Raw genomic sequence first — 72,089 nt, 5'->3', positions numbered from 1 at the left:
CCCCGTCCCCACCCCAGTGCTCAGCATCTCCTGTCCTCCTGCCCAGCAGCAGACAGACCCAGAGGAGCCATCAGGCAGCCCCATCTCCACCCCAGTGCTCAGCGTCTCCTGTCCTCCTGCCCAGCAGCAGACAGACCCAGAGGAGCCATCAGGCAGCCCCACCTCCACCCCAGTGCTCAGCGTCTCCTGTCCTCCTGCCCAGCAGCAGACAGACTCAGAGGAGCCATCAGGCAGCCCCACCTCCACCCCAGTGCTCAGCGTCTCCTGTCCTCCTGCCCAGCAGCAGACAGACTCAGAGGAGCCATCAGGCAGCCCCACCTCCACCCCAGTGCTCAGCGTCTCCTGTCCTCCTGCCCAGCAGCAGAAACTGACACAGGCAGCGAGCCTCAGCAGCAGACAGACCCAGAGGAGCCAACAGGCAGCCCCACCTCCACCCCAGTGCTCAGCGTCTCTTGTCCTCCTGTCCAGCAGCAGAAACTGACACACAGGCAGCAAGCATCAGCAGCAGACAGACCCAAAGGAGCCATCAGGCAGCCACACCTCCACCCCAGTGCTCAACGTCTCCTGTCCACCTGCCCAGCAGCAGAAACTGACACAGGCAGCAAGCATCAGCAGCAGAGAGACTCAGACGAGCCATCAGGCAGTGCCGCCCCCACCCCAGTGCTCAGCATCTCCTGTCCTGCCCAGCAGCAGACAGACCCAGAGGAGCCATCAGGCAGCCCCACCTCCACCCCAGTGCTCAGCATCTCCTGTCCTCCTGCCCAGCAGCAGACAGTCTCAGAGGAGCCATCAGGCAGCCCCAACTCCACCCCAGTGCTCAGCATCTCCTGTCCTCCTGCCCAGCAGCAGACAGACCCAGAGGAGCCATCAGGCAGCCCCACCTCCACCCCAGTGCTCAGCGTCTCCTGTCCTCCTGCCCAGCAGCAGAAACTGACACACAGGCAGCAAGCATCAGCAGCAGACAGACCCAGAGGACCCATAAGGCAGCCACACCTCCACCCCAGTGCTCAACATCTCCTGTCCTCCTGCCCAGCAGCAGACACTGACACACAGGCAGCAAGCCTCAGCAGCAGACAGACTCAGAGGAGCCATCAGGCAGCCCCGTCCCCACCCCAGTGCTCAGCATCTCTTGTCCTCCTGCCCAGCAGCAGACAGACCCAGAGGAGCCATCAGGCAGCACCGCCCCCACCCCAGTGCTCAGCATCTCCTATCCTCCTGCCCAGCAGCAGACAGACTCAGAAGAGCCATCAGGCTGCCCCAACTCCACCCCAGTGCTCAGCATCTCCTGTCCTCCTGCCCAGCAACAGAAACTGACACACAGGCAGCAAGCCTCAGCAGCAGACAGACCCAGAGGCGCCATCAGGCAGCCCCGTCCCTTCCCCAGTGCTCAGCATCTCCTGTCCTCCTGCCCAGCAGCAGAAACTGACACAGGCAGCAAGCCTCAGCAGCAGAGAGACTCAGAGGAGCCATCAGGCAGCCCCACCTCCACCCCAGTGCTCAACGTCTCCTGTCCTCCTGCCCAGCAGCAGAAACTGACACACAGGCAGCAAGCATCAGCAGCAGACAGACCCAGAGGAGCCATCAGACAGCCCCACCTCCACCCCAGTGCTCAACGTCTCCTGTCCTCCTGCCCAGCAGCAGAAACTGACACACGGGCAGCAAGCATCAGCAGCAGAGAGACTCAGACGAGCCATCAGGCAGCCCTGTCCCCACCCCAGTGCTCAACGTCTCCTGTCCTCCTGCCCAGCAGCAGAAACTGACACACAGGCAGCAAGCATCAGCAGCAGAGAGACTCAGAGGAGCCATCAGGCAGCCCCGTCCCCACCCCAGTGCTCAGCATCTCCTGTCCTCCTGCCCAGCAGCAGAAACTGACACACAGGCAGCAAGCATCAGCAGCAGACAGACCCAGAGGAGCCATCAGGCAGCCCCACCTCCACCCCAGTGCTCAATGTCTCCTGTCCTCCTGCCCAGCAGCAGACAGACTCAGAGGAGCCTTCAGGCAGCCCCGCCCCCACCCCAGTGCTCAGCGTCTCCTGTCCTCCTGCCCAGCAGCAGACAGACCCAGAGGAGCCATCAGGCAGCCACACCTCCACCCCAGTGCTCAACGTCTCCTGTCCTCCTGCCCAGCAGCAGACAGACCCAGAGGAGCCAGCTGCCAGACTCTCTCTGCAGTCTGTGCAGATGTTCTTATGTAAGTGCAGCCTGGGGGGCCGCAGCTGCCAGGGTGGGGGGACACAGAATGTGTGATGACTGCTGTGTAGGGGAATAAACATCAGCAGGGGAGCATGAGGAATGAGGGGAGTGCTGAGCACAGACCATATGGGGGAACAGGGGAGCTCACAGTGTGGGAACTGGAGGGGGGAAACAGAAAATAAATTAATTTATTAAGAGCCCACTGCCTCCCCACCCTCTGTCTTTCTCATCTACTACATCCCCTGTCACCCACTGGTTCTCCCTGTTACCCACTGCCTTCTATGTCACCCTTAGCCCCTCCACTGCCTCCCAGTCACCCACTGTCTTTCCTGCCATCCTCTGGCTCTCTCTGCCACCCTTTGCTGCTCCTTGCCACCCACTGCCTCTCTCTGTCACCACTTCCTCCCCTGTCACCCACTGCTTCTTGCTGCCTTCCACTGCCTCCTCCTGCAACCCACTCCCTTTTCCTGTCACCCACTGCTTCTCCCTGCCACCCACCGCCTCTCCGTTACCCACAGACACCCTCTGCCTAACCTGTCACCCACTGTTCCTCCCTATTACCTACTGCCTCCTACATCACCTATTGCCACTGTCTCACCCTCTGACACTATCTGCCTACCTCGTCACCCTCTGGTTCTCCCTGTTACCCACTGCTTCCTATGTCACTCCCACCACCTCCCCAGTCACCCACTGTCTCGCCTGCCACCCTATGCTGCTCCTTGCCAGCCACTGCCACTCCCTGCCTCTGCATCACCTTCCGACACACTGCCTCCCCATCACCCACAGCTTCTCCCTATTAGCCCCTGCATCCTACATCACCTATTGCCTCCCCAGTCACCCTCTGCCTTTCCATACCACCCTCTGCCTCACCCTCTGTACCATCTTCCTCACTCCTGTCACCCCCTGTTTCTCCCTGTTACTCACAGCTTCTCCCTGTTATCCACTGCCTCCTGCGTCACACTTTGCCTCACCAGTAACCCACTGTCTCCTCTGACAGAGCCATAACTAGACTTTTTGGTGCCCTGTGCCAGAAAGAGCATTGGCGCCCCCCTCATTTTTCATAGGTACATAATACACCCCAAAAAGTGGAATTGCCTCATGGGGAAGGGCCAGGGAAGAGATAGGGGAGGCCAGGAGATGCTGCGGATAAATAGGGACATAATATAGTGCACCTGAGAGAGGGCCATGGCCTCATGGGGAAGTGCAAGGGAAGAGATAGGGGAGGCCAGGAGATGCTGGGGATAAATAGGGACATAATATAGTGCACCTGACAGAGGGCCATTGCCTCATGGGGAAGGGCCAGGGAAGAGATAGGGGAGGCCAGGAGATGCTGGGGATAAATAGGGACATAATATAGTGCACCTGAGAGAGGGCCATGGCCTCATGGGGAAGGGCCAGGGAAGAGATAGGGGAGGCCAGGAGATGCTGGGGATAAATAGGGACATAATATAGTGCACCTGAGAGAGGGCCATGGCCTCATGGGGAAGGGCCAGGGAAGAGATAGGGGAGGCCAGGAGATGCTGGGGATAAATAGGGATATAATATAGTACACCTGAGAGAGGGCCATGGCCTCATGGGGAAGGGCCAGGGAAGAGATAGGAGAGGCCAGGAGATGCTGGGGATAAATAGGGACATAATATAGTGCACCTGAGAGAGGCCATGGCCTCATGGGGAAGGGCCAGGGAAGAGATAGGGGAGGCCAGGAGATGCTGGGGATAAATAGGGACATAATATAGTGCACCTGAGAGAGGGCCATGGCCTCATGGGGAAGGGCCAGGGAAGAGATAGGGGAGGCCAGGAGATGCTGGGGATAAATAGGGATATAATATAGTACACCTGAGAGAGGGCCATGGCCTCATGGGGAAGGGCCAGGGAAGAGATAGGAGAGGCCAGGAGATGCTGGGGATAAATAGGGACATAATATAGTGCACCTGAGAGAGGCCATGGCCTCATGGGGAAGGGCCAGGGAAGAGATAGGGGAGGCCAGGAGATGCTGGGGATAAATAAGGACATAATATAGTGCACCTGAGAGAGGGCCATGGCCTCATGGGGTAGGGCCAGGGAAGAGATAGGAGAGGCCAGGAGATGCTGGGGATAAATAGGGACATAATATAGTGCACCTGAGAGAGGGCCATGGCCTCATGGGGAAGGGCTAGCGAAGAGATAGGGGAGGCCAGGAACTGCTGGGGATGAAATAAGAGGAAATTGCTAGTAAGAATGATAATAAACAGATATTTGACTGGTCCAAACAGCACCCCCTCTCCTGTGGTGCCCTGTGTGATGGCACTGCCCGCTCTATCCTAGCTACGGCCCTGTCTCCTCAGTCACTCTCTGCCTCACCTTGCAGGGACAGGGGCTTTGAAAATAGCTCGTCCCTGCAATGTGTAAAAAATGAAATGATCGCATTATCGGACACCTCACAGTTTTGTGTCTCCATAGTGTTACTGTGCATGAGCGGTCTGCTGACCACACGTGTGGCAGTCATTCTGCAGTAACATGCTGGGGTCCTTTAATAACTTTTATTGTTAGACGGGGTCCCAGAGCAAAAAAGTTTGAGAACCCCTGAGCTAAAGGAATGTAATATTTTTTGAGAGTTCAGCCAAACCTATTTTCCCAGGGTGTTTTCTTGCTTGATTGTACAGATCACATCATTGTACACCCCTGCTGGGGAGTATATATGTTACACCTAGCATTATAAAACTTGGTCAGAACCATGGCATTTCTGTACTTATTAGAGTTATTACATAGTACATTTAGCAGAATCATGGCATTTCTCTACTTATTAGATTTATTACATAGTACATTTAGCAGAATCATGGCATTTCTGTACTTATTAGAGTTATTACATAGTACATTTAGCAGAATCATGGCATTTCTCTACTTATTAGATTTATTACATAGTACATTTAGCAGAATCATGGCATTTCTCTACTTATTAGATTTATTACATAGTACATTTAGCAGAATCATGGCATTTCTGTACTTATTAGATTTATTACATAGTACATTTAGCAGAATCATGGCATTTCTCTACTTATTAGAGTTATTACATAGTACATTTAGCAGAATCATGGCATTTCTGTACTTATTAGATTTATTACATAGTACATTTAGCAGAATCATGGCATTTCTCTACTTATTAGATTTATTACATAGTACATTTAGCAGAATCATGGCATTTCTCTACTTATTAGATTTATTACATAGTACATTTAGCAGAATCATGGCATTTCTGTACTTATTAGAGTTATTACATAGTACATTTAGCAGAATCATGGCATTTCTGTACTTATTAGAGTTATTACATAGTACATTTAGCAGAATCGTGGCATTTCTGTACTTATTAGATTAATTACATAGTACATTTAGCAGAATCATGGCGTTTCTGTACTTATTAGAGTTATTACATAGTACATTTAGCAGAATCATGGCATTTCTCTACTTATTAGAGTTATTACATAGTACATTTAGCAGAATCATGGCATTTCTCTACTTATTAGAGTTATTACATAGTACATTTAGCAGAATCATGGCATTTCTGTACTTATTAGAGTTATTACATAGTACATTTAGCAGAATCATGGCATTTCTGTACTTATTAGAGTTATTACATAGTACATTTAGCAGAATCATGGCATTTCTCTACTTATTAGATTTATTACATAGTACATTTAGCAGAATCATGGCATTTCTCTACTTATTAGAGTTATTACATAGTACATTTAGCAGAATCATGGCATTTCTGTACTTATTAGATTTATTACATAGTACATTTAGCAGAATCATGGCATTTCTCTACTTATTAGAGTTATTACATAGTACATTTAGCAGAATCATGGCATTTCTGTACTTATTAGATTTATTACATAGTACATTTAGCAGAATCATGGCATTTCTGTACTTATTACAGTTATTACATAGTACATTTAGCAGAATCATGGCATTTCTCTACTTATTAGAGTTATTACATAGTACATTTAGCAGAATCATGGCATTTCTCTACTTATTAGATTTATTACATAGTACATTTAGCAGAATCATGGCATTTCTGTATTTATTAGAGTTATTACATAGTACATTTAGCAGAATCATGGCATTTCTGTACTTATTAGATTTATTACATAGTACATTTAGCAGAATCATGGCATTTCTGTATTTATTAGAGTTATTACAGAGTACATTTAGCAGAATCATGGCTTTTCTGTACTTATTAGATTTATTACATAGTACATTTAGCAGAACCATGGCGTTTCTGTACTTATTAGAGTTATTACATAGTACATTTAGCAGAATCATGGCATTTCTGTATTTATTAGAGTTATTACAGAGTACATTTAGCAGAATCATGGCTTTTCTGTACTTATTAGAGTTATTACATAGTACATTTAGCAGAATCATGGCGTTTCTGTACTTATTAGATTTATTACATAGTACATTTAGCAGAATCATGGCGTTTCTGTACTTAGAGTTATTACATAGTACATTTAGCAGAATCATGGCATTTCTGTATTTATTAGAGTTATTACATAGTACATTTAGCAGAATCATGGCATTTCTGTACTTATTAGAGTTATTACATAGTACATTTAGCAGAATCATGGCATTTCTGCACTTATTAGATTTATTACATAGTACATTTAGCAGAATCATGGCATTTCTGCGCTTATTAGAGTTATTACATAGTACATTTAGCAGAATCATGGCATTTCTGCACTTATTAGAGTTATTACATAGTACATTTAGCAGAATCATGGCATTTCTGTACTTATTAGAGTTATTACATAGTACATTTAGCAGAATCATGGCGTTTCTGTACTTATTAGAGTTATTACATAGTACATTTAGCAGAATCATGGCATTTCTCTACTTATTAGAGTTATTACATAGTACATTTAGCAGAATCATGGCATTTCTGCACTTATTAGAGTTATTACATAGTACATTTAGCAGAATCATGGCATTTCTGTACTTATTAGATTTATTACATAGTACATTTAGCAGAATCATGACTTTTCTGTACTTATTAGATTTATTACATAGTACATTTAGCATGAGTATATGTGATTGAACATGCCTAAGATATCATGCTGCTTCCTTGACTGTAAAATGCTGGTAATATTATTCTGCAATAGAAAATATATTTTTTGGAATTGGGGCTGTGAGCCTTTTCCATGGAGTCTATTGAGTAATGATTTTTTTTACATAAAAAATGCGTAAACTATGATATCCGTATTTTTATGTAAATCCACTATTCAGGGAAAATGGAGAAGATAATGTAATTATCTTCTCCATTAATTCCCATCTAGCAGAGTACTGCACTATAGGGATCAGCCATTGATCTTTACAGCGCTTTAACGCTTTTTGCTATTCAGCAATTATTCGAAAAATATTTACTTTAAATTAGAGAATTGCGGGTTCGGTTTTAATCGTTTTTTTTCGCCAAAATTATCACAAGCTCGGATTAGTTCTGATTTATTTTATTGGCTATCCAAAATACATGATATCCGATAGCCAATAAGATGCCATTTTTGAGATCCGAACACATCCGAGAAAAAACCGAACCTGCAAATCTCTACTTTAAATAACGCCATCTCAGAAAGGCATTATATGAAGAAAATACATTAAATTCCCCGAAAACGGCAGGGAAAGAGGGAAATTTTCCCATAAGTCCCAGCAGCATCTTGTAACAACGCCCAGTGTCGGTCCCTGCTTGCCGGTAACTGCCGACAGGTAAGTCACTCTAGAGCATGTTAAACCTGCCTAAGTAGATTGACATGTGTACACAGGCTTTATATTAGCCTGTCTACATGTATATTTATGTGCTATTATATTTAAAATGTAAATATACATTTTAAATATAAAAGCACATAAATATCCATGTATAGAGACTAATATAAAGCATTCAAAAATTGAGGGTGTGAAGGGATTTTTTAATTTTTCTTCCAAAGGGGCCGCAATTCAATCGGCTTATTTTTCACGGCTCCCGGGAGGTTTTTTAGGTTTTCTCCTTCGCTTGGGTATAGCTACTAACATTCTCCTTCTAGGTTACCACTCTATTCTTTTTTATTATATATGTTCTATTACTGCAACGTTTTAGTTCTGTTTGTTCTTTTACAGCTTTGTCCGTGTCTTCTGAGCAAGTGTGGCTTGTGGGCCACTCATTTATTTATTGGGCTGAGAAGCATGGGATGGCAAGAAGGGCGGCCCTGTTAGGTGGCCATCAGGTTCGGTGGTTTTGGGGTCCGAGGTATGTTTTATCATGAGAAGTATTGTGGGTGCCTGTCATGATTGACGATTCACCTTGGAGGCAATGTTATTGGACAGTTGAGGGTATTGATATGATCATGTGATGAAGGCTGACTTGGCCGCATACAGTCATGGTGGTCTGAGGTGTGCTTGATGTGGTTGGATATTGTCCCTCACATGTATGGAGGGTTTCTAGAGACCTTTTGGCCTTGGATTCGGACTGCAGGAAGATTAATAAGGCTGTTTCTCATTTTTGTCTCCAGGTCTGGTGTTTTGTTGATGTGGTTCCCAAGTTTGTGGCTGTAACAGGCTCAAGTTTTTCGCTCTGATGGGGTGCATTTGCCAGAGTTATGGTAGGTGTGTTTTTGGGTGCGTTTTTTTCTTTTTGGATGCCGGCTAGTGATTTGGTTGGGGTGGCAGGCTGCGGTTCTTTGAACCTGGCGTTGGCAGGAAGGTGCCATAAACCAGCGGGCCACATAAGGTGTAAGAAAAAGTTGTGGAGCACATTTTCTTTGAAGGGTCATAGTATGGCCTAACTTTGCGGGAGGACTTTGGGTGTCCGTCTCTACGGACATGCTCATACTAGGCAGTATTATAGAGGGTTGTGAGTCTTCACAGCTCAGCTTACCATGACCACAGGGGGGCATATCAGTCGCTCCCTAATATTGGTTATGTAACGCTCAGCTTACAATGACCACAGGGGGGCATATCAGTCACTCCCTAATATTGGTTACGTAACGCTCCGCTTACAATGACCACAGGGGGAACGTATCAGTCGCTCCCTAATATTGGGTAAGTAACGCTCAGCTTACAATGACCACAGGGGAGCATATCAGTCGCTCCCTAATATTGGTTATGTAATGCTCAGCTTACAATGACCACAGGGGGCGTATCAGTCGGTCCCTAATATTGGTTATGTAACGCTCAGCTTACAATGATCACAGGGGGGCATATCAGTCACTCCCAAATATTGGTTATGTAACGCTCAGCTTACAATGACCACAGGGGGGCATATCAGTCACTCCCTAATATTGGTTACGTAACACTCAGCTTACAATGACCACAGGGGGGCATATCAGTCACTCCCTAATATTGGTTATGTAACGCTCCGCTTACAATGACCACAGGGTGGTGTATCAGTCACTCCCTAATATTGGTTATGTAACGCTCCGCTTACAATGACCACAGGGGGGTGAATCAGTCGCTCCCTAACATTGGTTATGTAAGGCTCAGTTTACAGTGACCACAGGGGAGGCGTATCAGTCGCTCCCTAATATTGGTTATGTAACGCTCAGCTTACAATGACCACAGGGGGGGCGTATCAGTCGCTCCCTAATATTGCTTATGTAACTCTCAGCTTACAATGACCACAGGGGGGTGTATCAGTCACTCCCTAATATTGGTTATGTAATACTCAGCTTACAATGACCACAGGGGGGCATATCAGTCGCTCCCTAATATTGGTTATGTAATACTCAGCTTACAATGACCACAGGGGGACGTATCAGTATTGGTTACGTAAAGCTCCGCTTGCAATGACCACAGGGGGGGCGTATCAGTCACTCCCTAATATTGGTTATGTAACGCTCAGCTTACAATGACCACAGGGGGGCGTATCAGTCACTCGCTAATATTGGTTAAGTAACGCTCAGCTTACAATGACCACAGGGAACGTATCAGTCACTCCCTAATATTGGTTATGTAACGCTCAGCTTACAATGACCACAGGGGGTGTATCAGTCACTCCCTAATATTGGTTATGTAACGCTCAGCTTACAGTGACCACGGGGGGGTGTATCAGTCGCTCCCTAATATTGGTTATGTAACGCTCAGCTTACAATGACCACAGGGGGGCGTATCAGTCGCTCCCTAATATTGGTTAGGTAACGCTCAGCTTACAATGACCACAGGGGGCGTATCAGTCGCTCCCTAATATTGGTTATGTAACGCTCAGCTTACAATGACCACAGGGGGCGTATCAGTCACTGCCTAATATTGGTTATGTAACGCTCAGCTTACAATGACCACAGGGGGCGTTTCAGTGTCTCCCTAATATTGGTTATATAACGCTCAGCTTACATTGACCACAGGGGGGTGTATCAGTCACTCCCTAATATTGGTTATGTAACGCTCAGCTTACATTGACCACAGGGGGGTGTATCAGTCACTAACTAATATTGGTTATGTAACGCTCAGCTTACAATGACCACAAGGGGGCGTATCAGTCACTCCCTAATATTGGTTATGTAACGCTCAGCTTACAATGACCACAGGGGGGCGTATCAGTCACTCCCTAATATTGGTTATGTAACGCTCAGCTTACAATGACCACAGGGGGGCGTATCAGTCGCTCCCTAATATTGGTTATGTAACGCTCAGCTTACAATGACCACAGGGGGGCGTATCAGTCGCTCCCTAATATTGGTTAGGTAATGCTCAGCTTACAATGACCACAGGGGGCGTATCAGTCACTGCCTAATATTGCTTATGTAACGCTCAGCTTACAATGACCACAGGGGGCATTTCAGTGTCTCCCTAATATTGGTTATATAACGCTCAGCTTACAATGACCACAGGGGGGCGTAGCAGTCACTCCCTAATATTGGTTATGTAACGCTCAGCTTACGATGACCACAGGGGGGACGTATCAGTCGCTCCCTAATATTGGTTATGTAACGCTCAGCTTACAATGACCACAGGGGGGCGTATCCGTCACTCCCTAATATTGGTTATGTAACGCTCAGCTTACAATGACCGCAGGGGGGCGTATCAGTCACTCCCTAATATTGGATATGTAACGCTCAGCTTACAATGACCACAGGGGGCGTATCAGTCGCTCTCTAATATTGGTTATGTAACGCTCAGCTTACAATGACCACAGGGGGCGTATCAGTTGGTCCCTAATATTGGTTATGTAACGCTCAGCTTACAATGACCACAGGGGGGCATATCAGTCACTCCCTAATATTGGTTATATAACGCTCAGCATACAATGACCACAGGGGGTGTACCAGTCACTCCCTAATATGGGTTATGTAACGCTCAGCTTACGATGACCACAGGGGGGACGTATCAGTCACTCCCTAATATTGGTTATGTAACGCTCAGCTTACGATGACCACAGGGGGGCGTATCAGTCGCTCCCTAATATTGGTTATGTAACGCTCAGCTTACAATGACCACAGGGGGGCGTATCAGTCGCTCCCTGATATTGGTTAGGTAACGCGCAGCTTACAATGACCACAGGGGGCGTATCAGTCGCTCCCTAATATTGGTTATGTAACGTTCAGCTTACAATGACCACAGGGGGCGTATCAGTCACTGCCTAATATTGCTTATGTAACGCTCAGCTTACAATGACCACAGGGGGGGCGTATCAGTCGCTAACGCTCAGCTTACAATGACCACAGGGGGCGTTTCAGTGTCTCCCTAATATTGGTTATATAACGCTCAGCTTACAATGACCACAGGGGGGACGTATCAGTCGCTCCCTAATATTGGTTATGTAACGCTCAGCTTACAATGACCACAGGGGGCGTATCAGTCGCTCCCTAATATTGGTTATGTAACGCTCAGCTTACAATGACCACAGGGGGGCGTATCAGTCACTCCCTAGTATTGGTTATATAACGCTCAGCTTACAATGACCACAGGGGGGCGTACCAGTCACTCCCTAATATGGGTTATGTAACGCTCAGCTTACGATGACCACAGGGGGGACGTATCAGTCACTCCCTAATATTGGTTATGTAACGCTCAGCTTACAATGACCACAGGGGGGCGTATCAGTCGCTCCCTAATATTGGTTATGTAACGCTCAGCTTACAATGACCACAGGGGGGCGTATCAGTCGTACCCTAATATTGGTTATGTAACGCTCAGCTTACAATGACCACAGGGGGCGTATCAGTCACTGCCTAATATTGCTTATATAACGCTCAGCTTACAATGACCACAGGGGGCATTTCAGTGTCTCCCTAATATTGGTTATATAACGCTCAGCTTACAATGACCACAGGGGGGACATATCAGTCACTCCCTAATATTGGTTATGTAACGCTCAGCTTACAATGACCACAGGGGGCGTATCAGTCGCTCCCTAATATTGCTTATGTATCGCTCAGCTTACAATGACCACAGGGGGGTGTATCAGTCACTCCCTAATATTGGGTATGTAACGCTCAGCTTACAATGATCACGGGGGAATGTATCTGTCACTCCCTAATATTGGTTATGTAACGCTCAGCTTACAATGACCACAGGGGGGTGTATCAGTCACTCCCTAATATTGGTTATGTAACGCTCAGCTTACAATGACCACAGGGGGGCGTATCAGTCACTCCCTAATATTGGTTATGTAATGCTCAGCTAACAATGACCACAGGGGGGCGTATCAGTCACTCCCTAATATTGGTTATGTAATGCTCAGCTAACAATGACCACAGGGGGGCGTATCAGTCACTCCATAATATTGGTTATGTAACGCTCAGCTTACTATGACCACAGGGGGACGTATCAGTCACTCCCTAATATTGGTTATGTAATGCTCAGCTAACAATGACCACAGGGGGGCGTATCAGTCACTCCATAATATTGGTTATGTAACGCTCAGCTTATTATGACCACAGGGGGACGTATCAGTCACTCCCTAATATTGGTTATGTAACGCTCAGCTTACAATGACCACAGGGGGGCATACCAGTCACTCCCTAATATGGGTTATGTAACGCTCAGCTTACGATGACCACAGGGGGGACGTATCAGTCACTCCCATATATTGGTTATGTAACGCTCAGCTTACAATGACCACAGGGGGGCGTATCAGTCACTCCCTAATATTGGTTATGTAACGCTCAGCTTACAATGACCACAGGGGGGCGTATCAGTCGCTCCCTAATATTGGTTATGTAACGCTCAGCTTACAATGACCACAGGGGGCGTATCAGTCGCTCCCTAATATTGGTTATGTAACGCTCAGCTTACAATGACCACAGGGGGCATATCAGTCACTGCCTAATATTGCTTATGTAACGCTCAGCTTTCAATGACCACAGGGGGGCGTATCAGTCGCTAACGCTCAGCTTACAATGACCACAGGGGGGCGTATCAGTCACTCCCTAATATTGGTTATGTAACGCTCAGCTTACGATGACCACAGGGGGGCGTATCAGTCACTCCCTAATATTGGTTATGTAACGCTCAGCTTACAATGACCACAGGGGGCGTATCAGTCGCTCCCAAATATTGCTTATGTATCGCTCAGCTTACAATGACCACAGGGGGGTGTATCAGTCACTCCCTAATATTGGTTATGTAACGCTCAGCTTACAATGATCACGGGGGAATGTATCAGTCACTCCCTAATATTGGTTATGTAACGCTCAGCTTACAATGACCACAGGGGGGGTGTATCAGTCACTCCCTAATATTGGTTATGTAAAGCTCAGCTTACAATGACCACAGGGGGGCGTATCAGTCACTCCCTAATATTGGTTATGTAATGCTCAGCTAACAATGACCACAGGGGGGCGTATCAGTCACTCCATAATATTGGTTATGTAACGCTCAGCTTACTATGACCACAGGGGGACGTATCAGTCACTCCCTAATATTGGTTATGTAACGCTCAGCTTACAATGATCACGGGGGAATGTATCAGTCACTCCCTAATATTGGTTATGTAACGCTCAGCTTACAATGACCACAGGGGGGGTGTATCAGTCACTCCCTAATATTGGTTATGTAAAGCTCAGCTTACAATGACCACAGGGGGGCGTATCAGTCACTCCCTAATATTGGTTATGTAATGCTCAGCTAACAATGACCACAGGGGGGCGTATCAGTCACTCCATAATATTGGTTATGTAACGCTCAGCTTACTATGACCACAGGGGGACGTATCAGTCACTCCCTAATATTGGTTATGTAACGCTCAGCTTACAATGACCACAGGGGGGCGTATCAGTCGCTCCCTAATATTGGTTATGTAACGCTCAGCTTACAATGACCACAGGGGGGCGTATCAGTCACTCCCTAATATTGGTTATGTAACGCTCAGCTTACAATGACCACAGGGGGGCGTATCAGTCACTCCCTAATATTGGTTACGTAACGCTCAGCTTACAATGACCACAGGGGGCGTATCAGTCGCTCCCTAATATTGGTTATGTAACGCTCAGCTTACAATGACCACAGGGGGGCGTATCAGTCACTCCCTACTATTGGTTATATAACGCTCAGCTTACAATGACCACAGGGGGCATATCAGTCACTCCCTAATATTGGTTATATAACGCTCAGCTTACAGTGACCACAAGGGGGCGTACCAGTCACTCCCTAATATGGGTTATGTAACGCTCAGCTTACGATGACCACAGGGGGACGTATCAGTCACTCCCTAATATTGGTTATGTAACGCTCAGCTTACGATGACCACAGGGGGGCGTATCAGTCACTCCCTAATATTGGTTATGTAACGCTCAGCTTACGATGACCACAGGGGGGACGTATCAGTCACTCCCTAATATTGGTTATGTAACGTTCAGCTTACGATGACCACAGGGGGGCGTATCAGTCACTCCCTAATATTGGTTATGTAACGCTCCGCTTACAATGGCCACAGGGGAACGTATCAGTCGCTCCCTAATATTGGTTATGTAACGCTCAGCTTACAATGACCACAGGGGGCGTATCAGTCACTCCCTAATATTGGTTATGTAACATATGGCTGGAGCTGAGTGCTTGTAGCATCCTTCTTTGCCTCCCAAAGGTAAATGAAAACCTCAGGGTCATACCGTCAATAAAAGCAAGTTATGAAAATTTAACCAAAGCAGTCTGTGTCTATGTCTTTATTTTAGTGTAAGTTAGTTGCAAGTTGTTATATTGTCTTTAATTGCAATAAAGTAATGGATGCCTTAGGCCAATGGCCACCGGTCTCAATCCCGACAATGTAAACCTGGCAAGGGATTTAACATAGGCGTCGAAATACCGATGCCTATGTTAATCCCGATGCCGGAACACTGACAGGATGCTGGACCAATTGTCCTCTGCTGGGGGTAAGTATGAACTTAGCTGGGGATGGGGGAGTTAGGTTTAGGCACCCCCGGGGGGACTTAGGGTTAGGCACCCACTGGGGAGGGTTAGGCTAGGTGAAGGGGGGGTTAGGTTCAGGCACTGGGGGGGAGATTAGTGTTAGGCACCTTTACGGGAGGGTTAGAGTTAGGGGGGGGAGAGGGAAGGGTTAGGTTAACTTACCTCCACTGTCAGGATCTTCAACCATTGTGCTGCTGGCATCGGGATTTGAACCGCCAGGCTAACGTCTGGTGGTCAAACATACTGATTCCACAAGAAGGTCGGTGTTGGAGAAGGACCCCAACAGAGTTCCGATTAATGCCCTATCACCAGTCAGTGTCCTGAGGGTTTATCTCCCCATGGAGCATGAACAGAACTATTTGCCAAACCTCATGAGCAACGTTATCAAAAACTCTTATAACAGACAGCACAATCACTGGTTTTATTTCAGATTTATATGTCATATACACAACTATGTTCCATTGTTATTACACAGCTATATTCCATTGTTATTACACAGCTATGTTCCATTGTTATTACACAGCTATATTCCGTCGTTATTACACAGCTATGTTCCATCATTATTACCCATCTATAGTATGTTCCATCGTTATTACACATCTATGTTCTATCATTATTGCACAGCTATGTTCTACTGTTATTACACAGCAATATTCCATCGTTATTACACAGCTATATTCTATTGTTATTACACAGCAATATTCCATCATTATTACACAGCTATATTCCATCGTTATTACACAGTTTAGGATTTTAGTTGTAAATAATTATTTGATTGAAATGTCCTCGGTGAAGGTCATATTGTGCACTGTGTAGCTGTTATTTTGCCTTCTTTTCGCAGATATAGCGGTAGGCCCGGGAACAGTGCTCATCGTTCCAGTCTCCATTGTAGAGAAATTGCACACAGTCCTCTCCGCCACCCAGACCATGGCCAAAAAATTCATCTGGCTGCCCGGCACCCCACTTCCTGCAATGACACAGAAGAAGACATTGGCCAGTACCCAGCAGAATCTTTTGATCTCCAGCATCTGTCGAGGGTGCATCCAGGTGTAAGAAGCACAGTGGGTCTCATTCAGCAAGGAACGCACCGATGCGGACGCACGCAAACAGTCGACGGTTTTGCTCTGCGCATGCGTACGCATCGCAGTGCCCGAGCCAGCCAGTGCGATGGAGAATGCAAATGCAGGGAGTTTGCAGCCCCAGGGACAAGTGAGTGACAGGAAGTACCGTTTTTGGGTGATGACGGGGGAGTGGTCGGGCAAACGCAGGCATGCCAGTGCGTTTGGATGGCGTTTCAGGGGCGTGCATAATTAATCCCTTGCAGTGGCCGATGCAGCCTGAGGTCTAGTTGTGCACAGGAAGTCTCGCTATGTCTGCGGGATGGTCAGGTCAACCACTATTGTGCGTATGGGTCCGATGGTTCTCGATGTTACCGATGTTTACACTGCCTAGCCAGGTATAGAGGACGCAAGTAAGGGGAAGTGGGTGGTATTATGTAGTGCTGGGCGTCGCCTATTCTGCTGCGCTTGCCGTGCGTATGCATTTATTAGCTTATACCCGCAGCGGCCACGTGCGTGTGTCTGCCACCGTGCGTTCCTTGTGGAATTAGGCTCAGTGTACACTGGGCCTGATTCAGACCTGGTCGCAAGTGCTGAGCGATAGCAACCAGGTCGATGGTGGCCCAGAACGCATGCGCATGACTGAGCCGGCTCCATCGTGCGCATGCGCGAGACCTGGATAGCGACGGGAAATCCGTCACTCCAGGTCTCTCACCAAAGGGGGCGTGCTGTCGATGTTGAGTGACAGCACGCCCCCTTTGGTGGGCGGGCCGGGGGGGGGGTTGCTGATCAGAGGCGTTCCCATGAGAACGCCTAATGTTTGGGGACCGCCCCAATACATCACAAGTGATGCCAGTGCGAAGATTTCGGCTCTGTTAGAGCCAAAATCTCTCTGGGGCTTTCGGCAATGAGATCCTACCACAAGGGTCTCGTCGCAAGCTCGATGGTCACGATGGTCTTGACCATCGCGATCATAATCATGGGCGCTCGCTAAAGCTGTGGGTGGTCACCCACAGCTATGCGAGCGGCCAGGAGGCCGTTCTTATAAAAAAAAAGACTGGCCCTGAATCAGGCCCACAGACAGGTTATAAAGTACAGAGAAGCAGAATCGGAGATGGGCGCAATTCTATTGTTTGCAGTGTTAGGGGATTAGTTTAGTACTGCGCATGTGTTTTATTACCACTGGTGCTATCAGTGATTAACAGTGAGGGGAGAGTTTATGGGCGGTTATTAGGGGGTGGTGAGAAAAATGCAGGCGTGACGCAAACGCTCAGGGGCGAGATTCGGCAGCGGATAGGGAGAAGGGGGCTACTTCTGCTGTATATCCTAAGTGATCATAAGGTTGTGCAGAACATCGATACTGTGAGCGATGGTGCATCTGTGTACACAAGTGGCGGATATGAGACATCACTATCAGGCGACTGAATACAGCTACCAGTGGCTGCGGCGACATTTGTATATTTTGCACAAATGCTGTATACAGGATCACAGTCACAAGAAGATATATGTCCACCTCTAACTCAGAGCTAGAAACAATTATTATCCGAGAGAGAGGACAACATGCAGATGGTGAGGAGCAGACAGAGAGTAAGGAATAGGGATCATGTTCCTGTGGTAAGGAGCAGTCAGAGTAAGGAATAGGGATGGTGTTCCTGTGGTAAGGAGAAGTCAGAGAGTAAGGAATAGGGATCATGTTCCTGTGGTAAGGAGCAGTAAGAGAGTAAGGGATAGGGATGGTGTTCCTGTGGTAAGGAGCAGTAAGAGAGTAAGGGATAGGGATGGTGTTCCTGTGGTAAGGAGCAGTCAGAGAGTAAGGAATAGGGATGGTGTTCCTGTGGTAAGGAGCAGTCAGAGAGTAAGGGATAGGGATGGTGTTCCTGTGGTAAGGAGCAGTGATAGAGTAAGGAATAGGGATCATGTTCCTGTGGTAAGGAGCAGTCAGAGTAAGGAATAGGGATCATGTTCCAGTGGTAAGGAGCAGTCAGTAAGGAATAGGGATCATGCTCCTGTGGTAAGGAGCAGTCAGAGAGTAAGGAATAGGGATCATGTTCCTGTGGTAAGGAGCAGTGAGAGAGTAAGGAATAGGGATCATGTTCCTGTTGTAAGGAGCAGTCAGAGTAAGGAATAGGGATGGTGTTCCTGTGGTAAGGAGCAGTCAGAGAGTAAGGAATAGGGATCATGTTCCTGTGGTAAGGAGCAGTCAGAGTAAGGAATAGGGATGGTGTTCCTGTGGTAAGGAGCAGCCAGAGAGTAAGGAATAGGGATGGTGTTCCTGTGGTAAGGAGCAGTCAGTAATGAATAGGGATCATGTTCCTGTGGTAAGGAGCAGTCAGAGAGTAAGGAATAGGGATCATGTTCCTGCAGTAAGGAGCAGTCAGAGAGTAACGAATAGAGATCGTGTTCCTGTGGAAAGGAGCAGTCAGAGAGTAAGGAATAGGGATGGTGTTCCTGTGGTAAGGAGCAGTCAGAGAGTAAGGAATAAGGATGGTGTTCCTGTGGTAAGGAGCAGTCAGAGAGTAAGGAATAAGGATGGTGTTCCTGTGGTAAGGAGCAGTCAGTAATGAATAGGGATCATGTTCCTGTGGAAAGGAGCAGTCAAAGTAAGGAATAGGGATGGTGATCCTGTGGTAAGGAGCAGTGAGAGAGTAAGGTATAGGGATGTTGTTCCTGTGGTAAGGAGCAGTGAGAGAGTAAGGAATAGGGATTATGTTCCTGTGGTAAGGAGCAGTCAGAGAGTAAGGAATAGGGATCGTGTTCCTGTGGTAAGGAGCAGTCAGAGAGTAAGGAATAGGGATGGTGTTCCTGTGGTAAGGAGCAGTCAGAGAGTAAGGAATAAGGATGGTGTTCCTGTGGTAAGGAGCAGTCAGTAAGGAATAGGGATCATGTTCCTGTGGTAAGGAGCAGTCAAAGTAAGGAATAGGGATGGTGATCCTGTGGTAAGGAGCAGTGAGAGAGTAAGGAATAGGGATGGTGTTCCTGTGGTAAGGAGCAGTGAGAGAGTAAGGAATAGGGATGGTGTTCCTGTGGTAAGGAGCAGTGAGAGTGAGGAATAGGGATGGTGTTCCTGTGGTAAGGAGCAGTGAGAGAGTATGGAATAGTGATGGTGTTCCTGTGGTAAGGAGCAGTCAGAGAGTAAGGAATAGGGATCATGTTCCTGTGGTAAGGAGCAGTCAGAGAGTAAGGAATAGGGATCATGTTCCTGTGGTAAGGAGCAGTCAGAGAGTAAGGAATAGGGATCATGTTCCTGTGGTAAGGAGCAGTCAGAGAGTAAGGAATAGAGATTGTGTTCCTGTGGTAAGGAGCAGTCAGAGAGTAAGGAATAGGGATCATGTTCCTGTGGTAAGGAGCAGTCAGAGAGTAAGGAATAGAGATCGTGTTCCTGTGGTAAGGAGCAGTCAGAGAGTAAGGAATAGGGATGGTGTTCCAGTGGTAAGGAGCAGTCAGAGAGAACGGAATAAGGATGGTGTTCCTGTGGTAAGGAGCAGTCAGAGAGTAAGGAATAAGGATGGTGTTCCTGTGGTAAGGAGCAGTCAGAGAGTAAGGAATAAGGATGGTGTTCCTGTGGTAAGGAGCAGTCAGTAAGGAATAGGGATCATGTTCCTGTGGTAAGGAGCAGTCAAAGTAAGGAATAAGGATGGTGATCCTGTGGTAAGGAGCAGTGAGAGAGTAAGGAATAGGGATGGTGTTCCTGTGGTAAGGAGCAGTGAGAGAGTAAGGAATAGGGATGGTGTTCCTGTGGTAAGGAGCAGTGAGAGAGTAAGGAATAGGGATGGTGTTCCTGTGGTAAGGAGCAGTGAGAGAGTAAGGAATAGGGATGGTGTTCCTGTGGTAAGGAGCAGTGAGAGTGAGGAATAGGGATGGTGTTCCTGTGGTAATGAGCAGTGAGGAAATATGGAATAGGGATGGTGTTCCTGTGGTAAGAAGCAGTCGGAGAATAAGAAATATGGATGGTGTTCCTTTAGTAGGGAGCAATCAGAGTTTGGAATATGGATAGTGTTCCTTTGGTAAGAAGCAGTCAGTAAGGAAAAAGGATGGTGTTCCTGTGGTAAGGAGCAGTGAGAGAGTAAGGAATAGGGATGTGTTCCTGTTGTAAAGAGCAGCAAGAGAATAAGGAAAAAGGAAGGTGTTCCTGTAGTAAGGAGCAGTGAGAAAGTTAGGAATAGTAATGGTGTTCCTGTGGTAAGGAGCAGTCAGTAAGGAATAGGTATGGTGTTCCTGTGGGTAGGAGCAGTCAGAGAGTAAGGCATAGAGATGGTGTTCCTGTGGTAATGAGCAGTTATAGAGTAAGGAATAGGGATGGTGTTCCTGTGGTAAGGAGCAGTCAGTAAGGAATAAGGATCATGTTCCTGTGGTAAGGAGCAGTCAAAGTAAGGAATAGGGATGGTGATCCTGTGGTAAGGAGCAGTGAGAGAGTAAGGAATAGGGATGGTGTTCCTGTGGTAAGGAGCAGTGAGAGAGTAAGGAATAGGGATGGTGTTCCTGTGGTAAGGAGCAGTGAGAGTAAGGAATAGGGATGGTGTTCCTGTGGTAAGGAGCAGTCAGGGAGTTAGGAATAGGGATGGTGTTCCTGTGGTAAGGAGCAGTCAGTAAGGAATAGGTATGGTGTTCCTGTGGTTAAGAGCAGTCAGAGAGTAAGGAATAGGGATGGTGTTCCTGTGGTAAGGAGCAGTGAGAGAGTAAAGAATAGGGATGGTGATCCTGTGGTAAGGAGCAGTGAGAGAGTAAGGAATAGGGATAGTGTTCCTGTGGTAAGGAGCAGTGAGAGAGTAAGGAATAAGGATGGTGTTCCTGTGGTAAGGACAAGTCAGAGAGTAAGGAATAGGGATGGTGTTCCTGTGGTAAGGAGCAGTTAGATGGAATAGTTTTAGGTGTTGAGAGAGGATGAAGCTCCCGACATAAGGACTCATTGATGTTACAGGTTAATGCTGAGAAAATTAGGGATTTTAGAATCTTGGAGAGATGGTTGTGATGGAGGATATAAGAAGTTTCTCTTACTTTGGTGTGGAAGAGAATGGGGTCCCATCCACCCATTTCCACTCTCCTTCCACCTCTGTCAGCCCAATCCATACTTTTGTTCTCTGGGCGAGTTGAGTTACGTAAGCCTTCAGGAGACCAGAGGGGAAAACGTATGTGAGTATTGTCACCAGGATCACCGGAACCACAGAACCCCCCAGTCACCTGCTTCTATTCGCCCTGATTCAGGTTAGTACAAGGGGGCTCATGTTAGTGGGATGGGGATCGGGTTCGTGTGAGGGGGCTCAGGTTAGTGTGAGGGTGCTCAGGTTAGTGTGAGGGGGCTCAGGTTAGCGCAAGGGGGCTCAGGTTAGCGCGAAGGGGTTCAGGTTAGTGTGAGAGGGTTCAGGTTAGTGGGAGGGGGCTCAGGTTAGCGTTAGGGGACTCAGGTTAGTGTTGGGGGACTCATGTTAGTGTTATAGGGTTCAAGTTAGGGCCAGGGGGCTCAGGTTAGTGCTAGGGGGCTGAGGTTAGTGTGAGGGGGCTCAGGTTAGTATGAGGGGTCTCAGGTTAGTGCGAGGGGGCTCAGGTTAGTGCGAAGGGGCACAGGTTAGTGTGAGAGGGTTCAGGTTAGTGTGAGGGGGCTCAGGTTAGTGCTTGTGGGCTCAGGTTAGTGCTTGTGGGCTCAGGTTAGTGTGAGGGGGCTCAGGTTAGTGCAAGGGGGCTCAGGTTAGTGTGAGAGGGCTCAGGTTAGTTTGAGGGGGCTCAGGTTAGTGTGAGAGGGCTCAGGTTAGTCTTAGGAGTCTTAGGTTAGTGCCAGGGGGCTCAGGATAGTGTGAGGGGGCTCAGGATAGTGTGAGGGGGCTCAGGTTAGTGGAAGGGGGCTCAGGTTTGAGTTAGGGGGCTCAGGTTTGAGTGAGGGGGCTCAGGTTTGAGTGAGGGGGCTCAGGATAGTGGGAGGAGGCTCAGGTTAGTGCGAGGGGCTCAGGTTAGTGTGAGTGGGCTCAGGTTAGTGCGATGGGGCTCAGGTTAGTGTGAGGGGGCTCAGGTTAGTGTGAGGGGATTCAGGTTAGTGGGAGGGGATTCAGGTTAGTGTGAGCGGGCTCAGGTTAGTGCGAGGGGGCTCAGCTTAGTGCGAGGGGGATCCATGTCCTTCCCTGGGCACATCACAGACTCTCACCTCCAATGCTCTGCATGGAAATAGATTCCATGCTGCATTGTGACATCGGGATGTAGTCGGCATCCCAGCGTGCAGGATGTCGACACTCTGAATACTGATGCCAAAATCCCGAAGGTAAGTATTGGGGTGTTAGGGGAAGTTAGGATTAGGGTTCAGGGTGGTAGAGGTTAGGGTTAGGCACTAAGGGGGAGGGTTAGGCACTGGGGAGGGGGTTTTAGGTTTAGGGTGCAGGGAGGGTAAAGTTAGGCTTAGGCACTCGTGGGGGGTGTAGGGTTAAGCACTAGGTTTAATGGTTAGGGTTAGGCACTGGGGAGGGGATGCTAGGATTAGGGTGCAGAGTGGTGGAGGTTAGGGTTAAGCACTAGGTTTAAAGGTTAGGGTTAGGCACTGGGGAGGGGGTGCTAGGATTAGGGTGCAGGGTGGTGGAGGTTAGGGTTAGGCACTAGGGGGGTAGGCACGAGGAAGGGGGTGTTAGGTTTAGGGTGCAGGGAGAGCAAAGTTAGGCTTAGGCACTGGGTGGGGAGGGGTGTATGGTTAGGCACCAGGGAGAGATGGTTGGGGGGTATAGGGTTAGGCACCAGGGAGGGTTGGGGGGTGTAGGGTTAGGCATCAGGTAGGAAGGGTTGAGAGGGGGTAGGGTTAGGCACAAGGTAAGGAGGGTGTAGGGTTAGGCACCAGGTAGGGAGGGTTGGGGGGGTGTAGGGTTAGGCACCAGGGAGGGTTGGTTGGGTTAGGGTTAGGCACCAGGGAGGCTTGGGTTAAGGGGATGTAGGGTTAGGCATGAGGGAGGGTTAAGGGGGTGTAGGGTTAGGCACCAGGGAGGGAGGGTTGGTGGGGTGTAGGGTTAGGCACCAGGGAGGGTTGGAGGGGTAGGGTTAGGCACCAGGGAGGGAGGGTTGGGGGGTGGGTATTAGGCACCAGGGAGGGATGGTAAATGGGGGTAGGGTTAGGCACCAGTTAGGGAGGGTTAGGATTGGGTAGGGTTATGCACTAGAGAGGGAGGGTTGGAGGAGTGTAGGGTTAGGGAGGGAGGGTTGGGGATATTATTATTATTATTATTATTATTAACAGTTTCTTATATAGCGCAGCATATTCCGTTGCGCTTTACAATTGGAAACATTGATAGAACAAAACAGGGTAATAACAGACAGACATAGAGGTAAGAGGGCCCTGCTTGCAAGCTTACAATCTATAGGGAAATAGGCATTGATACACAAGGATAGGTGCTATATATATTGCAATTTGGTCCGGCCAGAATGCAGAGTTTCTTGGTTGGCTGCTTGATCCAGTCACATAGGAATGTCGGCAAAATGTCAGGAGTATGTGAAAGAAAGACAATATGTGAGGTTATGTGTGGACTGTGAGAGGGGATGTGATAAGACATGGAAGCTATGAAGGTTATGTGGTCAGTTCTGGAATCTGATAAGCTTGTCTGAAGAGGTGAGTTTTCAGGGAACGCTTGAAGGATTGAAGAGTAGAGGTAAGTCTTATTGTGTGTGGTAAGGCATTCCATAGAGTAGGTGCAGCCCGAAGAAAGTCCTGTAACCGTAAATGGGAGCAAGTAATGCATGGGGATGAGAGACGCAGTTCTTGTGCTGAGCGGAGAGGTCGGGTTGGGAGATATTTTGAGATGAGTGAAGAGATGTATGTTGGTGTAATTCGGTTAATGGCCTTATGTGTAAGTAACAGTATTTTGTATTGAATACGGTAGAAAACCGGCAACCAATGGAGGGACTGACAGAGCGGGGCAGCAGATGATGAACGTTTGGCAAGGAAGATAAGCCTCGCAGCTGCATTCATAATGGATTGTAATGGCGATAGCCTGTTTTTGGGAAGACCAGTAAGGAGACTATTGCAATAGTCAATGCGGGAAATAATGAGTGCATGGATTAGAGTTTTTGCAGTGTCTTGTGTGAGATATGGTCGAATTTTGTATATGTTTTTTAGATGTATGTAACATGATTTTGAGACAGATTGAATGTGGGGAACAAAGGACAATTCAGAATCAAGGATGACACCAAGGCAGCGAGCTTGTGGGGTGGGGTGGATTGTTGAGTTATCAACAGTGATAAAGAGATCAGATTGGTAACTGTTATTGGCCGGTGGAAATATAATTAATTCTGTTTTAGAAATATTAAGTTTCAGGTAGCGAGATGACATCCAAGATGAAATGGCAGAAATACATTCAGTGACACGGACCAATACAGATGGTGATAAATCTGGAGAGGATAGGTAGATTTGAGTATCATCCGCATACAGATGGTACTGAAATCCAAAAGAGCGGATTAGTTTGCCAAGAGAGGTGGTATAGATTGAGAATAGCAAAGGACCTAAGACAGAGCCTTGCGGTACTCCAACTGATAGAGGTAGTGAAGAGGAGGCAGAATCAGAAAAACGAACAGAAAAAGAGCGATCAGATAGGTAGGAAGAGAACCAAGAAAGGGCTGTGTCCTTAAGACCTAGGGATTGTAATGTTTGTACGAGAAGAGAGTGGTCAACAGTGTCAAAAGCAGCAGAGAGATCTAGAAGAATTAGAAGTGAGTAATGGCCTTTAGCCTTGGCAGTGACCAAATCATTTACTACCTTAGTCAGTGCTGTCTCTGTGGAGTGCTGGGAACGGAAGCCAGACTGAAGTGGGTCCAATAAGTTGTGGGTGTTAAGAAAGTGTGTGAGGCGGGTGTAGACAAGTCTCTCCAGTAGCTTGGAGGGGCATGGGAGCTGGGAGATAGGACGGTAATTAGAGAGAGTGTTAGGGTCAGAATTTTGTTTTTTCAGAATGGGAGTAATCACTGCATGCTTGAACAGTGATGGAAAGATGCCAGTAGAAAGAGAGAGATTACAGATTTTAGTTAGGGTTGAGATGAGCACAGGAGACAGAGCTTTACTAATTTGTGAGGGTATAGGATCTAGAGGAGAGGTAATAGAGTAGGAGGATGAGAAGAGTGCAGATACTTCATCTTCATTTGTGGGGTCAAATGAAGAGAATGTGCCAGAGGGTTCAGGTAGGGAATTGAGTAGATCACTAGCTGAGGAAGAGAATAACATTTCATTTCGGATATTATCAATCTTGTCCTTGAAATAGGAAGCAAGATCTTGTGCACAGATAGTAGCAGGTGGCTTGGGTGAGGGAGGGGTAAGAAGCAGTTTAAATGTATTAAAAAGTCGCTTGGGGTTAGAGGCTTGAGCAGAGATTAGAGATTGGAAATATATTTGCTTGGCAGTGTCCAGAGCAGTACGATAAGAGTTGTAGATAGACTTATATGTGAGGAAGTCACTTGGAGTGTGAGACTTTCGCCACTGACGTTCTACTTTACGTGAGAGTTTTTGTAGATGCCTTGTTAAGTTAGAATGCCACGGTTGACGTCTGAGTCTACGCGGAGTGTGATGGGTAGCTGGAGCTACTTCATCGAGGGCTTTTACTAAAATCTGGTTTAGCTGTGATGCAGCAGTCTCAGGAGAAGTGAGTGCAGAAATTGGTGAGAGTTGTTGTTGTAGAGAGGTAGATAGTTGTTGAAAGTTAATCACATTAATATTTCTGCGGGTTTTAGGTTTGGTTGATTTCACTGACATTGAGGTTGATGTAATGGAGGAAAGTGTGCAGGTGATAAGATTGTGATCTGAGAGAGGGAAAGGAGCATTAGTGAAATCAGAAACTGAGCATAGTCTGGTAAATACAAGATCAAGGCAGTGGCCCTCCTTATGAGTAGAGGAGTCAGTCCATTGGGAGAGGCCAAGAGAGGAGGTTAGAGAGAATAGTTTGGTGGCATGAGGAGATTGTGGACTGTCAATGGGGATATTGAAATCACCCATAATGATGGTGGAGATGTCTGAGGATAGGAAGTGAGGGAGCCAGGCTGAAAAATGTTCCAGAAATTGGTGCGGTGGCCCAGGCGGGCGATAGATAACAGCAACTCGCAGAGAGAAAGGGGTGAAAGTCCTGATAGAATGTACTTCAAATGATGTAAATGTGAGTGAAGGTACCTGTGGGAGAACTGTGAATGTGAAAGATTGGGATAGTAATATTCCTACCCCACCTCCTTTACAATTGCCAGGCCTGGAGGTGTGTGAGAAGTGTAGGTTACCATGTGAAAGTGCAGCAGGGGAGACAGTGTCTGATTGTGTTAGCCATGTTTCTGTTATTGCCAGAAGGTTGAGGTTGGTTGAAATAAAGAGGTCATGGATGGATGTTAGTTTGTTGCAGACAGAGCGTGCATTCCATAATGCACATTTTAGTGACTTGGATGGTGAAGGGAGGCATGCAATATTTATGAGGTTAGCTGGATTTATAGTTTGTTGTGGGTGTGGCATGTGGGTTGGGCCTGGATTTGGAGATATGTCACCAGCTAATAGAAGCAACAGGGGCGAGATATAAATATATTTGTGGGATTTGACAGAATGTTTGTTATGGCGAGAGGTTGTGGATGTTATTGTCAATGTGTTTAGGTAAGTTAAAAGCTCATATGTGTTTGTAAGAGAAGAGGAAAGTACTGAGGCAGCAATATGGACAAAAGGATGAGCTGCAGGGAGAGTAAAGGATGTAGTAGTCTTAGAGATGATTCCATGGAGTGAGATCATTAATAGAAGTTTTTGATACATTTTTGCAATACATTCAATAATGCACAACACACAAACTACTGGTAAGGAATGATATTGTAATTACCTTGTTGTAGATGTTGTTCATTGTTTGTTCAACTGTTTTTTTTAACTGTTATATAATTACACTTTGTGTTATAACACACTTAGTGCTTATAATACACGGCTGCCATCGACATCCACGGCTGCCTCTATACTGATTCTAAACTTAAAGAAAGTCTGATTGAGACATGCTACAGCTGACCACAAATGCTAACTAATCATAGGCACCAGGAAGGGAGGGTTAGGATGGGGTAGGGTTAGGCACCAGGGAGGGAGGGCTGGGGCGGGTGTAGGGTTAGGTACCAGGGAGGGTTGCGAGGGGGTAGGGTTAGGCACCAGGGAGGGAGGGTTGGTTGGGTGTAGGGTTAGGCACCAGGGAGGGAGGGTTGGGGGGGTGTAGGGTTAGGCACCAGGGAGGGAGGGTTGGGGGGGTGTAGGGTTAGGCACTAGGGAGGGAGGGTTGGGTTGGGTGTAGGGTTAGGTACCAGGGAGGGTTGCGAGGGGGTAGGGTTAGGCACCAGGGAGGGAGGGTTGGTTGGGTGTAGGGTTAGGCACCAGGGAGGGAGGGTTGGGGGGGTGTAGGGTTAGGCACCAGGGAGGGAGGGTTGGGGGGGTGTAGGGTTAGGCACCAGGGAGGGAGGGTTGGGGGGTGTAAGGTTAGGCACCAGGGAGGGTTGGGAAGGTGTAGGATTAGGCACTAGGGAGGGAGGGTTAGGTTGGGGTGTAGGGTTAGGCACCAGGGAGGGAGGGTTGGGTTGGGGTGTAGGGTTAGGCACCAGGGAGGGAGGGTTGGGGGGGTGTAGGGTTAGGCACTAGGGAGGGAGGGTTGGGTTTAGGGTTAGGCACTAGAGAGGGAGGGTTGGGTGTAGGATTAGGCACTAGGGAGGGAGTGTTGGGTGTAGGGTTAGGCACCAGGTAGGGAGGGTTGGGGGGGTGTAGGGTTAGGCACCAGGGAAGGTTGGGAAGGTGTAGGATTAGGCACTAGGGAGGGAGGGTTGGGTTGGGGTGTAGGGTTAGGCACCAGGGAGGGAGGGTTGGGTTGGGGTGTAGGGTTAGGCACCAGGGAGGGAGGGTTGGGTTGGGGTGTAGGGTTAGGCACCAGGGAGGGAGGGTTGGGGGGGTGTAGGGTTAGGCACTAGGGAGGGAGGGTTGGGTTTAGGGTTAGGCACTAGAGAGGGAGGGTTGGGTGTAGGATTAGGCACTAGGGAGGGAGTGTTGGGTGTAGGGTTAGGCACCAGGTAGGGAGGGTTGGGGGGGTGTAGGGTTAGGCACCAGGGAAGGTTGGGAAGGTGTAGGATTAGGCACTAGGGAGGGAGGGTTGGGTTGGGGTGTAGGGTTAGGCACCAGGGAGGGAGGGAAGGTTGGGTTGTAGGGTTAGGCACCAGGGAGGGAGGGAGGGTTGGGTTTAGGATTAGGCACTAGGGAGGGAGTGTTGGGTGTAGGGTTAGGCACGAGGTAGGGAGGGTTGGGGGGGTGTAGGGTTAGGCACCAGGGAAGGTTGGGAAGGTGTAGGATTAGGCACTAGGGAGGAAGGGTTGGGTTGGGGTATAGGGTTAGGCACCAGGGAGGGAGGGTTGGGGTGTAGGGTTAGGCACCAGGGAGGGAGGGAGGGTTGGGTGTAGGGTTAGGCACCAGGGAGGGAGGGTTGTAATACTCTGGCAAACCTCCCTCCCTAGTGCCTAATCCTACACCCAACCCTCCTTCCCTCCCTGGTGCCTAACCAGGGAGGCAGAAGTTGCTGACTACACATTACCATATCCCTCTTTTATCATTCTCTGGAATACTCTGGCAGAATTACTGACTACACATTGCCATATGCCATGGAGACTGTATATAGCCCCGCACCGTGGAGACTGTATATAGCTCAGCACCATGGAGACTGTATATACCCCGGCACCATGGAGACTGTATATAGCCCCGCACCATGGAGACTGTATATAGCCCCGCAATGTGGAGACTGTATATAGCCCCGCACCATGGAGACTGTATATAGCCTGGCACCATGGAGACTGTATATAGCCCCGCACCTTGGAGACTGTATATAGCCCCGCACCACGGAGACTGTATATAGCCCGGCACCATGGAGACTGTATATACCCCGGCACCATGGAGACTGTATATAACCCCGCACCATGGAGACTGTATATAGCCCCGCACCGTGGAGACTGTATATAGCTCCGCACCGTAGAGACTGTATATAGCTCCACACCGTGGAGACTGTATATAGCCCCGCACCATGGAGACTGTATATAGCTCCGCACCGTGGAGACTGTATATAGCTCCGCACCATGGAGACTGTATATAGCTCCGCACCGTGGAGACTGTATATAGCCCCGCACCGTGGAGACTGTATATAGCCCCGCACCGTGGAGACTGTATATAGCCCGGCACCGTGGAGACTGTATATTGCTCCGCACCGTTGAGACTGTATATAGCCCCGCACCGTTGAGACTGTATATAGCTCCGCACCATGGAGACTGTATATAGCCCTGCACCATGGAGACTGTATATAGCCCCGCACCATGGAGACTGTTTATAGCCCCGCACCATGGAGACTGTATATAGCCCCGCACCATGGAGACTGTATATAGCCCGGCACCGTGGAGACTGTATATAGCCCCGCACCGTGGAGACTGTATATAGCCCCGCACCGTGGAGACTGTATATAGCCCCGCACCGTGGAGACTGTATATAGCCCCGCACCACTGAGACTGTATATAGCCCGGCACCATGGAGACTGTATATACCCCGGCACCATGGAGACTGTATATAACCCCGCACCGTGGAGACTGTATATAGCCCTGCACCATGGAGACTGTATATAGCTCCGCACCGTAGAGACTGTATATAGCTCCGCACCGTGGAGACTGTATATAGCCCCGCACCGTGGAGACTGTATATAGCTCCGCACCGTGGAGACTGTATATAGTTCCGCACCGTGGAGACTGTATATAGCTCCGCACCGTGGAGACTGTATATAGCCCCGCACCATGGAGACTGTATATAGCCCCGCACCGTGGAGACTGTATATAGCCCGGCACCGTGGAGACTGTATATAGCTCTGCACCGTTGAGACTGTATATAGCCCCGCACCGTTGAGACTGTATATAGCTCCGCACCATGGAGACTGTATATAGCTCCGCACCATGGAGACTGTATATAGCACTGCACCATGGAGACTGTATATAGCCCCGCACCATGGAGACTGTTTATAGCCCCGCACCGTGGAGACTGTATATAGTCCTGCCATCCATGCCGCGATGTGCATGGCTACTTCTGTAGATGTATTATTTATACCAGATTTAGGAATGAATCTGAGTTCCATCAGTGCACTGGAGAAGGAAGGATATAGTGTAAGATTCGCAGATGAACAGTGTGTTGTGTACAACAAAAGTGGGACTGTGGGCCTGATTCAGCCAGGATAACTATTCAGCTAGAACGCACGCAGCGCAGTTGCTAATATTAGCGTGATATGTAAATGTTTGCTAACGCATTGCGATCACAGGTTACCATAAGGACACCCACTTCCCCTTACTCACATCCGTATACTTGGGCATCATAGCAAAACAATCGATAACATCGAGTAACATCGGACCCATACGCACAGGTATGGCAGCTCAGACCTCACTCAGGAATCGCTCACTTCAGCGCACGCTATGAGGCCTCAGGCTGCATATGGTATTGCAGAGGATAATTTATGCATGCCCCTACAACACCGTCCCAATGCACTGGCACACTTGCGTTCACCCGACCACCCCCCCGTCACCACCCACAAACGGCACTTCCTGCCAATCACTCTGCGGTGGGAAATACGTAGACAATGCATACGCAGTTCCCATCGCAATAGCTTGTATGCGCACGCGCATTGCGAAGCATATGCATGCGCAGTGCTGACACATCGGCCGAGTGCATGCGTCCTCTTCTTTGCGTTCCTTGCTGAATCTGGCCCTGTATTTGTGACAGCAACATGGTGCCAACAACTGTATACCCTGCACACTGAAAAGTGCTGTGCAACTGCAGCTTCTGACACCAAACAGTCTGTGGAGCTATGGAAGACTGGGTCACCTAGGGTACGTCAATGTACAGAGGCTTCTAGATGGCAGGGTGACAGGGATGTCAATGAACAACCCAGAAATACCACAGTGTGAGAAATGTGTGAAGGGTAAGAAATCATGTTGCCCCTTTGCCAAGTCAGCATCCAGAGCTAAAGCACCACTGGAATTGTCTACATCATCTGGGTTAGGATTATCACCCAGATCTCTGGTAACTTTCCAATAACAGCAGCCACTGTAATCTAGTTATTTCTTTGTCACCTGACAGCATTGGACCTGATGTACAGTAGCAGTGATTACACCACAGCTACAGCAGGAAAACATTGGATTCACCCTGTAACATGCTTTTTATAGTGTACAGTATATGATCCCCAGCACTAGAGTGTAACTATTAGTATAAAATTGCTTAGCTCTCGGTATACAGAGGACGTAATGGCCATCCCTGCATTAAGTGAGATTATAGACTTAATGTAAAACTCCATATAACAAGGCCACACATATGGATATATACAATGTATACATAAAGGAAGGTGATACCTGCTCCTCCTTGGTGTTGATTACGACCAGCCTGGCGTTTCGCCACTGACATGTGTTTTGTGATTGTTGCCAGGATTTTGCCAAATTGGAGAAATAATAACAGCTCTCGTTAAATTGGTGCCAGTCATCTGGGCAAGGACCATCATAGGTGTCTGTAAGGACAAGACCCGGGACATGTCTGATGGGATGTGGAGACATTTGTGGAGTTTATCTTGCCAGCTTTCATACTGCACATGCTCTATAAAGAGGCGTATTCAGGTAATAATGACGCAGAGCCGTATGCATTTCAGCTGCAGATAGAGCTGCTACAAGTAAGCGCTGATGATAAGTACAGAACCAAGCACACAGATAATGGCAGTGTGCTCTCAAATATGTATATGACTCTGCGTACAGGCAAAAATATGCATTTAGTTCTATGCACGGAACGCAGGAGCAAGTGCGGCCAACTTGTGTTCAACTCTGCATGAGGCCCCCTGGCAATCAGATGTTATCGTACACGTAATGATCACCAGAAAATAACACTGTATTCACAATTATTGCATTTGGAAAAAAAAAAAAAAGTTGTTTGTATGTAAATTGCTGATTCCTTTACTTTCATTGCAAACAGGCAAAACTTTCATAAATCTGGCAAAATGCGTTGGTGATCCTGGATCCAGCCTACAAAGCCTCCTCCACATGAGGCAACATGGGAAATCGGTCAGGTCCCCGGGGAGAGAGACGTCCCTGGATTTGTGTAGTGATCACAGTGAGGCAACGGGGTGTAACTTTTAATTGATGTGTAGAGATTGCGGTAAAGCTCAGCAGGGATATCGCGCACCACCCGCCGATTACCCAGACCTTCCAACCGCCATAAATATGGAGGCGAATTATGGGGAAAATAAACCCTGCCACTAATCCGCTTATACATGCCCATACACTTCCTTCCTCCCCACCTACCCCATCTGTGTCACTCCTGTTTGTCTGCCCCTCCCTTTTAGAATGTAAGCTCTTTTGAGCAGGGCCCTCTACCCTCTTGTGCTTCTCCCTACTGTAATGTCATTTATCTCTTACTCCCCACTAGGGCACCTAACACTCAGCTGCTTATGTGGGTGTAAAGGTCGCTAATATAGCAATGTTTATTATACATGTCCTGTATTGTATTGTACTGTAAGTCAATGGTTACTTATTTGTTTATGTACTATGTAAGGCGCTGCGGAACACTTGTGGTGCCATATAACTAAATGATGATAATAATAATGATAATAATAATAATGATAATGATAATAATAATAATGATGATGATAATAATGTTAATAATGATAATAATAATGATAATGATAAGGATAATGATAATAATAATGATAATGATAATAATAATGATTATATTGATGATGATTATAATGATGATGATAATGATAATAATAATAATAATAATAATAATAATAATAATAATAATAATAATAATAATAATGACAATAATAATGATAATGATGATAATAATGACAATAATAATGATAATGATGATAATGATAATGATAATAATAATGATTATATTGATGATGATTATAATGATGATGATAATGATGATAATGATGATGATAATAATGATAATGATGATAATGATAATAATAATAATAATAATAATAATAATGATGATAATAATAATAATAATGCTGATAATAATAATGATGATAATAATAATGATAATAATGATTATAATGATGATGATTATAATGATGATGATGATAATGATGATAATAATAATGATAATAATAATGATTATATTGATGATGATTATAATGATGATGATAATGATAATGATGATAATGATGATGATGATAATAATGATAATGATGATAATGATAATAATAATAATGATGATAATAATAATAATAATAATAATAATGATAATAATAATGATGATGATAATAATAATGATAATAATGATTATAATGATGATGATTATAATGATAATGATGATAATGATGATGATAATAATGATAATGATGATAATGATTCTAATAATAATGATAATAATAATACTGATAATGATAATAATGATAATAATAATAATAATAATACTGATAATGATAATAATAATAATAATAATGATAATAATAAGATGATAATAATAATAATGATAATAATAAAGATAATAATACTAATAATGATGATAATAATGATAATAATAATAATAATAATAATAATAATAATAATAATAATAATAATAATAATAACGATAATAATAATAACGATAATAATACTAATACATGCCCATACAGCCCACTTTTTGGCAAACTTCATTTTCCATTTATCAGCATTTATGTAAATGACATATAGTCAGTCCCTTATGTAATCGGGGCAGCTTCCATTTACTAGACGCGCCCCATGTTTATTAGAGACTACCCTGAGAGGGAGTAATGACCTTCAATATCGTCTGTCAGAGTTCAGCTGTTTTCTATTTATTTTCTGTAGGTTCCATTTTTTTTATTCATGAACAGATTTTATCAAGTTATCATCGTGCCTATTCTGCGGGGTGTATTTACCATTGTTATCATCGCGCCCAATCCATGGGGCGTATTTATCATTGTTATCATCGTGTTCATTCGGTGGGGCGTATTTATCATCGTTATCATGTCCATTCCATGGGGCGTATTTATCATCATTATCGTGTCCATTCCGTGGGGCATATTTATCATTGTTATCACCGTGCCCATTCCATGGGGCGTATTATCATTGTTATCATCGTGCCCATTCCGTGGGGCATATTTATCATTGTTATGATTGTGCCCATTCCGTGGGGCATATTTTTCATTGTTATCATCGTGCCCATTCCGTGGGGCGTATTTATCATTGTTATCATTGTGCCCATTCCGTGGGGCGTATTTATCATTGTTATCATCGTGCCCATTCCGTGGGGCATTTTTATCATTGTTATCATCGTGCCCATTCCGTGGGGCGTATTTATCACTGTTATCATCATACCCATTCCGTGGGGCTTATTTATCATTGTTATCATCTTGCCCATTCCGTGGGGCATATTTATCATTGTTATCTTCGTGCCTATTCCGTGGGGCGTATTTATCATTGTTATCATCGTGCCCATTCCGTGGGGCATATTTATCATTGTTATGATTGTGCCAATTCCGTGGGTCATATTTACCATTGTTATCATCGTGCCCATTCCGTGGGGCATATTTATCATCGTACCCATTCCATGGGGCATATCAATCATTGTTATCATTGTGCCCATTCCGTGGGGCTTATTTATCATTGTTATGATTGTGCCCATTCCGTGGGGTGTATCAATCATTGTTATCATCGTGTCCAGTCCGTGGGGCTTATTTATCATTGTTATCATTGTACCCATTCCGTGGGGCATATATACCATTGTGCCCATTCCGTGGGGTGTATTTACCATCGTTATCATGGTGCCCATTCTGTGGGGCGTATTAATCATTATTATCATCGTGCCCATTCCGTGGGGTGTATTTATCATTGTTATCATTGTACCCATTCAGTGGGGCATATTTACCATTGTGCCCATTCTGTGGGGCGTATTTACCATCATTATCATCGTGCCCATGCTGTGGGACATATTTATCATCGTGCCCACTCTGTGGGGCATAGTTACCATCGTTATCATCGTGCCCATTCCCTGGGGCGTAGTTACCATCGTTATCATCGTGCCCATTCCCTGGGGCGTATTTACCATCGTTATCATCTTGCCCATGCTGTTGGGTGTATTTATCATTGGGTGAAGAGCACTATGGCCACCAGAACTGCATGTTTCCACCAGAAATGTGGCTCATTATAGCACCATTCGATATGTTAAACCAGTATCATGGAGGGACTTATATTATCACGTTACCAGTTGTGTAATAGAGGAATTTATGCTATAGTAAAAATAACTTGTGCGCATGTCAACTGAGACTGGCCCACCAATGCGGAAAGTCAACTCTTAGTGCTCCAGTAACACCAGCCCCAATGTGTATTGCCCAGTGCCTTCCTGTTATATTATAGTATAAATCTGGCTTAGCACCAGTAAGGAACCATTATTAATAAATCAGCCATAGATTGTATTTTCTACTCTCTGTCTGTATTGCTGATGACTGAGACCTAAGTGCCCAAAATCTGCCAGAGCCTCATTATTTCTCGGATACGAGCGCATTGTCACCATTAATGCTGGCGACAGTCACAATGCGAACAGCTTCATGTAGATGGGACAATGCCGAAATGGTTGTAATGTTATTTAAAGCATTTTAACCATGTCGGCATTATAACTTTAAACATGATACCTTGCAATCATTAAAGTTATAACGCCGACACAATAATGACAAACTAACCAGTTCCCTTATAATCTGAGGTTCTCACATGATCGGGGAACCGTGTTACACTTCACATTCTAACATACTTCTCGCCGGCAGCCTTATTACTTTCTTACGGCTCGGATGAATGGACATACTGTAGTTTTACACTCACCATTGTCCTGTCGGGAGGTAACGGATCCATCACTAACGCCAGGCTGTACTTTCTGGTAAACCTCCTCTACATAGAGAACACACAGGTGAGGCCTCCTGAGCAGGTGATGGGGGAGATGTATCAAACATCCTAAATAATGCCCAAGTGGAGATGTTTCCCATAGCAACCAAACAGCTTCTAGCGGTCATTTTATAGATTGTGCTTGATAAATGTAACCGCAAAGCTGATTGGATGCTAACAGCAATTTCTCTACTCTATAGAAGGAATAATGCTCCATTATATCACTGTCCTAATCTGGCCTTGTCTTCCGCAACCTTCACTGCTCACTAAGGGGTACATTTACTAACATTCATTTTACATTATTATTATTATTATTATTATTATTATTTTATTTTATTTATATGGTGCCACAAGAGGTCTGCAGCAACTTATAAAGTACAGAAACAGTGAACAAAAACAGGAACGAAAGTGACATTTAAGACAGAACATTGCAGAACATGGACATGGTATAAATATTATTACATCAGAGTTCATAATAACCCACTCCCTCCTCCTGATTCCACACCCTCCTCCTGATTCCACACCCTCCTCCTGATCCCACACCCTCCTCCTGATTCCACACCCTCCTCCTGATTCCACACCCTTCTCCTGATTCCACACCCTCCTCCTGATCCCACACACTCATCCTGATTCCACACCCTCCTCCTGATTCCACACCCTCCTCCAGATTCCACACCCTCCTCCTGATCCCACACACTCCTCCTGATTCCACACCCTCCTCCTGATTCCACACCCTCCTCCTGATCCCACACCCTCCTCCTGATCCCACACCCTCCTCCTGATCCCACACCCTCCTACTGATTCTACACCCTCCTCCTGATTCCACACCCTCTTCCTGATCCCACACCCTCCTCCTGATCCCACACTCTCCTCTGACCCACACCCTCCTCCTGATCCCACACCCTCCTCCTGATCCCACACCCGCCTACTGATTCCACACCCTTCTCCTGATTCCACACCCTTCGCCTGATTCCACTCCCTCCTCCTGATTCCACACCCTCCTCCTGATCCCACGCCCTCCTCAAATTTGACACCCTCCTCCTGATTCCACTACCCCCTCTTGATTTCACACACTCCCCTTGATTCCACACTCTTCTCTTGATTTCACTCCATTCTCCTGATTTCACTCTCTCCTTCTGATTCCACACCCTCCTTCTGATTCCACACCCTCCTTCTGATTCTACACCCTGCACCTAATGCCAATCTTTCTTCTGATTCCACTCCCTCCACCTGATTACACACTGTCCTCCTGATCCCATACCCTCCTCCAATTAAAATCCCTCCTCAAATTTGACACCCTTCTGATCCCACACCATCCTCCTGATTCCACTACCCCCTCTTGATTTCACACACTTCTCTTGATTCCACTCCCTTCTCCTGATTCCACACCCTCCTCCTGATTCTACACCCTCCACCGAATGCCACTCCCTCCTACTGATTCCACTTTCTCTTCTGCTTCCACTCTCTCCTCTGATTCCACTCCCTCCTCCTGATTCCACTCCTTCCTACTTATTCCACTCCCTCTTCTGATTCCATTCACTTGTACTGATTCCACTCCCTCCTCCTGAATCCACTCCCTCCACCTGATTCCACTCTCTGATTCCACTCCCTCCTCCTGATTCCACTTCCTGATTCCATCCCTTCTTCCTGATTCCACTTCCTGATTCCACTCTTTCCTCCTGATTCCACTTCCTCCTTCTGATTCCACTTCCTGATTCCACTCCCTCCTCCTGATTCCACATCCTGATTCCACTCCCTCCTCCTGATTCCACTCCTGAATTCACTCCCTCCTCCTGATTCCACTCTCTGATTCCACTCCCTCCTCCTGATTCCACTTCTTGATTCCATCCCTTCTTCCTGATTCCACTTCCTGATTCCACTCCTTCCTCCTGATTCCACTTCCTGATTCCACTCCTTCCTCCTGATTCCACTTCCTGATTCCACTCCCTCCTTGATTCCATTTCCTGATTCCACTCCCTCCTTCTGATTCCACTTCCTGATTCCACTTTCTCCTCCCTGATTCCACTTCCTGATTCCACTCCTTCCTCCTGATTCCACTCCTGAATCCATTTCCTCCTCCTGATTCCACTCTCTGATTCTTCTCCCTCCTCCTGATTCTACTGATTCCACTCCCTCCTCCTGATTACACTCTCTGATTCTACTCCCTCCACCTGATTCAACTTCCTGATACCACTCTCTCCTCCTGATTCCACTTCCTGATTCCACTCCCTCTTCCTGATTCCACTCCTGAATCCACTTCCTCCTCCTGATTCCACTCTCTGATTTCACTTCCTCCTCCTGATTCCACTCAATCAGCCTGATTCCACACCTTCATTCTGATTCCACACACTCCTCCTCATTCCACACCCTCCTCCTGATGCCACACCCATCTCCTGATTCCACTCTCTTCTCTGATTCTACTCCCTCCTCTGGATACCACTCATTCCTCCTGATTCCACACCCTCCTCCTGATTCCACAACCTCCTTCTGATTCCACACCCTCCTTCTGATTACACACCCTTCTCCTGATTCCACTCCCTCCTACTGATTCCACTTTCTCCTCCTGATTTCACTCCTTCATACTCATTCCACTCCCTCCTCGGATTCCATTCCCTCCTACTGATTCCGCTCCCTCCTCCTGATTCCACTCCCTCCTCCTGATTCCACTTCCTGATTCCACTTCCTGATTCCACTCCCTCCTCATGATTCCACAACTGAATCCACTCCCTCCTCCTGATTCTACTCCTTGATTCCACTTCCTCCTCCTGATTCCAGTTCCTCCTCCCGATTCCACTCCTGATTCCACTCCCTCCTCCTGATTCCACTCCCTCCTCCTGATTCCACTTCCTCCTCCTGATTCCACTCCGTGATTCCACTCCCTCATCCTGATTCCACTCCCGCCTCCTAATTCCACTTCCTCCTCCTGATTCCACTCCCTGATTCCACTCTCTCCTCTCGATTCTACTTCCTTCTTCGATGCCATCTACCCCATTTTCCTTTCCTCTCTTATCTAATCTCCCTCCTTCCTGCAAGTAGTTCCAGGTGTATTTGCCTTCTTTCTTACCATTTTTCTGAGATTGTCGCTCATCTGTTGATCTCACATCAGGGTCACAAATTTGGGAAGCGAGAAGTTTCTCCAATTCCTTTTCACGGAAATCTATTTTGGAAATGAGTCTCTTCAGCAAGTAGGATGACTGATTAATATGACATACTAAGCCGGTGATAATAGTTAGAAAAACTATAGAGTGCCTGCTGTGAGAGATAACATGCCTGACATAAAATGAGATATACTAATGTCTGTATGCAACAACGTGACCAGATTATCCTACTGGGCCGATATCATTGTGACACCAGATCATACTGTATGTAACCGATGCGGAGATCACATCACAAATGGGAGGGACCAAGTTTGATCGATTTGTCACAATTTGGTCCTATTGAATGGTTTGAATTGTTTTCCTAATTCATGTACAAAATAGTCCATGTGTGAGAAGAACACCATAAATATACATTCCGATAAAGAGCTGAGTATAGGAACAAATAACTGACTGGTGTCTGGTTCTGAGTCCTTCACATCTGCGGCTGCTTTTCCGTTTGTCTGCGGCATCCTACCAAAGCTAATGCGAGATTCCTCTTGTGTATACTGCAAATCCTGCAACTGCATGTGGGGGTCTATCCCAGCCACAGTAGTGACCATCACTTGTATCTGGACTTGCACCAGCCCCAAGCTGGAAGATAAATATCCATCTAAAGCATTCACCCCATCCTGTCCACATTGTACGATTGAGCAAGGAAGTCATCTTATTTACCCATGACTCTCCCACTAGACAGAACAGTTCTGTTTGCTCTAAAGGTCACCACCCAGACACCATCCAGTCACCACCCAAACACCATCCAGTCACCGCCCAGACACCATCCAGTTACTACCCAGACACCATCCAGTCACCACCCAAAAAACATCCAGTAACTATCTGGTAACCACCTATACACCATCCAGTCACAACCCAGCAACCACCCAGTCCCCAGCCAGTCACCACCCAGTCACCACCCAGACACCACCCAGTCACCACCCAGACACCAACCAGTCCACATCCAGTTACTACCTAGACACCATCCAGTCACCACCCAGACACCATCAAGTAACTATCTGGTCACCACCTATACACCATCCAGTCACCACCCAGCAACCACCCAGTCATCACCCATACACTACCCAGACACCACCCAGACACCAACCAGTTACCATCCAGTAACCATCCAGTCACCAGCCAGACACCATCCAGTCACCACCCAGGCACCAACCAGTCCACATCTAGTTACCATCCAATCACCACCCAGACACCATCCAGTCACCAACCAGACCACATCCATTTCACATCCAGTCACCAACCAGACACCATCCAGTCACAAACCAGACACCATCCAGTCACCACCCAGACACCATCCAGTCACCAACCAGACACCATCCATTTCACATCCAGTCACCAAACAGACACCACCCAAACACCATCTAGTCATCACCCAGACACAACCCAGACACCATCCAGTCACCACCCAAACACCATCTAGTCACCACCCAAATGACATCCAGCCACCACCCAGTCACCACCCAAACACCATCCAGTCACCACCCAATCACCATTCATTCACCGCCCAGATACCATCCAGTTACTACCCAGACACCATCCAGTCACCACCCAAAAAACATCCAGTAACTATCGGGTCACCACCTATATACCATCCAGTCACCACCCAGTCACCACCCATACACCACCCAGACACCATCCAGTCACCACCCAGACACCATCTAGTACACATCCAGTCACCACCCAGACACCAACCAGTCGCCACCAAGACACCATCCAGTAACTATCTGGTCACCATCTATACACCACCCAGTCACCACCCAGTCACCACCCATATACTACCCAGACACCACCCTGACACCATCCAGTCACCACCCAGATACCAACCAGTCCACATCCAGTTACCATCCAATCACCACCCAGACACCATACAGTGCACATTAAGTCACCAACCAGTCACCACCCAGACACCAACCAGTTCACATCCAGTTACCATCCAATCACCACCCAGATACCAACCAGACACCATCCAGTCCACATCCAGACACCAACCAGTCCACATCCAGTTACCATCCAATCACCACCCTGACACCATCCAGTCACCACCCAGACACCATCTAGTCCACATCCAGTCACCACCCAGACACCAACCAGTCCACATCCAGTTACTACCTAGACACCATCCAGTCACCACCCAGACACCATCCAGTAACTATCTGGTCACCACCTATACAGCTACCACCCAGTCACCACCCATACACTACCCAGACACCACCCAGACACCATCCAGTCACCACCCAGACACCAACCAGTTCACATCCAGTTACCATCCAATCACCAAGCAGACACCATCCAGTCACCACCCAGACACCAACCAGACACCAACCAGTCCACATCCAGACACCATCCGGTCACCACCCAGACACCAACCAGTCCACATCCAGTTACCATCCAATCACCACCCAGACACCATACAGTGCACATCCAGTCACCGCCCAGACACCAACCTGTCCACATCCAGTTACCATCCAATCACCACCCAGACACCATCCAGTCCACATCCAGTCATCACCCAGACACCATCCAGTCACCACCCAGACACCATCCAGTCACCACCCAGACACCATCCAGTCACCACCTATACACCAACCAGTTCACATCCAGTCACCACCCAGACACCATCCAGTCACCACCCAAACACCATCTAGTCATCACCCAGTCACCACCCAGACATCATCCAGTCACCACCCAAACACCATCTAGTCAGCACCCAGTCATCACCCAGTCACAAACTAGACACCACCCAAACACCATCTAGTCATCACCCAGTCACCATCCAGTCACCACCCAGACACCATCCTGTCACCACCCAAACACCAACTAGTCACCACCCAAATGCCATCCAGTCACCACCCAGTCACCACCCAAACACCATCCAGTCACCACCCAAACACCATCCAGTCACCACCCAGACACCATCCAGTTACTACCCAGACACCATCCAGTCACCACTCAAAAAACATCCAGTAACTATCTGGTCACCACCTATACACCACCCAATCACAACCCAGCAACCACCCAGTCACAACCATACACCACATCTAGTTACCATCCAATCACCACCCAGACACCATCCAGTCACCAACCAGACCACATCCATTTCACATTCAGTCACCAACCAGACACCATCCAGTCACAAACCAGACACCATCCAGTCACCACCCAGACATCATCCAGTCACCAACCAGATACCATCCATTTCACATCCAGTCACCAAACAGACACCACCCAAACACCATCTAGTCATCACCCAGACACAACCCAGACACCATCCAGTCACCACCCAAACACCATCTAGTCACCATCCAGACACCAACCAGTCCACATCCAGACACCATCCGGTCACCACCCAGACACCAACCAGTCCACATCCAGTTACCATCCAATCACCACCCAGACACCATACAGTGCACATCCAGTCACCGCCCAGACACCAACCTGTCCACATCCAGTTACCATCCAATCACCACCCAGACACCATCCAGTCACCACCCAGACATCAACCAGACATCATCCAGTCACCACCCAAACACCATCTAGTCAGCACCCAGTCATCACCCAGTCACAAACTAGACACCACCCAAACACCATCTAGTCATCACCCAGTCACCATCCAGTCACCACCCAGACACCATCCAGTCACCACCCAAACACCAACTAGTCACCACCCAAATGCCATCCAGTCACCACCCAGTCACCACCCAAACACCATCCAGTCAACACCCAAACACCATCCAGTCACCACCCAGACACCATCCAGTTACTACCCAGACACCATCCAGTCACCACTCAAAAAACATCCAGTAACTATCTGGTCACCACCTATACACCACCCAATCACAACCCAGCAACCACCCAGTCACAACCATACACCACCCAGTCACCATCCAGTCACCACCCAGACACCATCTAGTCCACATCCAGTCACCACCCAAACACCAGCCAGTCACCACCCAGACACCAACCAGTCCACATCCAGTTACTACCTAGACACCATCCAGTCACCACCCAGACACCATCCAGTAACTATCTGGTCACCACCTATACACCATCCAGTCACCACCCAGCAATCATCCAGTCACCACCCAGACACCAACCAGTCCACATCCAGTTACCATCCAATCATCACCCAGACACCATACAGGGCACATCCAGTGACCACCCAGTCACCAACCAGTCACCACCCAGACACCAACCAGTCCACATCCAGTTACCATCCAATCACCACCCAGACACCATCCAGTCCACATCCAGTCACCACCCAGACACCATCCAGTCACCACCCAGACACCAACCAGTCCACATCCAGTTACCAACCAGTCACCACCCAGACACCATTCAGTCACCACCCAGACACCATCCAGTCGCCACCCAGACACCATCCAGTCCACATCCAGTCACCACTCAAACACCATCCAGTCACCACCCAGACACCATCCAGTCACCACCCAAACACCATCCAGTCACCATCACAGACACCATCCAGTCACCATCACAGACAAAGTGCTAAGAAAACTTTCTAGATTATTGGGAATTTAAATGTTTTTGTTTTTAGTGATGAGGCTGGGCATGGTGGACAAGTTCTTCTCCATTGGCTATGGCTGTAACTGCCCACTATTGGTAAGGACACCCAGCGAATGTTGAGGTTGGAAAGTATGTATATGCTCTATGTAAGTATCTGGTAACTCACTTCTGTTGGTCACAGTGATTATGATGTTCAGGGTGATCAGTGCAATGCATACACATAAGAGAAGGCCAAAGAGACGTGAGGAAAAGGGACGGTGACACCACTGGGTCATTCTGCTGACTAGATGGAGTACAATAATATATAGATTAGACATTGTAAAAGATATCAGGTTCACCCCATCACATATTTCATCATTACCTGCTCCGCCATCTTCCTTTAGATTGAATCTCTCTAAGTCACTGTCATCCATTCCCATCACCTAGAAGAAAATGAGATGAGGAGCTTTTCCATAGTGACCAATAATGTCTGACACTAGGCAGTATAAAGAGATTAGAAGTCTCCAAGGGATTGTGCAACCAGGGGTACCGCAATGGGTGCTGGATGAGGGCAGAGGGAGAGATGGCCATTGAGAATAGTTTGCAAATGATGGTTGATGTTTTAGCTGGTGAAGGGGGCACAGATCTTATCTCCATCCCCTGAGACCCTTCCATCTTTCCTGTTTGGCCTGCAGCCAGCTGTGCAGCAAAAACAGGGATGTCCATTCATGGATGAACAGACCATCAATGTTTAACATGTCCATAATATCCCCTAGACTTTGGATTGCCTGGGAGACAAGACCACATCCCCTCCCTCACTCCATCAAAAAAAATTACCTTAATGACTGGGCCATTGTAGTCACACCCCAGCATTTTGTAGGATAAGGCCCCTCCTACATATGTCACATGACTCTAAAAGTGTTGCATGATGTATGTATTGCAATACTGGTAGATGTTCTGCTGAAAGATGTCCTGTCACTATAAGACAGTTCCCTGTGTTGGGAGGGACACTATAAATAAGCATGTTGTGTATGGGTTAGTAGGAATTATAACATTATAATCAGAATATAAAGTTATTTTGCAAAAAATTGGATTTATGTAATGTGCATTATAACTAATGTATGCAATAATTCTATCATATAATATAACAGCAATGGTTAAATCATTCCCATGGGGGAAATAATGACATTTACAGGCTGAGGTAGAGGAGCACACTGACTGTATATAGTATATATACGGACACAGCCACCCGATGCTGGAAGTACTGTGCATGTGTCCTCCTAGTTACCACATGGAGACACACAACCAATCTGGAAGCAAGAGCTGTGGTTTTCAATTGGTGTTCCTGAGAGGGAACATGGTGTGGCTAGCCAGACGTGGGCATGTCGTGGGCGTGTTGCTGTCAGCTGATGCCTCTAAAGACACAGTAGCACTGACACATCATGCCATGTTCAGATGGAGAATTGCACCTGGGAAAGGGCTGGTGCAAGCTTTCAATGGAGCGACTTATGGTGAAGAGATGGTGCATGAATAGATGCTCTACCTCCCCTGACTCCCCTGCCTGCACGTCTCTGGAGGATTACATCTGGAAAGTGGCCATGGTGTCATGAATTACATCTGGAAAGTGACCACGGTGTCATGGATTACATCTGGAAAGTGGCCTCGGTGTCATGGATTACATCTGGAAAGTGGCCTCTGTGTCATGGATTACATCTGGAAGTGGCCACGGTGTCATGGATTACATCTGGAAAGTGGCCTCGGTGTCATGGATTACATTTGGAAAGTGGCCTCGGTGTCATGGATTACATTTGGAAAGTGGCCTCGGTGTCATGGATTACATTTGGAAAGTAGCCTCGGTGTCATGGATTACATCTGGAAAGTGGCCTCGGTGTCATGGATTACATCTGGAAAGTGGCCTCGGTGTCATGGATTACATCTGGAAAGTGGCCTCGGTGTCAAGGATTACATTTGGAAAGAGGCCTCGGTGTCATGGATTACATCTGGAAAGTGGCCTCGGTGTCATGGATTACATTTGGAAAGTGGCCTCGGTGTCATGGATTACATTTGGAAAGTGGCCTCGGTGTCATGGATTACATTTGGAAAGTGGCCTCGGTGTCATGGATTACATCTGGAAAGTTGGCTCGGTGTCATGGATTACATCTGGAAAGTTGGCTCGGTGTCATGGATTACATCTGGAAAGTGGCCTCGGTGTCATGGAGTACATCTGGAAAGTGGCCTCGGTGTAATGGATTTTTTAAAGGTTTATTATTAATAAAAAATCAATGCAGTGCCCCCTGTAGTGCCCCTTAGCCCATTATGCAGTGTCCCTGAATTTGTGCCCATTAAGGAATGCCCAATATGCAGTGCTCTAGCAGTGCCCCTTATGCAGAGCCCCCAGTAATGCCCCTTATGTTGTGCTCTAGTAATGTCCCTAGCAGTGCCCCTAGTAGTGCCCCTTATGCAGAGCCTCCAGTAATGCCCCTAGTAGAGCTCCCCATAGTGCCCCTTTATGCAGAGTCCCCAGTAATGCCCCTTACGCAGAGCCCCCATTTATGTCCATAGTAGTGCCCCTTATGATGAGCCCCCAGTAATGCCCCTTATGCAGAGCCCCTTATGTTGTGCCCATTATGCTGTGCCCCCTCCTAGTATAGAACAGGCCCCACTCACCTGTGCAGTAATTACCTTTATTCACGATGGCCACTGGGCACCACTCCAGTCCATGATGTCTTCACTCCCTCCATCCCACGTAGACGCTGCCGCTGACTGGATCTATTTAGATCCAGAGTGGCAGATGCAGGCTCCTCTTATCGTAGGAGACGCGGGTGACGTCATGATGTCACCCTCGCGCTGCATCACTGGGAACGCTGGCCTCTGAAGCGATCATAAGCTTCTGATCACTTTGGAGACCAGCGTTGCCAGCTTTATATAGAGGAAACACTGCCTGATCAGAGCTGAGCTCCATCGTGGCAGGGGTGTGGGCCGTATATTATATATATATGTGAGCCCACACTGTCAGGCTGCATAAAATGTTTATTCGGGCCACATGTTTGACAACCCTGGTGTACAGGGACCGGCAAGTCATTTCCTGAAAAACACTTTCCTGCAGTCATTGGACTAAAAGGAGAAAGGTCTTTTTACATTCACAGTACATTCATCCCCGAACTGGCAACCAGGACTACCGAGCCACTGGCAGATAATTACCTATGAAACCTTGTTTATCAGGGGTATTCTGGGCATATGTTTAATTCAGTGTCTGGTTATCAAACCTGCACAACGAGCCTGACGGCAGCTGCGATGACTTCTCCTTCCTGTTAGCTGTGAATACAACATCTTCCTATTTCTGTGGTTTGTACAGTAAGAAATAGATCTGTTTGGTGACCGCAGAGGGTGGAGGGGATTTATTAATATGTTACAGGAATTGTAAGATTTAGACGGATCTGCATTTCACAATTTCAATTAGTTTTTGTAAGATTTTGTAAGTCCATGAAATCAGCAACAGATGGGCCAGAACATGATGAGCCGTAACCCCCACCACACTCCGCACAGTATGGAAGATAATGCTGCTGCCACCTCGCATAAATGTCCTGTAAATTGTTAAAATAAAAAATATGAATCACTCTCTCAGGTGACCCAGTGAGGTTTGGGATGAAGCCTGCAGCACGTTCTCACTGCTCCAGTTCCTACAGGACTTTTTCATGTAACTACTGTACATGGAATCCCTATGGCTGAATCTTCTCTATTCTGGAATGTTGTGTGATATCGGGAAAGAGAGCTGTGTAGCCAGGGTATTTCTGTATGGAGGTATATATGAGGTATATATATATATGAGGTACAGTGTATATGAATGCTCAGAGACCTGTTAGAGAACCCCATGGGTCTTGCACAAACTAACCCAGCAGGAAACACACACCGAGCAGAAGATGAGATGTAACTAGGGCTCGACGCCAGAGTTTCTGAGGTTGGGCAGGAGGTGCTCATTCTGTTGGCCATACTGTACATGAGAATAAGCTCCAGAGTATCTGAGCCATACCTGGTCTCTAAACACCTGAAACACTGTAAGTGGTGTCATTGGAAAGTGATGGTACCTACCATTTCAACATGATCATATTCAGTCAGTTCCTCTCTATTGTTGCTTCTCCATGGAGACACCAGGAAGCTTCACATTATCTGATGCAAATGATAATGTAAGGGAAGTGCGCTGGGATGACCAGAAGAAGAAGCTGGAGAGTGTGCATTCTCTGAGGCAAAGTATGCTGCCCGCTTACCAGGTCTCATCAAACACGAAGGAAAGAAGGACCTGGGCGGTGCATGAGATGCTCCAGACATCTTGCAGTCCATGCGCTGTCTTTGTCATCATAGTTTGGGAAGACTCATTTCGACTGGATCAAAATATAATCCACGGGCTACTGGTAGATAACACTGACCATATAGAGTCTAGAAGAGTCAGCATTCATCTCCCTATTTTGTCTGTATGAGTTTATGGTCATGTCTTTTGGGATAAAGAATGCATTTGCCACCTTCCAGCGCTTGGCGGACCACCTTCTGGACCTGTTTGAAGGCTTTGCTCAAGCAATATGGCCCTTTATAGTCAAATGTATGGCAAGTGTTAAGGGAGATTAGGGTCTAACAATCAGGACAGACAAGTACCAAATGATGACATCAGAGAGGCAGACAAGTACCTGATGATGACATCAGAGAGGCAGACAAGGACCAGATGATGACATGAGAGGCAGACAAGGACCTGATGATGACATAAGAGAGGCAGACAAGTACCTGATGATGACATGAGAGAGGCAGACAAGTACCTGATGATGACATGAGAGAGGCAGACAAGTACCAAATGATGACATGAGAGGCAGACAAGGACCTGATGATGACATCAGAGAGGCAGACAAGGACCTGATGATGATATCAGAGAGGCAGACAAGTACCTGATGATGACATCAGAGAGGCAGACAAGAACCAGATGATGACATCAGAGAGGCAGACAAGAACCAGATGATGACATCAGAGAGGCAGACAAGGACCTGATGATGACATCAGAGAGGCAGACAAGGACCTGATGATGACATCAGAGAGGCAGACAAGTACCAAATGATGATATCAGAGAGGCAGACAAGGACCTGATGATGACATCAGAGAGAAACACAAGTACCAGATGATGACATGAGAGATGCAGAATATGGTTCAATTTGTAACTGGCCCAAGCCCACAAACTGGCATTCTTGGTAATGAAGGGTAGTACCAACAGTTTAAAGCCTTGTTTTGTGTCATGGCCAATTCCCAGACAGTCATCACCCAAACATGACTTTCCGAGGTGATGGGCCAGACACTGACTTGAGAACTGACATTCCTGTCTTTGAACAAGGACCTGGTGAGTGCTCCAGAACTGCTGCCATCAATTTATTATAAGCATGGAGCGGTACTGAGCCAGGATGGGCTGGAGGGAGATGTGGTATGCCACAATTGGTTACTGTGTGGGTTGTATGACCTATTTGTATGAGTAGCACTTACTGTGGCTGCAGCTCACCTCAGGGGAGAATGGCTATGGTGAAGGTGAAGGAGCTTTGCTCTTCATATTTTGATGCAGGGAAAGTTCCACAGATGGATGATCCCAGCAGATTAAGCTGGATCCTCCTGGAGACCTTCAGTGACAATGTGACCAAGAGCCAAATCATGGGGAAATAGAACACCAGTGGTGAGGTATATTTTATTTATGGTCTCAGTGTTTCTGGTATAAAGGAGAAAAGTATGAAAAAAAGTCTACACACATTTTCATTAATAAAGTGCTCAGTCTGGGGGAAGGAGGAAAATCGGGCTCCCGCTCATGTGCCAGTTCATGGGAAGTAAAGTCCTTTGGGCCGGAAAACCACTGACCTATGGGGGTACTGTATAGTGGAGCAAGCTTCTGCACTTCAGAATCATCTGGAAGCCACAGAATGGAAGCAGAGGGGCTTCTAACGGCCCCTCTGGTGCATATCCACTTAGCGATTAAACAGGCCTATTGAATGATAATGACATCGTTATCGTTCAATCGTTTGTTAATCGCTCGTAAATCGGCCATGTAAATGTTGAAAACGACCAGCGATGTGCACGCTCGCAGGTTGTTTTTGACATCTATCATTGCTCGTATATACTGGTCAACCTAACGATGACATCAGGTTGCCCATGTTCGGGGATGATTGATGAGCCTACACTGAACGACTCAACATTCAGCATAGGCGCATCACAGACTGTGAAATGACTACACGATTACAATGTCATAATTGTGCGCTCGTTTCTGTGTCTATTAGTGGATACGCACATCAGAGACAAAAGGTGCTGGAGGCACCCTAACACTCTCTCAAATTACCATCCTATCTCCCAGCTCCCATGCCCCTCCAAGCTACTTGAGAGACTTGTCTACACTCGCCTCACACACTTTCTTAACTCACACAACTTATTGGACCCACTTCAGTCTGGCTTCTGTTCCCAGCACTCCACAGAGACAGCACTGACTAAGGTAGTAAATGATCTTGTCACTGCCAGGGCTAAAGGCCATTACTCCTAATTCTTCTAGATCTCTCTGCTGCTTGTTACACTGTGACCACTCTCTTCTCATACAAACATTACAATCCCCAGGTCTTAAGGACACAGCTCTTTCTTGGTTCTCTTCCTACCTATCTGATCGCTCTTTTACTGTTCGCTTTTCTGATTCTGCCTCCTCTTCGCTACCTCTATCAGTTGGAGACCACAAGGCTCAGTCTTAGGTCCTCTGCTATTCTCGATCTATATCACCTCTCTTGGCAAACTAATCGCTCTTTTGGATTTCAGTACCATCTGTATGCGGATGATACTCAAATCTACCTATCCTCTCCAGATTTATCACCATCTGTATTGGTCCGTGTCACTGAATATCTCTCTGCCATTTCATCTTGGATGTCATCTCGCCACCTGAAACTTAATATTTCTAAAACAGAATTAATTATATTTCCACCAGCCAATAGCAGTTAACAACCTGATATCTCTATTACTGTTGATAACTCGACCATCCACCCCACCCCACAAGCTCGCTGCCTAGGTGTCATCCTTGACTCTGAACTGTCCTTTGCTCCCCACATTCAATCTGTATCAAAATCATGTTACATACATCTAAAAAACATATACAAAATTCAACGATATCTCACACAAGACACTGCAAAAACTCTAATCCATGCACTTACTATTTCCCGCATTGACTATTGCAATAGTCTCCTTACTGGTCTTCCCAATAACAGGCTATCCCCACTACAATCCATTATGAATGCAGCTGTGAGGCTGATCTTCGTTGCCAAACATTCACCATCTGCTGCCCCGCTCTGTCAGTCCCTCCATTGGCTGCTGGTTTTCTACCGTATTCAATACAAAATACTTTCACTTACACATAAAGCTATTAACCAAACCACACCAACATACATCTCTTCACTCATCTCAAAATATCTCCTAACCCGACCTCTCCGCTCAGCACAAGATCTGCGTCTCTCATCCCTGCGCATTACTTGCTCTCATTCACGGTTACAGGACTTTCTTCGGGCTGCACCCACTCTATGGAATGCCTTACCATGCACAATAAGACTTTCATCTAGTCTCCAATCCTTCAAGCGTTCCCTGAAACTCACCTCTTCAGACAAGCTTATAAGATTTCAGAACCGCCTACATAACCTTCATAGCTTCCATATCTTATAACATCCCCTCTCACAGTCCACACAAAACCTCACATATTGTCTTTCTTTCGCCTCCTAAACTACACTGCAAATATCTTTCGATCCGGAATGTGTGTACATAATGATGTGCACTGATTACATAAAGCCTCTGCTTTGTGCTCTGCAGGAATGTGTGTATATAATGATGTGCACTGATTACATAAAGCCTCTGCTCTGTGCTCTGCAGGAATGTGTGTATATAATGATGTGCACTGATTACATAAAGCCTCTGCTCTGTGCTCTGCAGGAATGTTTGTTTAAAATGATGTGCACTGATTACATAAAGCCTCTGCTCTGTGCTCTGCAGGAAAGTTTGAAAAAACTGATGTGCACTGATTACATAAAGCCTCTGCTCTGTGCTCTGCAGGAAAGTTTGTATAAACTGATGTGCACTGATTACATAAAGCCTCTGCTCTGTGCTCTGCAGGAATGTGTGTAGAAAATGATGTGCACTGATTACATAAAGCCTCTGCTCTGTGCTCTGCAGGAAAGTTTGTATAAAATGATGTGCACTGATTACATAAAGCCTCTGCTCTGTGCTCTGTAGGAATGTTTGTATAAAATGATGTGCACTGACTACATAAAGCCTCTGCTCTGTGCTCTGTAGTAATGATTGTATAAACTGATGTGCACTGATTACATAAAGCCTCTGCTCTGTGCTCTGCAGGAAAGTTTGTATAAAATGATGTGCACTGATTACATAAAGCCTCTGCTCTGTGCTCTGCAGGAATGTTTGTATAAAATGATGTGCACTGATTACATAAAGCCTCTGCTCTGTGCTCTGCAGGAATGTTTGTATAAAATGATGTGCACTGATTACATAAAGCCTCTGTTCTGTGCTCTGCAGGAATATGTGTATAAACTGATGTGCACTGATTACATAAAGCCTCTGCTCTGTGCTCTGCAGGAATATGTGTATAAACTGATGTGCACTGATTACATAAAGCCTCTGCTCTGTGCTCTGCAGGAATGTTTGTATAAAATGATGTGCACTGATTACATAAAGCCTCTGCTCTGTGCTCTGCAGGAATATGTGTATAAAATGATGTGCACTGATTACATAAAGCCTCTGCTCTGTGCTCTGCAGGAATATGTGTATAAAATGATGTGCACTGATTACATAAAGCCTCTACTCTGTGCTCTGCAGGAATATTTGTATAAAATGACATGCACCTTTTTCTTCAGTGCACAATAATATAATAGGTGGTGTCCACTTAATTTATGCCAAGAGGGGAAAGATATTGAGGTGGTAGACAGTAGACAGTAGCTGTGCCCTCCATGGTGCTAGCCACACCCCCTGTGCACACCACATCCCCTCAGCATTGGTCACCCTTGGTCCCCAAATCAGTAGTCACACCCCCGCCGTGATGGTCACACCCCCTTTGGCAGCACAAATAGGTTTGTCAGAAAGGTCAGCTGCAGGCCCATGTGGACCTTAATCTGGCACTGCCTGCACCCATAGGTGACAGTACGGGGTGATCCAGATTTGCACTGCGAAAATGCACACAGCGTGACGTAACTTCATCGCACCCACCTACTCTAGTATGAAGAGGAGCTGAGGATGGAACGTGATGGCCGCAGCAGCCTCAGAGCAGAGAGAGGATGCTGCCAGCCAAGTGGACTTATATATACATGTTATACATTTATATTTATATATATATATCTATATATATTCTGGTTGAGACCTGAGTTAAGGGGGCCCTTAAAAATTTTGCAGTGGGGACAACAAAGTTCTAGTTATACCCCTGAAGCCACTACAACACTTACTTACCCCACTCCTGCCCCTCCCGGAATGCAGACAATAAGTGTAGGCAAATATAATGCAGAATCAGCCCATATTTACCCTGCATGGGAGGGGGGGGCTGCTCATTGATATTTGTGCAGTATCAAAAAGTCCTTACTTTAAGTCCTGGTGGACAGAGGTGACATTATTACTGGGCAGGGACTCGGGGATAGCAGGGACTCGGGGGTAGCAGGGACTCGGGGATAGCAGGGACTCGGGGGTAGCAAGGATTCGGGGGTAGCAAGGATTCGGGGGTAGCAGGGACTCGGGGGTAGCAGGGACTCGGGGGTAGCAGGGACTCCGGGGTAGTCGGGGGTAGCAGTGACTCGGGGATAGCAGGGACTCGGGGATAGCAGGGACTCGGGGATAGTAGGGGATAGCAGGGACTCGGGGGTAGCAGAGACTCGGGGATAGCAGGGACTCTGGGATAGCAGGGACTCGGGGGTAGCTGGGCCTCGGGGATAGCAGGGGCTCGGGGATAGCAGGGGCTCGGGGATAGCAGGGGCTCGGGGATTGCAGGGACTCGGGGGTAGCAGGGACTCTGGGGTAGCAGGGACTCGGGGGTAGCAAGGACTCGGGGGTAGCAGGGACTCGGGGATAGCAGGGACTCGGGGGTAGCAGGGACTCGGGGGTAGCAGGGACTCGGGGATAGTAGGGGATAGCAGGGACTCGGGGATAGCAGAGACTCGGGGATAGCAGGGTCTCGGGGATAGCAGGGACTCGGGAGTAGCAGGGACTCGGGGGTAGCAGGGACTCGGGGGTAGCAGGGACTCGGGTATAGCAGTGACTCGGGGGTAGCAGGGGCTCGGGGATAGCAGGGGCTCGGGGATAGCAGGGGCTCGGGGATTGCAGGGACTCGGGGGTAGCAGGGACTTGGGGGTAGCAGGGACTCGGGGTAGCAGGGACTCGGGGGTAGTAAGGACTCTGGGGTAGCAGGGGCCCAGGGATAGCAGGGACTCGTGGGTAGCAGGGACAGCAGGGACCTGGGGATAGCAGGGACTCGGGGGTTGCAGGGACTCGGGGATAGTAGGGACTCGGGGATAGCAGGGACTCGGGGACAGCAGGGGCTCGGGGATAGCAGGGACTCGGGGGTAGCAGGGACTCGGGGGTTGCAGGGACTCGGGGGTAGCAGGGACTCGGGGGTAGCAGGGACTCAGGGGTAGCAGGGACAGCAGGGACTCGGGGATAGCAGGGACTCGGGGATAGCAGGGGCTCGGGGGTAGCAGGGACTCGGGGATAGCAGGGGCTCGGGGGTAGCAGGGACTCAGGGATAGCAGGGGATAGCAGGGACTCAGGGATAGCAGGGGATAGCAGGGACTCGGGGATAGCAGGGACTCAGGGATAGCAGGGACTATGGGATAGCAGGGACTCAGGGATAGCAGGGACTCGGGAATAGCAGGGATTCTGGGATAGCAGGGACTCATTGATAGCAGGGACTCGGGGATAGCAGGGACTCGGGGATAGCAGGGACTCGGGGATAGCAGGGACTCAGGGATAGCAGGGGATAGCAGGGACTCAGGGATAGCAGGGACTCGGGGATAGCAGGGACTCGGGGATAGCAGGGAATTGGGGGTAGCAGGGACTCTGGGATAGCAGGGACTCAGGGATAGCAGGGACTCGGGGATAGCAGGGACTGGCTTTCCCAAGTTACTATTGTTAGCCTATTTATTTATCCCCAGTGGCTTCCTACTAATTACTAACCTTCCTCAATGACCCCCAGAATGTGATCCCACCACCAACAAGACACCGAGGGATCTGACTTACGTTCTCCTGTGTGGATTGTTCCGTGACAATGGTGGGAGCAGAGAGCAGAGGAACGTTGGCCAGGGGCCATCCCAATCTCAGTTCCTGCTGCCTCCACGTCCCCCCAGAGTTGCACAATTACATATTACCAGGAAATTACTAACCACAGAGTCAGAGAGAATAAATCCTGTATCTCCCCCCTCACACTATACATTATGGGGATATAACCACCGAGCCACAGCTCTGATACTAATATATATATAATATAACCACCGAGCCACAGCTCTGATACTATATATATATATATATACCCACCGAGCTACAGCTCTGATACTATATATATATATATATATAACCACCGAGCCACAGCTCTGATACTAATAACTGATAGTGACATTACAGATGGGATAATACTGCAGGTTATAGGACGTTACTGAGGGATTCTGTATATATATATATATATATATATATAATATAACCACCGAGCCACAGCTCTGATACTAATAACTGATAGTGACATTACAGATGGGATAATACTACAGGTTATAGGACTTTACTGAGGGATTCTGTATATATATATATATATATATATAATATAACCACCGAGTCACAGCTCTGATACTAATAACTGATAGTGACATAACAGATGGGATAATACTGCAGGTTATAGGACGTTACTGAGGGATTCTGTATATATATATAATATAACCACCGAGCCACAGCTCTGATACTAATAACTGATAGTGACATTACAGATGGGATAATACTGCAGATTATAGGACGTTACTGAGGGATTCTGTATATATATATAATATAACCACCGAGCCACAGCTCTGATACTAATAACTAGTGATGAGCGGTTCGGATTCTGAGGAATCCGAACCGCTCCGAACAGGTGGAATCCGAGTCCACCCGAACGCAAGTTCGGGTGTTCCCGCCTGACTCTGATTCCACCTCAAGGCCGAACGTCACCCGTCCGGCGTCGGATTCTCGCGAGAGCCGAGTGACGTTCGGCCTCAATAAAAAGGCAGTCGGCGCCATTTCTCGCGTGACGCGTAGTTAGGTAGTTAGCTAGTGCGCTGTCTGTTCTAGTGTTAGATAGATTAGAGTAGGCAGTGCTCTGTGACTTTACTGGGCATAAGCCCTTGTGTGTGCTCCGTGACTGGGCATAATAAGCCCACTGTGTGTATGTGTACTCTACTACTCACTGTATTATACAAGCTCCGTGACAACTGACAGGGCATAGCCCACTGAGTGTATTATACAAGCTCCGTGACAGGGCATAGCCCACTGAGTATTATACAAGCTCCTTGACAGGGCATAGCCCACTGTGTCTATTATACAAGCTCTGTGACAGGGCATAGCCCACTGTGTCTATTATACAAGCTCCTTGACAGGGCATAGCCCACTGTGTCTATTATACAAGCTCTGTGACAGGGCATAGCCCACTGTGTCTATTATACAAGCTCTGTGACAGGGCATAGCCCACTGTGTCTATTATACAAGCTCCGTGACAGGGCATAAGCCCACTGAGTGTATTATACAAGCTCCGTGACAGGGCATAAGCCCACTGAGTATTATACAAGCTCCGTGACAGGGCATAGCCCACTGAGTGTATTATACAAGCTCCGTGACAGGGTATAGCCCACTGAGTATTATACAAGCTCCTTGACAGGGCATAGCCCACTGTGTCTATTATACAAGCTCTGTGACAGGGCATAGCCCACTGTGTCTATTATACAAGCTCCGTGACAGGGCATAGCCCACTGAGTGTATTATACAAGCTCCGTGACAGGGCATATGCCCACTGAGTATTATACAAGCTCCGTGACAGGGCATAGCCCACTGAGTGTATTATACAAGCTCCGTGACAGGGCATAGCCCACTGTGTCTATTATACAAGCTCCGTGACAGGGCATAAACCCACTGAGTATTATACAAGCTCCGTGACAGGGCATAGCCTACTGTGTATATTATACAAGCTCTGTGACAGGGCATAGCCCACTGAGTGTATTATACAAGCTCCGTGACAGGGCATAAGCCCACTGAGTATTATACAAGCTCCGTGACAGGGCATAAGCCCACTGAGTATTATACAAGCTCCGTGACAGGGCATAGCCCACTGTGTCTATTATACAAGCTCCGTGACAGGGCATAAGCCCACTGAGTGTATTATACAAGCTCCGTGACAGGGCATAAGCCCACTGAGTATTATACAAGCTCCGTGACAGGGCATAAGCCCACTGTGTCTATTATACAAGCTCTGTGACAGGGCATAAGCCCACTGTGTCTATTATACAAGCTCCGTGACAGGGCATAGCCCACTGAGTCTATTATACAAGCTCCGTGACAGGGCATAAGCCCACTGAGTATTATACAAGCTTCGTGACAGGGCATAGCCCACTGAGTGTATTATACAAGCTCCGTGACAGGGCATAGCCCACTGTGTCTATTATACAAGCTCCGTGACAGGGCATAAGCCCACTGAGTATTATACAAGCTCCGTGACAGGGCATAGCCCACTGAGTGTATTATACAAGCTCCGTGACAGGGCATAGCCCACTGTGTCTATTATACAAGCTCCGTGACAGGGCATAAGCCCACTGAGTATTATACAAGCTCCGTGACAGGGCATAGCCCACTGTGTCTATTATACAAGCTCCTTGACAGGGCATAGCCCACTGTGTCTATTATACAAGCTCCGTGACAGGGCATAAGCCCACTGAGTATTATACAAGCTCCGTGACAGGGCATAAGCCCACTGTGTCTATTATACAAGCTCTGTGACAGGGCATAAGCCCACTGTGTCTATTATACAAGCTCCGTGACAGGGCATAGCCCACTGAGTCTATTATACAAGCTCCGTGACAGGGCATAGCCCACTGAGTGTATTATACAAGCTCCGTGACAGGGCATAGCCCACTGAGTATTATACAAGCTTCGTGACAGGGCATAGCCCACTGAGTGTATTATACAAGCTCCGTGACAGGGCATAGCCCACTGTGTCTATTATACAAGCTCCGTGACAGGGCATAAGCCCACTGAGTATTATACAAGCTCCGTGACAGGGCATAGCCCACTGAGTGTATTATACAAGCTCCGTGACAGGGCATAGCCCACTGTGTCTATTATACAAGCTCCGTGAAAGGGCATAGCCCACTGTGTGTATACAAGCTCTGTGACTCCAGTTCATAGTGATAAAGTAATATGGATCACGAGAATGAACTGAGAGGAGAGCAGAAACAACATGTAAATGCTAGCATTGCAGCGGCTGGAAGTCCATCACTTTTATCTAAAGCTGATGCTCAAGGGCGTAGAGGCTTTAAAACCTTAGGGAACCTGAAATCAAAAAATTTAGATTTTACAGGGGTAAAGACAAAAAAAAAACCTCTAAAGACTACTACTTTTGCAGAGAAACAGAAAATTGGCAACATACCATTCACCACATGTAGCGGCAAGGAAAGACTCAGGCTTTGCCCTTTATTTCTGAGTGGTGGTTCTGCAGCTGTCAGTGAGGCATCTTGTGCCTCTCGTGATGATAAAAGACCTTTTCAATCAGACTATAGAAGTGTGAAAAAATGTAAAACCAATAAGGCAGTCGAACAAACTGTGTTTTTTGAAACACAAATGTCAGAAATCCCTGAGGAGAGTCTAAGTGGGTCCACAAGTGACATTTCTATGTGTAAGCCTGACCTTTCAGAGAAGCCGCCCTCCACAGTTTCTTTTCCATCTGTAGTTGTGGGGATGAGCAGTATTGCCGAGGACATAGAAATTGAGGATGCCACCGTGGAATTGCAAGAGGATGAGAGGAATATATGTGCAGCTGATGCTGGCACTAATGAGGATGTTGAGGATGAGGATATTATTTGTATAAGTCAGGCACCAGTGGAAGCAGCTCTTGGCCAAGATAAGAAGGCCATTGCCATGCCTGGGCATAGAACCAAGAAATCCACATCTTTTGTGTGGAATTACTTTTACCCAAACCCTGACAACGTTTGTCAAGCCATTTGTAGCCTCTGTGAGACCACAGTTAGTAGAGGTAGGGACGTTAAACATCTAGGAACCTCTACGCTATTACGTCATCTGCAGCGAGCTCATGACAGGTGTTTGATAACAGAAACTACTGCAAAAAAAATAACAACAAGCAGTCCAGCATTAGCTAGATGCCTTCTCTCTACTAAATCCCAGCACCTGCAATCTCCGCCGACAACACCTTCCTCCTCAATATCCTCAGGAATGATCAGTGGTAGTACAACATCCAATTTATTAGTGCTAAGTCACGGTGACTCCTCCAATTTCCAGGACACCTCAGAAGAAACTGAATCTTTGAGCGCTAGGCCTGCTGCTGCTGCTGCTGCTGCTGCTGGTGGATCTTCATCCCAGAAGTGGACAAAGAAGACTACTAGTAGTATACCAAAAAAAATTGACTGTTAAAGAATCTCTTGCAAGGGGAAGCAAGTATGACAGCTCTCACCCTGTCGCACAGCGGATCACTGACGCCATGACAGCTATGCTAATATTAGATCTGCGTCCAATATCCTCAATTAATGCAGTGGGATTTACACAGCTAGTTGAGGTCATGTGTCCCCGGTACCAAATTCCATCTCGGTTTCATTTTACCCGAAAAGCCATTCCTCGGCTGTACCAGGACGTTAAACAGAACCTAATTATTGGTCTGCAAAATGCTATTGTACCCACTGTCCACTTAACCACAGATATGTGGACAAGCGGTAGTGGACAAACTAAAGATTACATGACTGTGACAGCCCACTGGGTGGGTGAATCGCCTTCAGCAGCAGCAGTATCTAACAAACAACACCAGCTCATTCAGAGGCAGGCAACTCTGTGCATCACCGGATTCAATAAGAGGCATACCGCTGACAACCTCTTAGAAAAACTAAGAGATGTCATAGAAACATGGCTTACCCCACTTGGACTCTCCTCAGGATTTGTGATTTCTGACAATGCTACAAATATAGTGAAAGCATTACAGCTGGGTGAATTCCAACACATCCCCTGTTTTGCTCACACAATAAACTTAGTGGTGCAGGGTTTTTTAAAAAACAACAGGGGCGTTCAGGAGATGCTGTCTGTGGCCCGAAAAATTTCGGGACATTTTCGGCATTCAGCAACAGCGTGCAGGAGATTGCAGCACCTGCAAGAGCAGTTTAATTTGCCCTGCCATCAACTGAAGCAAGAAGTGGTAACGAGGTGGAACTCAACCCTGTATATGCTTCAGCGGATGGAGGAGCAGCAAAAAGCCATCCATAGCTATACGACAAGCCATGACATTGGGAGAGGAGGGGGAATGTACCTTACCCCAGCACAGTGGAGAGTACTTTCTGTCTTGTGCAAGGTGCTCAAACCATTTGAAGTTGCCACTTGTGAAGTGAGTGCTGACACTGCTAGCTTGAGTAAGGTGATTCCCCTGATTTCGCTTTTGGAAAAGCAGCTGGAGAAATTGAAGGATGATATTAAACAAAGTGATTCCGCAAAGTATGCTGGACTGATAGATCAAGTCCTTTGTTCGCTTCGCCAGGATCCACGGGTGGCCAAGATCTTGAAATCTGATCATTATATTTTAGCAACCATTCTTGATCCTAGGTTCAAGTCATATGCTGTGTCTTTCTTTACAACTGACCCAGATCTTAAAAGAACCAAAGCGCTCCTGGTGAGCAAGTTGGCAGCTGAAGTGACACATGGCACTACGATGACGTCTCCTCCTTCGGTTTCTGCAGCAGCAGCCAGAAAAAAATGCACCTTTTCCAAAAGACCCAGTGGTGATGCAGATAAGTCAAGTCAACATTTTGACATCTGGTCGGGTCTAAAAGATTTGCCCAACACCAGTGACACCTCTACCGCAACTCCATCTAATACGATTACCATCCAAAGAATGGTGGAGGATTATTTTCAGGACACCATACACGTAGACATGTCACAGAGTCCCTTCGAATATTGGAAGAAAAAAAAGGCAATTTGGAGACCCTTGTATAAACTGGCTTTGCATTATTTAAGCTGCCCACCCTCCAGTGTGTACTCGGAGAGAGTTTTCAGTACAGCCGGGAACCTTGTGAGTGAACGACGAAGGAGGCTACTTCCACAAAATGTAGAAAAAATGATGTTCATTAAAATGAACTGGAAATTTCACGAGGAAAACCTTTCCCACCAATCACGTCACAGTACAGATACTTCTGTAATGGTAGATTCCAGCGGGGATGAACTGATATTGTGTGAGGAATCGGATGATGTACACACTGATGAGGGTGAGGATGGCAATGATGGTGACATCATGCCACTGTAGACCTGTTGCCTTTAGTAGATTGGAAGATTTTTTTGTGGGGGCCCAAACAAACCAAGCACTTCAGCCACAAAGTGGCAGTACCTGTCGCTGAAATGCTTTGTTTGTTAAAGTGTGCATGTCCTTTTTAAGATCCAACATAAAGGGTGGGTGGGAGGGCCCAAGGACAATTCCATCTAGCACTACCTTTCATTTCTGCCACTGCTGTGTGGCATAGTTTCATAGATGTGCTTTAAACTGTGGTGTCTGTGCCACTGCGCCGCTGCTCTGACGCTTGGTCACCAGTCAGCTCACTGCAACCTTTGGCCAATAATGGTGAAACCAATAATTTAAGCTGTGAGGTGGTCTAAATTGACTGTAAATGACTGGAAATTAATGTTATTGAGGTAAATAACACTCTAGGAAGAAAAAAAAGCCCAATTTATGTAATTTTAGCTTTTTTTGCCAATTTTGGCAAAAAATCCAAATCCAAATCCAAATCCAAATCCAAAGCCAGTCACCGCAGTTTGGCAAATCCAAATCCAAATCCAAAGCCGGATGACGAATTAGAACCAAATCCAAATCCGGCAAAAATGGTCCGGCGCACATCCCTACTAATAACTGATAGTGACATTACAGATGGGATAATACTGCAGGTTATAGGACATTACTGAGGGATTCTGTATATATATATAATATAACCACCGAGCCACAGCTCTGATACTAATAACTGATAGTGACATTACAGATGGGATAATACTGCAGGTTATAGGACGTTACTGAGGGATTCTGTATATATATATATAATATAACCACCGAGCCACAGCTCTGATACTAATAACTGATAGCGACATTACAGATGGGATAATACTGCAGGTTATAGGACGTTACTGAGGGATTCTGTATATATATATATATAAGATAACCACCGAGCCACAACTCTGATACTAATAACTGATAGTGACATTACAGATGGGATAATACTGCAGGTTATAGGACATTACTGAGGGATTCTGTATATATATTAGGGGTGTGCACCGGCCACTTTTCGTGTTTTGTGTTTTGGTTTTGGATCTGGATCTTTCTTCGTGTTTTGGATCTGGATTGGTTTTGCCAAAACCACCCTTCCGTGTTTTGGGTTCTGGGTTTTGTGTTTTGGATCTGTATTTTTTTGAAAAAAAGCATAAAAACAGCTAAAATCACAGAATTTGTAGGTTTTTCTGCTCCTATGCTATTATTAACCTCAATAACCTTAATTTCCACTCATTTCCAGTCTATTCTGAACACCTCACACCTCACAATAGTGTTTTTATGTCCAAAAGGTTGCACCGAGGTAGCTGGATGACTATGCTAAGCGACACGAGTGGGCGGCACAAACACGTGACCCATCTAGGAGTGACACTGCAGTGGCAGGCAGGATGGCAGTTAGAAAAACTAGGCCCCAAACTGTACATAATGCAAAGAAAAAAAGAGGTGCAAGATGGAATTGTCCTTGGGCCCTCCCACCCACCCTTATGTTGTATAAACAGGACATGCACACTTTAACAAATCAATCATTTCAGCGCCAGGGTCTGCCACACAACTGTGGCTGAAATGATTGGTTCGTTTGGGCCCCCACAAAACAAGCTGGCAATTAATGTGTCCCTGCACAAACTGGCTCTACGGAGGCAAGATGTCATCCTCATCCTCCTCATCCACCGATTCCTCACCCTCTTCAGTGTGTACATCCTCATCCTCACAAAGTATTAACTCGTCCCCACTTGAATCCACCACCACAGGTCCCTCTGTACCTTCTGGAGGCTGGTCTCCCTGGAAGAGCTGATAATTCATTTTGATGAACATCATCTTCTCCACATTCTGTGGAAGCAACCTCCTACGCCTTTCGCTGACAAGGTTCCCGGCTGCACTAAACACTCTTTCGGAGTACACACTGGAGGGGGGGCAACTCAGGTAAAATAGAGCCAGTTTGTACAGGGGCCTCCAAATTGCCTCTTTTTCCTGCCAGTACAGGTATGGACTGTCTGACATGCCTACTTGGATGCTGTCACCGATGTAATCCTCCACCATTCTGTCAATGGTGACAGTATCATATGCAGTGACAGTAGACATGTCAGAAATTGTTGCCAGGTCCTTCAGTCCAGACCAGATGTCCAAACTTGGTCCTGCCTGCCCTGCATCACCGCCAGCGGGTTGCTTAGGATACCTAAGTTTTTTCCTGGCAGCCCCAGTTGCGGGAGAAAATGAAGAAGGAGCCGTTGACGTGTCACGTTCCGCTTCAGCTGACAGTGTGTTCACCAGCAGGTCTTTGCACCTCTGCAGGCTTGTGTCGGCCGGAAAGAGAGACACCACATAGGCTTTAAACCTAGGATCGAGCACGGTGGCCAAAATGTAGTGGTCTGATTTCAACAGATTGACCACCCTGGAATCCTGGCAAAGCGAATGAAGGGCTTCATCCACAAGTCCCACATGCCGAGCGGAATCGCTCCGTCTTAGCTCCTCCTTCACTTTCTCCAGCTGCTTCTGCAAAAGCCTGATGAGGGGAATGACCTGACTCAAGCTGGCAGTGTCTGAACTGACTTCACGTGTGGCAAGTTCGAAGGGCTGAAGAACCTTGCACAACACGGAAATCATTCTCCACTGCGCTTGAGTCAGGTGCATACCCCCTCCTTTGCCTATGTCATAGGTGGATGTATAGGCTTGTATGGCCTTTTGCTGCTCCTCCATCCTCTGAAGCATATAGAGGGTTGAGTTCCACCGCGTCACAACCTCTTGCTTCAGGTGATGGCGGGGCAGGTTCAAGAGTGTTTGCTGGCGCTCCAGTCTTCGGCACGCAGTCGCTGAATGGCGAAAGTGGCCAGAAATTTTTCGGGCCACCCAAAGCGTCTCCTGCACGCCCCTGTCGCTTTTCAGAAAATTCTGCACCACCAAGTTTATTGTGTGAGCAAAACATGGGACGTGCTGGAATTTGCCCAGATGTAATGCCCGCACAATATTGGTGGCGTTGTCAGATATCACAAATCCCCAGGAGAGTCTAAGTGGGGTAAGCCACTGGGCGATGATTTCCCTCAGTTTCTCTAAGAGGTTGTCGGCGGTGTGCCTCTTACTGAAACCGGTGATACACAGCGTAGCCTGCCTTGTAACGAGCTGGCGTTTCTGAGATGCTGCTACTGGTGACGCTGCTGCTGTTGCTGCGTAAGGTGATACATCTACCCAGTGGGCTGTCACAGTCATATAGTCCTTAGTCTGCCCTGTTCCACTTGTCCACATGTCCGTGGTTAAGTGGACATTGTGTACAACGGTATTTTTCAGGACACTGAGGACACTTTTTCTGACGTTTCTGTACAGTCTCGGTATCGCCTGCCTAGTGAAGTGGAATCTAGACGGGATTTGGAACCGGGGACACACTACCTCCATCAATTGTCTAAATCCCACTGCACTAATGGCGGATACCGGACGCACGTCTAACACCAACATAGCAGTCAAGGCCTCAGTTATACGTTTTGCTTCAGGATGACTGCTGTCGTACTTCATCCTCCTCGCTAAGGACTGTTGGAGGGTCAATTGTTTAGTAAAAGTAGTGGTGTTCCTACTTCCTCTCTGGGATGATGAACGACTCCCAGCAGCAGCAGCAACAGCAGCAGCGGCAGCAGTAGGCGTAGCAATGCAGGATCCTCCGGAGGAATCCCGGATAGGAGAGTCAGTCATGCCAGTGATATGGCCTGCAGGACTACTTCCGATCCTGACTAAGGAGGAAATTGACGAGGAGGGAGTTGACGGTGTGGTTTGCAGGCGCTTGGATACAACAGGACAACGGGATTTAGGTGTCCCTGGACTGCTTACGGTCTGAGCCAAAGTTTCTGAACTTGACAGTAACTTTTTATGAACGCGCTGCAGGTGCCGTATAAGGGAGGATGTTCCTAGGTGGTTGACGTCCCTACCCCTACTTATTTCACCTTTACATATGGTACATATGGCAAGACAGTTGTTGTCCGGATTTGGATAGAAATATTGCCAGACCAAAGAGGTGGAATGTTTGGTCTTCTGCCCAGGCATGACCGTGATGGGCTTTTTCATCCCACGGACAACAACTGTCTCCCCCGGAGCCTGATTTAAACAAACCACATCACCATCAGAATCCTCCTCGCCAACTTCCTCCTCAGCGCCAGCTACACCAGTATCCTCATCCTGTTGTACTTCAACAGTGACATCTTCAATTTGCATATCAGCAAGTGGACTGTGGGTGCTCCTTTCAGCACTTGCAGGGGGCGTGCAAATGGTGGAAAGAGCCACCTCTTCCCGTCCAGTGCTGGGAAGGTCAGGCATCGCAACCACCACCACACTTGGACTCTCTTTGGGGATTTGTGATATCTTCTTAGAAAGCACAGTTCTTCGCTGTGCTTTTGCCAGCTTAACTCTTTTGATTTTTTTAGTGGGAGGAGTGCTTCCATCGTCATGTGAAGCTGAACCACTAGTCATGAACATACTAGGGATCGACCTTAGCCGTTCCTTGCCACTCCGTGTCGTAAATGGCATATTGGCAAGTTTACGTTTCTCTTCAGCTGATTTAAATGTCTTTTTCAAGGTCATTTTCCTGAACTTTGCCATTTGGGATTGTATGTGCCCTCTACTATGACATTGGGCATCGGCCTTGGCAGACGACGTTGATGGCATGTTATCGTCTATGTCATGACTAGTGGCAGCAGCTTCAGCACTAGGAGGAAGTGGTTCTTGATCTTTCTCTATTTTATTTTTATCGGAGAAAGTTTGGTCCTCCATTTATGTTATATCGATTTGATATATACGTGCGGCTAAACACAGAAAATAAATTTTTTTTTGGTTCGGACTGGAGTGTACTTTGTGGGTTACAGCACCCTTTAACGGTCAAGCCAGCCGGCCCTTTACTTATGACACAGGCGCACTCTTGGCACTACTTTGTTGATGCACGTGCGGCTACTGCGCACACAATTCACAACCACAGAAAATAATTTTTTTTTGGTTTGGACTGGAGTGTACTTTCGGGGGTTACAGCACCCTTTAACGGTCAAGCCAGCCGGCCCTTTACTTATGACACAGGCGCACGCTTGGCACTACTTTGTTGATGCACGTGCGGCTACTGCGCACACAATTCACAAACACAGAAAATAATTTTTTTTGGGTTTGGACTGGAGTGTACTTTCGGGGGTTACAGCACCCTTTAACGGTCAAGCCAGCCGGCCCTTTACTTATGACACAGGGGCACTCTTGGCACTACTTTGTTGATGCACGTGCGGCTACTGCGCACACAATTCACAAACACAGAAAATAATTTTTTTTTAGGTTTGGACTGGAGTGTACTTTCGGGGGTTACAGCACCCTTAACGGTCAAGCCAGCCGGCCCTTTACTTATGACACAGGCGCACGCTTGGCACTACTTTGTTGATGCACGTGCGGCTACTGCGCACACAATTCACAAACACAGAAAATAATTTTTTTTTAGTTTGGACTGGAGTGTACTTTCGGGGGTTACAGCACCCTTTAACGGTCAAGCCAGCCGGCCCTTTACTTATGACACAGGCGCACGCTTGGCACTACTTTGTTGATGCACGTGCGGCTACTGCGCACACAATTCACAACCACAGAAAATAATTTTTTTTTGGTTTGGACTGGAGTGTACTTTCGGGGGTTACAGCACCCTTTAACGGTCAAGCCAGCCGGCCCTTTACTTATGACACAGGCGCACGCTTGGCACTACTTTGTTGATGCACGTGCGGCTACTGCGCACACAATTCACAAACACAGAAAATAATTTTTTTTTGGTTTGGACTGGAGTGTACTTTCGGGGGTTACAGCACCCTTTAACGGTCAAGCCAGCCGGCCCTTTACTTATGACACAGGGGCACTCTTGGCACTACTTTGTTGATGCACGTGCGGCTACTGCGCACACAATTCACAAACACAGAAAATAATTTTTTTTTAGGTTTGGACTGGAGTGTACTTTCAGGGGTTACAGCACCCTTAACGGTCAAGCCAGCCGGCCCTTTACTTATGACACAGGCGCACGCTTGGCACTACTTTGTTGATGCACGTGCGGCTACTGCGCACACAATTCACAAACACAGAAAATAATTTTTTTTTGGTTTGGACTGGAGTGTACTTTCGGGGGTTACAGCACCCTTTAACGGTCAAGCCAGCCGGCCCTTTACTTATGACACAGGCGCACGCTTGGCACTACTTTGTTGATGCACGTGCGGCTACTGCGCACACAATTCACAAACACAGAAAATAATTTTTTTTTAGGTTTGGACTGGAGTGTACTTTCGGGGGTTACAGCACCCTTAACGGTCAAGCCAGCCGGCCCTTTACTTATGACACAGGCGCACGCTTGGCACTACTTTGTTGATGCACGTGCGGCTACTGCGCACACAATTCACAAACACAGAAAATAATTTTTTTTTTGGTTTGGACTGGAGTGTACTTTCGGGGGTTACAGCACCCTTAACGGTCAAGCCAGCCGGCCCTTTACTTATGACACAGGCGCACGCTTGGCACTACTTTGTTGATGCACGTGCGGCTACTGCGCACACAATTCACAAACACAGAAAATATATTATTTTTTTAGCACTTGGGGGGAGCACCCCTGATGGACAGAGCACCCCCTGGACAACACTACAGCACCCCTTTAGGACTGGGACACTGCACAGGACTTTGGAACTGACTGCACAACACAGTCCAGCCAGCCCCTATGGACTTTGAAGTAGTGGACACAGCCCCTATTAACAACAGCAGCACAGCACAACACAGCCAGCCCCTATGGACTTTGAAGTAGTGGACAACAGCAGCACTACACTACACTACACTACACAGCACTAACTCCCACCCTCCCTCTTCACTGTCCACAGCCGAGTGAGAAAATGGCGCCGACGCGGGTACCTTATATAGGATCCAAAACCCGCGAGACTCGGAAGGCGGGATGATGACGTTTTGCCTCGATGTCAGATCCGAGTCAGGCGGGAAAAGTCGAGCCTGACTCGGATCGGACTCGGATCGGGGGGGCTCGGGGGGGTTCGGATTTCAGAAATCCGAACCCGCTCACCCCTAATATATATATATAATATAACCACCGAGCCACAGCTCTGATACTAATAACTGATAGTGACATTACAGATGGGATAATACTGCAGGTTATAGGACATTACTGAGGGATTCTGTATATATATATATAATATAACCACCGAGCCACAGCTCTGATACTAATAACTGATAGTGACTTTACAGATAGGATAATACTGCAGGTTATAGGATGTTACTGAGGGATCCTGTATATATATATATAATATAACCACCGAGCCATAGCTCTGATACTAATAACTGATAGTGACATTACAGATGGGATAATACTGCAGGTTATAGGACGTTACTGAGGGATCCTGTATATATATATATATAATATAACCACCGAGCCACAGCTCTGATACTAATAACTGATAGTGACATTACAGATGGGATAATACTGCAGGTTATAGGACGTTACTCAGGGATTCTGTATATATATATAATATAACCACCGAGCCACAGCTCTGATACTAATAACTGATAGTGACATTACAGATGGGATAATACTGCAGGTTATAGGACGTTACTGAGGGATTCTGTATATATATATTATATAATCACCGATCCACAGCTCTGATACTAATAACTGATAGTGACATTACAGATGGGATAATACTGCAGGTTATAGGATGTTACTGAGGGATTCTGTATATATATATAATATAATATAACCACCGAGCCACAGCTCTGATACTAATAACTGATAGTGACATTACAGATGGGATAATACTGCAGGTTATAGGACGTTACTGAGGGATTCTGTATATATATATATAATATAACCACCGAGCCACAGCTCTGATACTAATAACTGATAGTGACATTACAGATGGGATAATACTGCAGGTTATAGGACATTACTGAGGGATTCTGTATATATATATAATATAACCACCGAGCCACAGCTCTGATACTAATAACTGATAGTGACATTACAGATGGGATAATACTACAGGTTATAGGACGTTACTGAGGGATTCTGTATATATATATATATAATATAACCACCGAGCCACAGCTCTGATACTAATAACTGATAGTGACATTACAGATGGGATAATACTGCAGGTTATAGGACGTTACTGAGGGATTCTGTATATATATATAATATAACCACCGAGCCTCAGCTCTGATACTAATAACTGATAGTGACATTACAGATGGGATAATACTGCAGGTTATAGGACATTACTGAGGGATCCTGTATATATATATAATATAACCACCGAGCCACAGCTCTGATACTAATAACTGATAGTGACATTACAGATGGGATAATACTGCAGGTTATAGGACGTTACTGAGGGATTCTGTATATATATATATAATATAACCACCGAGCCACAGCTCTGATACTAATAACTGATAGTGACATTACAGATGGGATAATACTGCAGATTATAGGACATTACTGAGGGATCCTGTATATATATATATAATATAACCACCGAGCCACAACTCTGATACTAATAACTGATAGCGACATTACAGATGGGATAATACTGCAGGTTATAGGACGTTACTGAGGGATTCTGTATATATATATATAATATAACCACCGAGCCACAGCTCTGATACTAATAACTGATAGTGACATTACAGATGGGATAATACTGCAGATTATAGGACATTACTGAGGGATTCTGTATATATATATATATAATATAACCACCGAGCCACAGCTCTGATACTAATAACTGATAGTGACATTACAGATGGGATAATACTGCAGGTTATAGGACATTACTGAGGGATCCTGTATATATATATAATATAACCACCGAGCCACAGCTCTGATACTAATAACTGATAGTGACATTACAGATGGGATAATACTACAGGTTATAGGACGTTACTGAGGGATTCTGTATATATATATAATATAACCACCGAGCCACAGCTCTGATACTAATAACTGATAGAAACATTACAGATGGGATAATACTGCAGGTTATAGGACGTTACTGAGTGATTCTGTATATATATATATATAACCACCGAGCCACAGCTCTGATACTAATAACTGATAGTGACATTACAGATGGGATAATACTGCAGGTTATAGGACGTTACTCAGGGATTCTGTATATATATATAATATAACCACCGAGCCACAGCTCTGATACTAATAACTGATAGTGACATTACAGATGGGATAATACTGCAGGTTATAGGACGTTACTGAGGGATTCTGTATATATATATTATATAATCACCGATCCACAGCTCTGATACTAATAACTGATAGTGACATTACAGATGGGATAATACTGCAGGTTATAGGATGTTACTGAGGGATTCTGTATATATATATATAATATAACCACCGAGCCACAGCTCTGATACTAATAACTGATAGTGACATTACAGATGGGATAATACTGCAGGTTATAGGATGTTACTGAGGGATTCTGTATATATATATATATAATATAATATAACCACAGAGCCACAGCTCTGATACTAATAACTGATAGTGACATTACAGATGGGATAATACTGCAGGTTATAGGATGTTACTGAGGGATTCTGTATATATATATATAATATAACCACCGAGCCACAGCTCTGATACTAATAACTGATAGTGACATTACAGATGGGATAATACTGCAGGTTATAGGACATTACTGAGGGATTCTGTATATATATATATAATATAACCACCGAGCCACAGCTCTGATACTAATAACTGATAGTGACATTACAGATGGGATAATACTGCAGGTTATAGGACATTACTGAGGGATTCTGTATATATATATATAATATAACCACCGAGCCACAGCTCTGATACTAATAACTGATAGTGACATTACAGATGGGATAATACTGCAGGTTATAGGACGTTACTGAGGGATTCTGTATATATATATATATATAATATAACCACCGAGCCACAGCTCTGATACTAATAACTGATAGTGACATTACAGATGGGATAATACTGCAGGTTATAGGACGTTACTGAGGGATTCTGTATATATATATATTAGGGGTGAGCGGGTTCGGATTTCTGAAATCCGAACCCCCCCGAGCCCCCCCGATCCGAGTCCGATCCGAGTCAGGCTCGACTTTTCCCGCCTGACTCGGATCTGAAATCGAGGCAAAACGTCATCTTCCCGCCTTCCGAGTCTCGCGGGTTTTGGATCCTATATAAGGTACACACGTCGGCGCCATTTTCTCACTCGGCTGTGGACAGTGAAGAGGGAGGGTGGGAGTTAGTGCTGTGTAGTGTAGTGTAGTGTAGTGCTGCTGTTGTCCACTACTTCAAAGTCCATAGGGGCTGGCTGTGTTGTGCTGTGCTGCTGTTGTTAATAGGGGCTGTGTCCACTACTTCAAAGTCCATAGGGGCTG

General features: G+C 46.7%; 1 protein-coding gene across 5 annotated transcripts; it reads right to left on the bottom strand.

The window, feature by feature from the left end:
• Positions 1–15,955: 15,955 nt before the first annotated feature.
• On the bottom strand, positions 15,956–55,465 carry LOC148515058 (asialoglycoprotein receptor 1-like). 5 transcript variants are annotated; one of them, XM_088480533.1, is made up of 8 exons: positions 55,385–55,465; positions 44,499–44,559; positions 44,304–44,420; positions 39,532–39,624; positions 36,408–36,473; positions 31,947–32,098; positions 21,585–21,691; positions 15,956–16,498 (listed from the first exon to the last, which is right to left on the bottom strand). In XM_088480533.1, the coding sequence occupies exons 2-8, from the start codon at positions 44,554–44,556 to the stop codon at positions 16,351–16,353; spliced, it is 741 nt and encodes a 246-aa protein (XP_088336659.1). In that variant the 5' UTR covers positions 44,557–44,559; positions 55,385–55,465; the 3' UTR covers positions 15,956–16,350. The 5 variants fall into 5 exon arrangements, with proteins under 5 accessions (XP_088336659.1, XP_088336660.1, XP_088336658.1 ...); XM_088480534.1 differs by having other exon boundaries at positions 55,322–55,385; XM_088480532.1 differs by lacking the exon at positions 55,385–55,465 and adding an exon at positions 51,319–51,374.
• Between the last annotated feature and the right edge of the window lie 16,624 nt (positions 55,466–72,089).

Source organism: Taudactylus pleione, unplaced genomic scaffold (genome assembly GCF_031769625.1).
Source record: "Taudactylus pleione unplaced genomic scaffold, aTauple2 ptg000255l, whole genome shotgun sequence".
Lineage (NCBI taxonomy): Eukaryota > Metazoa > Chordata > Amphibia > Anura > Myobatrachidae > Taudactylus > Taudactylus pleione.
This window is presented reverse-complemented; position numbering and strand designations above follow the sequence as displayed.

Excerpts from the sequence above, each read along its gene's own strand:
- LOC148515058 (XM_088480532.1), bottom strand. Across the intron at positions 44,421-44,498 it reads AAAGGAAGATGGCGGAGCAG|TCAGCAGAATGACCCAGTGG; the intron begins GTAATGATGAAA and ends TACTCCATCTAG. Across the intron at positions 16,499-21,584 it reads CCATTCTCTTCCACACCAAA|GAAGTGGGGTGCCGGGCAGC; the intron begins GTAAGAGAAACT and ends GTGTCATTGCAG.